At 41.9% G+C, this 72,089-nt stretch overlaps 1 protein-coding gene across 2 annotated transcripts; it reads left to right on the forward strand.

Annotated features, from left to right (window-relative positions):
• Positions 1-8,669: 8,669 nt before the first annotated feature.
• Positions 8,670-50,670, forward strand: LOC106603993 (globoside alpha-1,3-N-acetylgalactosaminyltransferase 1). Of its 2 annotated transcripts, none has more exons than XM_014198309.2 (11): positions 8,670-8,950; positions 39,548-39,602; positions 39,724-39,756; positions 42,951-42,983; positions 44,730-44,765; positions 45,338-45,472; positions 46,535-46,586; positions 47,372-47,527; positions 48,516-48,640; positions 49,244-49,406; positions 49,519-50,670. In XM_014198309.2, the coding sequence occupies exons 1-11, from the start codon at positions 8,884-8,886 to the stop codon at positions 49,717-49,719; spliced, it is 1,056 nt and encodes a 351-aa protein (XP_014053784.1). In that variant the 5' UTR covers positions 8,670-8,883; the 3' UTR covers positions 49,720-50,670. The 2 variants fall into 2 exon arrangements, with proteins under 2 accessions (XP_014053784.1, XP_014053785.1); XM_014198310.2 differs by lacking the exon at positions 8,670-8,950 and adding an exon at positions 13,894-14,460.
• The last annotated feature ends 21,419 nt before the right edge of the window (positions 50,671-72,089 follow it).

Below are 72,089 nucleotides of genomic sequence, written 5' to 3' on the forward strand. Positions count from 1 at the left end.
AGGGAGGGAGAAAGAGACAGGGTCAGATTAGGGAGAGAGAGAGAGAGAGAGAGAGGGAGAGGGAGGGAGAAAGAGACAGAGTAGGAAGAGAGAGAGAGGGGGAGAGAGGGAGGAGAGAGATAGAGAGACAGGGAGAAAGAGAGAGTTAGGGGGAGAGAGAGAGATGGGGGAGGAAGAGAGAGAGAAGGTTCTGGGGGGGAGGGGCAGTGCCCCTGTGACAACAATTTTGGACCCCCTTGTGGCCCCCCTAAATGTGGAGTATGAAATAATTTTTACATAACTAATTTTTGCTATCATTCTTTTTTTTACATCCGTTAATAGACAGTGGCAACGCGGAACACTAATGATTATGAACATGGTATTTTGCCTGCTAATGCAGTGAAGAAAACGATATGACAACAATAACGTCTAATGTAACTGGCCCCTCTAACAGTACAACTGGCCCTAGCTTGGCCCCCCCCAGTTGAAATGGTCCAGAACCGCCACTGAGGGTAACGGAGGTACAGGCTACTGGAACAGTAAGTAAGGGAAAAAGAGGACGGATTGAGATTCTCATCTGGAAGCAATCATGATGATAGCAACAGCCTAACACGTGGAAGCTTCCACTACGAAAGAACACCGAGTCCTTTCCCACACACACACACACACACACACACACACACACACACACACACACACACACACACACACACACACACACACACACACACACACACACACACACAGAGAGAAAGAAAAGTCGTATATCATTGCCAGATACGAAACACTAAACTATGTCTGTCCGTACTGCAGCAGAAGGTTTTCCCTAACCTCTCTATGAGGTATACCAGTCATTTTGGTACTGTGGTAGCCTAGTATCTAACTCAAACACTGAAAAGCTCTTTGGGTTCTTAAAGATGCTTTACAATCTTGTCTTTATAGCAAACCATTTCTGGATAACATAAGATAAGTGTGTTTAACTTGAGCTCCATCAACATGAAGTTCAGCTCTTCATTTACAGCCATTTTCCTCCTCTGAAAACCTCTAGGAAAGTTTCCATGCGTCTCCTTCCCTTAATGAAACCTCTTGAGAAACTCCTGGTAGGTTTGTCTGTGTGTTAAGGCCGCGGGCACAAAATGGCCACCAGGATGAGTCAGCACCTGAGGCTCCTGGGACAGGGGGAGGAGCTCAAATCTCATCCTATCAGGAATGACCTGATCTTCTTGTACAAAAATGTGCAGGGAGGAGATGATGAGGGGAGAGAACGTGCAGCCAGACTAGAACAAGATCAGGAAGAACGTGCAGCCAGACTAGAACAAGATCAGGAAGAACGTGCAGCCAGACTAGAACAAGATCAGGAAGAACGTGCAGCCAGACTAGAACAAGATCAGGAAGAACGTGCAGCCAGACTAGAACAAGATCAGGAAGAACGTGCAGCCAGACTAGAACAAGATCAGGAAGAACGTGCAGCCAGACTAGAACAAGATCAGGAAGAACGTGCAGCCAGACTAGAACAAGATCAGGAAGAACGTGCAGCCAGACTAGAACAAGATCAGGAAGAACGTGCAGCCAGACTAGAACAAGAACAACGTGCAGCCAGACTAGAACAAGAACAACGTGCAGCCAGACTAGAACAAGATCAAGAACAACGTGCAGCCAGACTAGAACAAGAACAACGTGCAGCCAGACTAGAACAAGAAGAACGTGCAGCCAGACTAGAACAAGAACAAGAAGAACGTGCAGCCAGACTAGAACAAGAAGAATGTGCAGCCAGACTAGAACAAGAAGAACGTGCAGCCAGACTAGAACAAGAACAACGTGCAGCCAGACTAGAACAAGAACAACGTGCTCATGCCATTCGATTGAAAGAGACAGATCTGGAAGCACTCTGAATCCAGTCAGGTCATCCTGAATCCAGTCAGGTCATCCTGAATCCAGTCAGGTCATCCTGAATCCAATCCTGAATCCAGTCAGGCCATCCTGAATCCAGTCAGGTCATCCTGAATCCAGTCAGGCCATCCTGAATCCAGTCAGGTCATCCTGAATCCAGTCAGGGCATCCTGCACCTTCAACAGAGTTTGATCTTGGTCGGAACAGCCGGCTTGTACCGTCTTTCAACGAAAAGGACATGGATGTACACTACTGTTCAAAAGTTTGGGGTCACTTAAAAATGTCCTTGTTTTTGAAAGAAAAGCAAATTCTTTGTCCATTAAAATAAAAAATAACATCAAATTGATCAGAAATACAGTGTAGACATTGGTAATGTTGTAAATGACTATTGTAGCTGAAAACGGCCGATTTTTTTATGGAATATCTACATAGGCGTACAGAGGCCCATTATCAGTGTAACGGCTGTCTACGGAAGAAGTGGACCAAAATGCGGCGGAGTTAGGGTTCGTCATTTTTAATGTTACGAACACTATGCAATACACAAAACAACAAAACTGACAGCCAACACAGGCCTGTCAGGTGCAACAACAGTGACAAGAACAATTACCCACACCACACAACGGAAACGTAGGCAACTTATGTGTGACTCCCAATCAACCACAACCCTCTACAGCTGTGCTTGATTGGAAGTCACACGGCCAAAATTAAATGAAACAATAAAACACTCACTCCCTTCTGCCACGTCCTGACCCAACTACACCCTCTACTGGTCAGGACGTGACAATCAGCAACCATCACTCCTGTGTTCCAATGGCACATTGTGTCAGCTAATACAAGTTTATCATTTTTAACGGCTAATTGATCATTAGAAAACCCTTTTGCAATTATGTTAGCACAGCTGAAAACTGTTGTCCTGATTAAAGAATCAATAAAACTGGCCTTCTTTAGAGTAGTTGAGTGTCTGGAGCATCAGCATTTGTGGGTTTGATCACAGGCTCAAAATGTCCAGAAACAAAGAACTTTCTTCTGAAACGCATCAGTTTATTCATGTTCTGAGAAATGAAGGCTATTCCAAGCGACAAATTGCCAAGAAACTGAAGATCTCGTACAACGCTGTGTACTACACCCTTCACAGAACAGCGCAAACTGGCTCTAACCAAAATAGAAAGACGAGTGGGAGGCCCCGGTGCACAACTGAGCAAGTACATTAGAGTGTCTAGTTTGAGAAACAGACGCCTAACAAGTCCTCAACTGGCAGCTTCATTAAATAGTACCCGCAAAACACAAGTCTCAACGACCACAGTGAAGAGGCGACTCCAGGATGCTGGCCTTCTAAGCAGAGTTGCAAAGAAAAAGCCATATCTCAGACTGGCCAATAAAAAGAAAAGATTAAGATGGACAAAAGAACACAGACACTGGACTCTGTCTTGCTGACATTGGGGGAGAGGTTGTTGCTCCAGCATCACACTGCCAGGACTCTGATCTCCTCCCTGTAGGCTGACTCATCATCGCCAGTGATCAGGCCTACCACCGTCAAGTCATCAGCGAACTTGATAATGGTGTTGGAGTCGTGCGTGGCCACGCAGTCATGGGTAAACAGGGAGTACAGGAGGGGAGTAAGCACACACCTCTGTGGTGGCCCCTGTGTTAAGGGTAAGCGTGGCGGAGGTGATGTTGCCTACCTGGGGTCGGCCCGTCAAGATGTCCAGGGTCCAGTTGCAGAGGGAGGTGTTCAGACCCAGTCCTAAGCTTGGTGACGAGCTTGGAGGGGATAATGCTGTTGAAGGCTGAGCTGTAGTCAATGAACAGCATTCTCACATAGGTAATCCTCTTATCTAGGTGGGTGAGGGCAGTGTGGAGAACAATTGAGATTTCGTTGTCTATGGAACTGTTGGGGCGGTATGCAAATTTAAGTGCATCTGGGATGGTGGATCTAATGTGAGCCATAACCAGCCTCTCAAAGCACTTCATGATTACAGAGGTGAGTGCTACAGGGTGGTAGGCATTGTGGAATGAAGCCTTTCAGTTCTGGGGAACAGAAATGATGGTAGTCATCTTTAAAACATGTGGGGATTACAGACTGGGACAAGGAGTTGAAAATTACTGTGAATACGCCTGTCAGCTGTTCTGCGCCTACTCTGAGAATGCGCCCTGGGGTACCGTCGGGGCCCTCGGCCTTGCCGGTGTTGACCTTATTAAAGACCCTTCTCACGTCGGCCTCGGAGAGTGAGATCACCCAATCCTCTGGGTCGGTGACGGCCCTCACGCCGGCTTGATGTTGTTGTTTTCATAAAATGCATTGAATTCGTCTGGGAGAGGCATTGTTAGGCAGATCACGGTTGGGTCTTCCTTTGTAATCCATAATGAAATGTAGCCCCTGCAACATTTGGCGAGCGTTGGAGCCTGTGTAGTATGATTCCACCTTGTTCTCATATTGTCCTTTGGCTCATTTGATGATTCTGTAGCAGTCATAGCGGGACTTCTTGTACTTATTCCTGTCTTCGGTCGTAGCCTCAGGGTTGTCTACAATAGTTCTGTGTGCGGAGGGCCTTGTATGCTTGCTTGTGGGCGGAATAGAAGTGGTCTAGGACTTTACCGCCCCCTAGTGGTGAAGGAGACATGTTGATGGAAGTTGGGCATCACGTGTCTTAGTGACGCAGAATTAAAATCACTCACAATCAGAAAGGCAGCCTCTGGATCTAGGTTTTCCTGCTTGTTTATAGCCTTGTACAGTTCATTAAGCGCCAGGTTGTTATTTCTCTTGTCCTGAGGTGGAATGTATAACAACAGTCACAATAACAACTGAAAACTCCCTCGGGAGGTAGAAAGGTCGGCATTTGACCATCAGGTATTCTAAGACGGGTGAACAGTGGGTCGACTCTTCCACCGCACTGGAGTTAGAACACCAGTTGGAGTTGATATAGAGGCAAACCCCTCCCCCCCTCGACTTCCCTGACTCCACTGTCCTGTCCGGCCGGTGAACGGAGAATCCATCGAGTTGGATAGCCGTGGGGGGTATCTTGTCCAAGAGCCGTGTTTCTGAAAAGCAAAAAATATTGCAGTTTTGAGAGTCCCGTTGGTCGCAGATCCCCCGATCAGAAGTTATTCATCTTATTATCAAATGACTGTACATTGGCTAGTAGAATGGACGGAAGAGGTGACCGGTTTTCCTTTCACCTTAATCTCACCAGGATCCTCCCTCTCTTGCCTCTGTAACGCCGGCATTTCCCCTTGGGTTGGAATTATAGAGATAGTCCAGAGCAAATGTGTGTAAGTCGAAGCCGGATTTTGGGGTTTAATAATAACTACCGATCTACTGATCAAAAGTTCTTGTTGCAAAATGGCAGCCACCTTTTTTCCCTCCATTTTGTTACGTTACAGCCTTATTCTAAAAATGGATTAAATCATTTTCTCTCTCTCATAAATCTACACACAATACCACATAATGACAAAGCAAAAAACAGGTATTTAGACATTTTTTGCAAATGTAAGAAAAATAAAAAACTGAAATATCACATTTATTCAGACCCTTTACTCAGTACTTTGTTGAAGCACCTTTGGCAGTGATTTTACAAGTCTTCTTGGGTATGACGCTACAAGCTTGGCACACCTGTATTTGTGGAGTTTCTCTCCCATTCTTCTCTGCAGATCACTCTCAAGCTCTGTCAGGTCGGATGGGGAGCGTCGCTGCACAGCTATTTTCAGGTCTCTCCAGAGATGTTCGATCGGGTCCAAGTCCGGCCTCAAACAAAGCATTTGTGTTTAGTGAGTCCGCCAGATCAGAGGCAGTAGGGATGACCAGGGATGTTCTCTTGATAAGTGCATGAATTGGACCATTTTCCTGTCCCGCTAAGCATTGAAAATGTAACTAGTACTTTGGGTTCTCAGGGAAAATGTATGTAATAAAAAGTACATTATTTTCTTTCGGAATGTAGTGAAGTAAAAGTAGTCAAACATATAATTAGTAAATTAAAGTACAGATACTCCAAAAAACGACTTAAGTAAAAACACTTTAAAGTACAACTTAAGTACTTTACACCACTGGACATAGGTACCATCCAAAATGACACCCTATCCACCTTAGGACTTCCTGGTTAAAAGTAGCGCACTCTAAAGGGAATAGGGTGGCATTGCAGAAGCAAACATAAAAATGTTTACTGTATGTATAATTTCACTGTGACATTATTCTGTATCTTTCTTTTTAGTGATTTGAATGTGCTGAATGTAACGATTTTTTTTTTTTTTAAACTACTAAATCAATGATTATTTTATGTCCTGTTCATCTTTACCCGTTTAACAATCAATCGGGTGCAGGTGGAAAAGGTTAAACAATAATGTTCTGAGAGACATGAGGAAACAAAAGGGTTTTAATATGAGTGCGATGTAGATTACCTTTGTCCCTATAGTGGGACAATTTGGAAATGGATGAACCCGTTTTAAAAGGCATGAACCTAGATAACTCCTTTTAGATTTGAATGGGTTCCAACGTTTTCAATGTGATTCCAGAGCTACATTAAAGATGGATGGTTACATTCCATCATTCCATGCCCATATTTAGGAATATGGATAATGAAATCTTATCTCAGATCTGTAGTTGAAGGCAACATATGCCTCAAAGGGAGAGATGGAGGATAACGTTCATAGCAGCTCGCTGGCGCCATCTAGTGGATGGACACTGTCATTTAATGGTTGTTTATTTAAGGCAAACACACAGAGAGAGAGAGAGAGAGAGAGAGAGAGAGAGAGAGAGAGAGAGAGAGAGAGAGAGAGAGAGAGAGAGAGTCTGGTTAGGTTAGTATCCAATGCTTATGCATAATAAAATATCCAATCAACGTACATTTCGTGAACAAACACTCGGACGTGACTTTTCCCCGTATTAGCGCTGACTTTGCTGATAGCTACTTTGAGGAAAAATGTTTTTACTGTGACTGATATGGTTGTTCCACCTAGCTATCTAAACCCGAATGCACTATAACTGTACGACGCTCTAGATAACAGCGTCTACTAAATGACTAAAATGTAAATGTAAAAATGGGTAGGAACAAGGTTCGGGAAATATGATCATAGATCTGTGAATAGGTTAGTATCTAACACTAGTGACATAGCGAAAGATAGAATATAGACAGCTACTGGAGATGCACCTTATACAGTTCAATCGAGAGCAGACTGAACTGAAGCTGGCATCGAGACCATATAACTGAAGCTGGCATCGATACCGCATAACTGAAGCTGGCATCGAGACCGCATAACTGAAGCTGGCATCGAGACCGCTTAACTGAAGCTGGCATCGAGACCGCTTAACTGAAGCTGGCTTCGAGACCGCATAACTGAAGCTAGCATCGAGACCGCATAACTGAAGCTGTCATTGAGACCACTTAACTGAAGCTGGCTTCGAGACCGCATAACTGAAGCTAGCATCGAGACCGCATAACTGAAGCTGGCATCGAGACCATATAACTGAAGCTGGCATCGATACCGCATAACTGAAGCTGGCATCGAGACCGCATAACTGAAGCTGGCATCGAGACCGCATAACTGAAGCTGGCATCGAGACCGCATAACTGAAGCTGGCATCGAGACCGCTTAACTGAAGCTGGCTTCGAGACCGCATAACTGAAGCTAGCATCGAGACCGCATAACTGAAGCTGTCATCGAGACCACTTAACTGAAGCTGGCTTCGAGACCGCATAACTGAAGCTAGCATCGAGACCGCATAACTGAAGCTGTCATCGAGACCGCTTAACTGAAGCTGGCATCGAGACCGCTTAACTGAAGCTGGCATCGAGACCGCATAACTGAAGCTGGCATCGAGACCGCATAACTGAAGCTGGCATCGAGACCGCTTAACTGAAGCTGGCATCGAGACCGCATAACTGAAGCTGGCATCGAGACCGCATAACTGAAGCTGGCATCGAGACCGCTTAACTGAAGCTGGCATCGAGACCGCTTAACTGAAGCTGGCATTTTAACCGCATAACTGAAGCTGGCAGCGAGACCGCTTAACTGAAGCTGGCTTCAAGACTGCATAACTGAAGCTGGCATCAAGACCGCATAACTGAAGCTGGCATCGAGACCGCATAACTGAAGCTGGCATCGAGACGGCATAACTGAAGCTGGCATCGATACCGCATAACTGAAGCTGGCATCGAGACCGCTTAACTGAAGCTGGCATCGAGACTGCATAACTGAAGCTGGCATCGAGACCGCTTAACTGAAGCTGGCAGCGAGACCGCTTAACTGAAGCTGGCATCGAGACTGCATAACTGAAGCTGGCATCGAGACCGCATAACTGAAGCTGGCATCGAGACTGCATAACTGAAGCTGGCATCGAGACGGCATAAATGAAGCTGGCATCGAGACTGCTGAACTGAAGCTGGCATCGAGACCGCTGAACTGAAGCTGGCATCGAGACCGCTTAACTGAATCTGGCATCTAAACAGCTTTGTCCTAAAATTGCTTTCCAGTTTCACTGACTCGCCCGATGGTGAGCAGCTCACTCGCTTGTGATGGTTGATGCCAAAAGCCTCCCTCTCTCTCGTTTCACTTTGTAAAACGATGGATTGTAGCCCAATAACAAGGAACAGCGTTCCCGACCTAAGGCTGTTCCTTGTTATTGGGCTACAAATCCACAACGCTCCGCTATTTTAAACATTTTTTTTTTAAGTCCTTATCGTGGTGTAGTAGGTTATTCTAAATTATTTCTGAACAGACAGCAGTAATTATATAACTTTGACAAATGTATTTACATGTATCAGTGGTGATGCAGTTCCTTCAGAACCCTTCGCGCGCTAGAGAGAGAGAGAGAGAGAGAGAGAGAGAGGAGAGAGAGAGAGAGAGAGAGAGAGAGAGAGAGAGAGATCATAGAAAGTCAATCTCATTCTTGTTATGTGAGAGATACCGGCGCGCTTCTCACACATAAATTACAATATTGCGCAAACCAAATAGGCTCCGGAACAAAACAGTCCAAAACGGAGAGGATCCGGCTCAAATAAAGGACTGACGACGAGCCTTCAGATGGCGGTGGGGAGATTTCAGGTCGTCGGCAACTGTTGCTGTACCACAGCAAGTGAACGAATGAGGGGTAAGTTGAAATATATTTACATTTCAAGATGTATACCCATTGTTATAAAGATAAGAAATTGATTATTTCAAAGCTGCGTTGTTTGAACTTGGTCAACAAGTTGCTGGATGGAAACCTCGACCTGACAAAGTAAACAACTGTTCACAATTTCCGTTTTATGCCATTTCCGTTTTATGGTTAAATGGGCTTTTTGGGCTTTTTAAAAGTGAACTCATGAAAGGCTGAATGTAAACGGAAGCCCTACAAACGTAAATGATTCTCTGAGGATATGATGAGAAATCACAACGTTGCGGACTACGCCTCTACCTTGATCTCAGAAAACTGCCACAACTTGAACATTCTGTTTTAAAACAGTTGATCGTGTTGTTGGTGCCCCGCTAAAAGTGATATTATCGATCCTCAGATCTATTTGAACAGTTTTCACGATTCTTTACAGAAAATATACAGACAAATATTGAATCCCAGATTGACAGTAGCCAACCCACACCAGTATTTCTGGTCAGGGGCCAATTCAGACAACTATTCTGAGAACGTCTACTGCTTCCTTTCGCTCATTTTGAGTCTCTTTTTGATACTGTAGCTCACAATGAGGACCTCTTCCTGCCCCTTAGACGTGGCCCCTACTAGACTACTCAGAGGTTATGCCTACTGTTGGCCCCAACATTGTGTCTATTGTTACAATCTCCCTCCCTTTTATCCAACATTTTATGAAAAAGTTGTTTTCAAACAATTGGTGGCTTTTTTTTTGTATCAACAACTTATTTTTTTTTAATTGTCAGCCTTCCGCTCACTTCACAGCACACAAACTGTTTCATTAAAAGTCAGTAATGATTGCTGATGCCGGTGAATGCTCTATCCTAGTTCTCTATCCTAGTTCTCTATCCTAGTTCTCTATCCTAGTTCTCTATCCTAGTTCTCTATCCTAGTTCTCTATCCTAGTTCTCTATCCTAGTTCTCTATCCTAGTTCTCTATCCTAGTTCTTTAGGATTTCAGTGCCATGTTTTGATACTATTTATCATAACATTCTTGTCGACCGGCTGGAGAGGTGGGTGGGAATCTCTGGCATTGCCATCGATTGGTTAAGGTCATGTTTATGTGGCAGACGATTCTCACTGAGCATGGGTGGATGAAAAGCAGCTTTATTTACCAATCAGACCCAGTGATCAAGCAAATTAAATCACATTTCTTTGGTCACATACACATGGTTAGCAGATGTTAATGTGAGTGTAGCATAATTCTTGTGCTTCTAGTTCTGACAGTGCAGTAATATCTAAAGTAATCTAACAATTCCCCAACGACTCCCTAATACACACAAATCTAAAGGGGTGAATGAGAATATGTACATATAAATATGTGGATGAGCGATGACCGAGCGGCATAGGCAAGATGCAATAGATGGTATAAAATACAGTATGAGATGACTAATATAAGATATGTAAACATTTATTAAAGTGGCTAGTGATCCATTTATTAAAGTGGCCAATGTTCGAGTCAGTATGTAGGCAGCAGCCTCTCTGTGTTAGTGATGGCTGTTTAACAGTCTGATGGCCTTGAGATAGAAGCTGTTTTTTAGTCTCTCGGTCCCAGCTTTGATGCACCTGTACTGACCTCGCCTTCTGGATGGTAGCGGGGTGAACAGGCCGTGGCTCGGGTGGTTGTTGTCCTTGATGGTCTTTTTGGCCTTCCTGTGACATCGGGTGCTGTAGGTGTCATGGAGGGCGGGTAGTTTGCCCCCGGTGATGCGTTATGCAGACCGCACCACCCTCTGGAGAGCCCTGCGGTTGAGGGCGGTACAGTTGCCGTACCAGGCGATGATACAGGATGCTCTCAGTTGTGGATCTTTAAAAGTTTGTGAGGGTTTTAGTTGACAAGCCAAATTTCTTCAGCCTCCTCTGTGATGTTTACGCCGAGGAACTTAAAACTTTCCACCTTCTCAACTGCTGTCCCGTCGATGTGGATAAGGGGATGTTCCTGTTTCCTGGAGTCCATGATCATCTCCTTTGTTTTGTTGACGTTGAGTGAGAGGTTGTTTTCCAAACATCACACTCCGAGTGCCCTCACCTCCTCCCTGTAGGCTGTCTTGTTGTTGTTGGTAATCGAGCCCACTACTGTTGTGTCGTCTGCAAACTTATTGATTATTGAGTTGGAGGCGTCCATGGCCACGCAGACGTGGGTGAACAGGGAGTACAGGAGGGGGCTGAGCATGCACCCTTGTGGGGCCCAAGCTGGCATAGCTACAAGTGTCTTGCTGACAGCAGCATTACCACCCTGCATCCCAATGCTGACTTGCCTCTAAAGCTAAGCAGGGTTGGTCCTGGATGGGATACCAGATGATGCTGGAAGTGGTGTTGGAGACACACTTTCCTCTGGTATAAAAAAAAATATATCCCAATACCTCAGGGCAGTGATTGGTGACATTTCCTTGTGTAGGGTGCTGTCTTTCAGATGGGACATTAAATGGGTGTCCTGACTCTCTGTGGTCACTACAAGTCCCATGGCACTTAATTGTAAGAGTAGGGGTGTTAATCCCGGTGTCCTGGCAAAAAAAATAAAAATCATTGCCACCTAATCATCCCCAGCTTCCAATTGGCTCATTCATCCCCCTTCCTGTCCCCTGTAACTATTCCCCAGGTGGTTGCTGTAAATGGAAATGTGTTCTGAGTCACCTTACCTGGTAAAATAAGGGTTAAATAAACACCAAATATTGGATGTGTGACAACTTCCTCCAGCTCATTGATAAGAAATCAGAGGTTGTTTGGCCTCCACCATGCTAGATTGAAATAACTTTGGTCCTTTGTCCACCAATGTAAAGACGAAGGCCAGAAACGCCTTCTTTGACCCTGACCTCAATGTCGAGATGCATGTAAAGAAGGTTGTCCTTTTATCATCAAAGAAATATAGCTCAAGTCAAGTATTTTATTTCATTCACTGATTATACAGTGCCTTCTGAAAGTTTTCAGACCCCTTGACTTTTTTTCCCCTCATTTTGTTACGTTTACAGCCTTATTCTAAAATGGATTAAATACAGAATTCTTCAGCAAACTAAACACAATACCCCATAATGACAAAGCGAAAACTGTTTTTTGAAATATTTGCAAATTTAATACAGATGAAAGAAAACTTAAATACCTTTTATTTACATACAGTTGAAGTCGGAAGTTTACATACACTAAGTAGACTGTGCCTTTAAACAGCTTGGAAAATTCTAGAAAAGACGTCATGGCTTTAGAAGCTACTGATAGGCTAATTGACATAATTTGAGTCAATTGGAGGTGTACCTGTGGATGTATTTCAAGGCCTACCTTCAAACTCAGTGCCTCTTGGCTTGACATCATGGGAAAATCAAAAGAAATCAGCCAGGACCTCAGAAAAAAAATTGTAGACCTCAACAAGTCTGGTTCATCCTTGGGAGCAATTTCCAAACACCTGAAGGTACCATGTTCATCTGTACAAACAATAGTATGCAAGTATAAACACCATGGGACCACGCAGCCGTCATACCGCTCAGGAAGGAGACGCGTTCTGTCTCCTAGAGATGAACGTACTTTGGTGCGAAAAGTGCACATCAGGCCCAGAACAACAGCAAAGGACCTTGTGAAGATACTGGAGGAAACAGGTACAAAAGTATATATATCCACAGTAAAACAAGTCCTATATCGACATAACCTGAAAGGCCGCTCAGCAAGGAAGCAGCCACTGCTCCAAAACCGCCATTAAAAAAAGCCAGACTACGGTTTGCAACTGCACATTGGGACAAAGATCGTACTTTTTGGAGAAATGTCCTCTGGTCTGATGAAACAAAAATATAACTATTTGGCCAGAATGACCATCGTTATGTTTGGAGGAAAAAGGGGGAGGCTTGCAAGCCGAAGAACACCATCCCAACTGTGAAGCACGGGGGTGGCAGCATCATGTTGTGGGGGTGCTTTGCTGCAGGAGGGACTGGTGCACTTAAAAAAATAGATGGCATCATGTGAAAGGAAAATTATGTAGTTATATTGAAGTATCATCTCAAGACATCAGTCAGGAAGCTAAAGCTTTGTTGCAAATGGGTCTTCCAAATGGACAATGACCCTAAGCATACTTCCAAAGTTGTGGCAAAATGGCTTAAGGACAACAAAGTCAAGGTATTGGAGTGGCCATCACAAAGCCCTCACCTCAATCCTATAGAACATTTGTGGGCAGAACTGAAAAAGCGTGTGCGAGCAAGGAGGCCTACAAACCTGACACGGTTACACCAGCTCTGTCAGGAGGAATGGGCCAAAATTCACCCAACTTATTGTGGGAAGCTTGTGGAAGGCTACCCAAAACGCTTGACCCAAGTTAAACAATTTAAAGGCAACGCTGCCAAATACACTCAAATAGTATGTAAACTTTTGACCCACTGGGAATGAGATGAAAGAAATAAAAGCTTAACTAAATAAATCATTCTCTCTACTATTATTCTGACACTTTCACATTCTTAAAATAAAGTGGTGATCCTTACTGACCTAAGGCTGGGAATTTTTACTAGGATTAAATGTCAGGAATAGTGAAACTGAGTATTTGGCTAAGGTGCATATGTAAACTTCAACTGTAAGTATTCAGACTCTTTGCTATGAGACTTGAAATTGAGCTCAGGTGCATCCTGTTTCCATTGATCATCCTTGAGATGTTTCTACAACTTGATTGTTTTTTACCTGGAACCCCCAAAAAAAAGGGTTCACCTATGAAGACAGCCGCAGAATACGAGTAAGAGTTCGGGAGTGCAGTTCACACAGACAGACAGCAGGGGGAGACATTGTCCTGCTCTACTGGACAGAAAACTGCAGGCTTTTGTTCCAGTCCAGCACTAAGAAACTTGATGCTAACAAAACTAAATTATCAGACAGACGTTGAAGAAAGGCTGGGGGGAGAAAGGCTGGAACAAAAACCTAGTTAATAGAAGAAATAGGCTACGTACCAATATTCTACCCTTTTCAGAAGTGTACACTCATACACTCTCCCTCGGAGTGGTGTGAGGAATATGGGGGAGGGTCTGTTAGAAGTTAGTATGGGACTAGGAGTGGAACCTCCCTCCAGCCATGCTTGTACCAATCCAATACTTTATGCCTGCTTGAGTAGAGTGAACAAGTGCATACTTCTGTAGAGAGGAAGCTCAATGGAAACATTTATTTGTACAGTGACAAAGGCTGGAACAGAAACCTAGTTAATAGAAGAAATAGGCTACGTACCAATATTCTACCCTTTTCAGAAGTGTACACTCATACACTCTCCCTCGGAGTGGTGTGAGGAATATGGGGGAGGGTCTGTTAGAAGTTAGTATGGGACTAGGAGTGGAACCTCCCTCCAGCCATGCTTGTACCAATCCAATACTTTATGCCTGCTTGAGTAGAGTGAACAAGTGCATACTTCTGTAGAGAGGAAGCTCAATGGAAACATTTATTTGTACAGTGACAGGTATCGACAGCTACTGTAGATGATACTGGGACCAGGTGATTTTCAGGAACATCAGTCAAAATGCATATAAGTGAGTACAATTTCCAAAAATAAATACTTAGATGTCATTTGGCCTCCATGTAGATATAATAAGTGATTTAGTAGATAAGATGGTTAAGGCTTGTTTAATGAGTTGGCGTTTTTATGTTTTTTAATCTATTCATTTAAATGTATTTTGATGACGCGAACTCATCCACTCCCGTCGCGAACGCACATTATTTAATTGCCCTTTTTATAAATGTTTTGGCGCGTTGAAGTTTGTAGTATTTAATTCCTACGAAATGTATATCTTGTTGTTTTAACTCGTTCGCAAATATCGTCAGTATTTACTGTGAGCAAGGCTAATCATGTGTCGAGGAAATGTTTGGTCCAGTCGCAATATTGTGCAATATGTACCTTCTTTAATTAACCTTTACCTGTGTTGGTTTCAGCACTCTGAGATTAGAACAAACATTTTGAAATCTTTTCATTTTTTTGTAATTACTGTTTGGTCAACAAGGAATCACATAAATACACAGTGTGACACAATAAGGCGAATATCAACTATGATATAATGTTGCGTTTGAATGGATTTATCAAGCTATCGGCTCGGGGGCAGGAACATTTGTCATGAAAGTCTGGTTGTTGGCATATTGTCACACTAATTTCGGGGCATGTTGTCATGTAAAACCTATTGAAGCCTCTGCATATCCATCACATGGGAATGAAGGCTCACATTTTAAACTAATGTGAAAACACTCATTTACACACGCATATTTATGAATTAATGCCCTAACATGTTCTTAAAGGCCAGTATAGCCTTTTTTTTTTATCAGTATGTTGTTTTACTACATTTTTATTTTTATTTTATTTAACCTTTATTTAACTAGGCAAGTCAGTTAAGAACAAATTCTTATTTACAATGAGGGCCTATCAAAAGGCCTCCTGTGGGGACGGGGGCTGGGATTCAATAAATAAATAATAATAATAATAATAATAATAATAATAATAATAATAATAATAACAACATCAACATACACGTAGGCTACACACACACACACACACACACACACACACACACACACACACACACACACACAGCATTTTTAAATGATGTATGTTTTGTCAAACCAAAGTTTGTATTCTAATATGTTCTAATAAAGAACCGATGATGTTGTCATGTATTATTTGTGTTCAGTTCATTTATAAGGATGTACCACAATCAAGTGCAATTTATCTCCAATAAGCATTGACATTTAGATATATACTGCTCAAAAAAATAAAGGGAACACTTAAACAACACAATGTAACTCCAAGTCAATCACACTTCTGTGAAATCAAACTGTCCACTTAGGAAGCAACACTGATTGACAATAAATTTCACATGCTGTTGTGCAAATGGATAGACAACAGGTGGAAATTATAGGCAATAAGCAAGACACCCCCAATAAAGGAGTGGTTCTGCAGGTGGGGACCACAGACCACTTCTCAGTTCCTATGCTTCCTGGCTGATGTTTTGGTCACTTTTGAATGCTGGCGGTGCTTTCACTCTAGTGGTAGCATGAGACGGAGTCTACAACCCACACAAGTGGCTCAGGTAGTGCATCTCATCCAGGATGGCACATCAATGCGAGCTGTGGCAAGAAGGTTTGCTGTGTCTGTCAGCGTAGTGTCCAGAGCATGGAGGTGCTACCAGGAGACAGGCCAGTACATCAGGAGACGTGGAGGAGGCTGTAGGAGGGCAACAACCCAGCAGCAGGACCGCTACCTCCGCCTTTGTGCAAGGAGGAGCAGGAGGAGCACTGCCAGAGCCCTGCAAAATGACCTCCAGCAGGCCACAAATGTGCATGTGTCAGCTCAAACGGTCAGAAACAGACTCCATGAGGGTGGTATGAGGGCCCGACGTCCACAGGTGGGGGTTGTGCTTACAGCCCAACACCGTGCAGGACGTTTGGCATTTGTCAGAGAACACCAAGATTGGCAAATTCGCCACTGGCGCCCTGTGCTCTTCACAGATGAAAGCAGGTTCACACTGAGCACGTGACAGACGTGACAGAGTCTGGAGACGCCGTGGAGAACGTTCTGCTGCCTGCAACATCCTCCAGCATGACCGGTTTGGCGGTGGGTCAGTCATGGTGTGGGGTGGCATTTCTTTGGGGGGCTGCACAGCCCTCCATGTGCTCGCCAGAGGTAGCCTGACTGCCATTAGGTACCGAGATGAGATCCTCAGACCCCTTGTGAGACCATATGCTGGTGCAGTTGGCCCTGGGTTCCTCCTAATGCAAGACAATGCTAGACCTCATGTGGCTGGAGTGTGTCAGCAGTTCCTGCAAGACGAAGGCATTGATGCTATGGACTGGCCCGCCCGTTCCCCAGACCTGAATCCAATTGAGCACATCTGGGACATCATGTCTCGCTCCATCTACCAACGCCACGTTGCACCACAGACTGTCCAGGAGTTGGCGGATGCTTTAGTCCAGGTCTGGGAGGAGATCCCTCAGGAGACCAACCGCCACCTCATCAGGAGCATGCCCAGGCGTTGTAGGGAGGTCATACAGGCACGTGGAGGCCACACACACTACTGAGCCTCATTTTGACTTGTTTTAAGGACATTACATCAAAGTTGGATCAGCCTGTAGTGTGGTTTTCCAATTTAATTTTGAGTGTGACTCCAAATCCAGACCTCCATGGGTTGATAAATTGGATTTCCATTGATTATTTTTGTGTGATTTTGTTGTCAGCACATTCAACTATGTAAAGAAAAAAGTATTTAATAAGATTATTTATTTCATTCAGATCTAGGATGTGTTGTTTAAGTGTTCCCTTTATTTTTTTGAGCAGTGTATTTGCAATCTGCTTTAAATATATATTATTCTTCAAATAGTATCAGTTGATGTATAATGGTTCTGATAACTTGTCCCATACTGTCAGCTACGGGGCAAGTTGTCAGCTACGGGGCAAGTTGTCCCATACTGTCAGCTACGGGGGCAAGTTGTCCCATACTGTCAGCTACGGGGGCAAGTTGTCCCATGCTGTCAGCTACGGGGGCAAGTTGTCCCATGCTGTCAGCTACGGGGGCAAGTTGTCCCATGCTGTCAGCTACGGGGGCAAGTTGTCCCATGCTGTCAGCTACGGGGGCAAGTTGTCCCATGCTGTCAGCTACGGGGGCAAGTTGTCCCATGCTGTCAGCTACGGGGGCAAGTTGTCCCATGCTGTCAGCTACGGGGGCAAGTTGTCCCATGCTGTCAGCTACGGGGGCAAGTTGTCCCATGCTGTCAGCTACGGGGGCAAGTTGTCCCATGCTGTCAGCTACGGGGGCAAGTTGTCCCATGCTGTCAGCTACGGGGGCATGTTGTCCCATGCTGTCAGCTACGGGGGCAAGTTGTCCCATGCTGTCAGCTACGGGGGCAAGTTGTCCCATGCTGTCAGCTACGGGGCAAGTTGTCAGCTACGGGGCAAGTTGTCCCATACTGTCAGCTACGGGGGCAAGTTGTCCCATGCTGTCAGCTACGGGGGCAAGTTGTCCCATGCTGTCAGCTACGGGGCAAGTTGTCCCATGCTGTCAGCTACGGGGGCAAGTTGTCCCATGCTGTCAGCTACGGGGGCAAGTTGTCCCATGCTGTCAGCTACGGGGCAAGTTGTCCCATGCTGTCAGCTACGGGGGCAAGTTGTCCCATGCTGTCAGCTACGGGGCAAGTTGTCCCATGCTGTCAGCTACGGGGCAAGTTGTCCCATGCTGTCAGCTACGGGGGCAAGTTGTCCCATGCTGTCAGCTACGGGGGCAAGTTGTCCCATGCTGTCAGCTACGGGGGCAAGTTGTCCCATGCTGTCAGCTACGGGGGCAAGTTGTCCCATGCTGTCAGCTACGGGGGCAAGTTGTCCCATGCTGTCAGCTACGGGGGCAAGTTGTCCCATGCTGTCAGCTACGGGGGCAAGTTGTCCCATGCTGTCAGCTACGGGGGCAAGTTGTCCCATGCTGTCAGCTACGGGGGCAAGTTGTCCCATGCTGTCAGCTACGGGGGCATGTTGTCCCATGCTGTCAGCTACGGGGGCAAGTTGTCCCATGCTGTCAGCTACGGGGCAAGTTGTCCCATGCTGTCAGCTACGGGGCAAGTTGTCAGCTACGGGGCAAGTTGTCCCATACTGTCAGCTACGGGGGCAAGTTGTCCCATGCTGTCAGCTACGGGGCAAGTTGTCCCATGCTGTCAGCTACGGGGGCAAGTTGTCCCATGCTGTCAGCTACGGGGCAAGTTGTCCCATGCTGTCAGCTACGGGGCAAGTTGTCCCATGCTGTCAGCTACGGGGGCAAGTTGTCCCATGCTGTCAGCTACGGGGGCAAGTTGTCCCATGCTGTCAGCTACGGGGGCAAGTTGTCCCATGCTGTCAGCTACGGGGGCAAGTTGTCCCATGCTGTCAGCTACGGGGGCAAGTTGTCCCATGCTGTCAGCTACGGGGCAAGTTGTCCCATGCTGTCAGCTACGGGGGCAAGTTGTCCCATGCTGTCAGCTACGGGGCAAGTTGTCCCATGCTGTCAGCTACGGGGGCAAGTTGTCCCATGCTGTCAGCTACGGGGGCAAGTTGTCCCATGCTGTCAGCTACGGGGGCAAGTTGTCCCATGCTGTCAGCTACGGGGCAAGTTGTCCCATGCTGTCAGCTACGGGGGCAAGTTGTCCCATGCTGTCAGCTACGGGGGCATGTTGTCCCATGCTGTCAGCTACGGGGGCAAGTTGTCCCATGCTGTCAGCTACGGGGGCAAGTTGTCCCATGCTGTCAGCTACGGGGCAAGTTGTCAGCTACGGGGCAAGTTGTCCCATACTGTCAGCTACGGGGGCAAGTTGTCCCATGCTGTCAGCTACGGGGGCAAGTTGTCCCATGCTGTCAGCTACGGGGGCAAGTTGTCCCATGCTGTCAGCTACGGGGCAAGTTGTCCCATGCTGTCAGCTACGGGGCAAGTTGTCCCATGCTGTCAGCTACGGGGGCAAGTTGTCCCATGCTGTCAGCTACGGGGGCAAGTTGTCCCATGCTGTCAGCTACGGGGGCAAGTTGTCCCATGCTGTCAGCTACGGGGGCAAGTTGTCCCATGCTGTCAGCTACGGGGGCAAGTTGTCCCATGCTGTCAGCTACGGGGGCAAGTTGTCCCATGCTGTCAGCTACGGGGGCAAGTTGTCCCATGCTGTCAGCTACGGGGCAAGTTGTCCCATGCTGTCAGCTACGGGGCAAGTTGTCAGCTACGGGGCAAGTTGTCCCATGCTGTCAGCTACGGGGCAAGTTGTCCCATGCTGTCAGCTACGGGGGCAAGTTGTCCCATGCTGTCAGCTACGGGGCAAGTTGTCCCATGCTGTCAGCTACGGGGCAAGTTGTCCCATGCTGTCAGCTACGGGGGCAAGTTGTCCCATGCTGTCAGCTACGGGGCAAGTTGTCCCATGCTGTCAGCTACGGGGGCAAGTTGTCCCATGCTGTCAGCTACGGGGCAAGTTGTCCCATGCTGTCAGCTACGGGGCAAGTTGTCGCTGTCAGCTACGGGGCAAGTTGTCCCATGCTGTCAGCTACGGGGCAAGTTGTCCCATGCTGTCAGCTACGGGGGCAAGTTGTCCCATGCTGTCAGCTACGGGGGCAAGTTGTCCCATGCTGTCAGCTACGGGGGCAAGTTGTCCCATGCTGTCAGCTACGGGGGCAAGTTGTCCCATGCTGTCAGCTACGGGGCAAGTTGTCCCATGCTGTCAGCTACGGGGCAAGTTGTCAGCTACGGGGCAAGTTGTCCCATGCTGTCAGCTACGGGGCAAGTTGTCCCATGCTGTCAGCTACGGGGGCAAGTTGTCCCATGCTGTCAGCTACGGGGGCAAGTTGTCCCATGCTGTCAGCTACGGGGCAAGTTGTCCCATGCTGTCAGCTACGGGGGCAAGTTGTCCCATACTGTCAGCTACGGGGCAAGTTGTCCCATGCTGTCAGCTACGGGGCAAGTTGTCAGCTACGGGGCAAGTTGTCCCATGCTGTCAGCTACGGGGCAAGTTGTCCCATGCTGTCAGCTACGGGGGCAAGGTGTCCCATGCTGTCAGCTACGGGGGCAAGTTGTCCCATGCTGTCAGCTACGGGGCAAGTTGTCCCATGCTGTCAGCTACGGGGCAAGTTGTCCCATGCTGTCAGCTACGGGGGCAAGTTGTCCCATGCTGTCAGCTACGGGGGCAAGTTGTCCCATGCTGTCAGCTACGGGGGCAAGTTGTACCATGCTGTCAGCTACGGGGCAAGTTGTCCCATGCTGTCAGCTAGGGGGCAAGTTGTCCCATGCTGTCAGCTAGGGGGCAAGTTGTCCCATGCTGTCAGCTAGGGGGGCAAGTTGTCCCATGCTGTCAGCTAGGGGGCAAGTTGTCCCATGCTGTCAGCTAGGGGGCAAGTTGTCCCATGCTGTCAGCTAGGGGGGCAAGTTGTCCCATGCTGTCAGCTAGGGGGGCAAGTTGTCCCATGCTGTCAGCTAGGGGGGCAAGTTGTCCCATGCTGTCAGCTAGGGGGGCAAGTTGTCCCATGCTGTCAGCTAGGGGGGCAAGTTGTCCCATGCTGTCAGCTAGGGGGCAAGTTGTCCCATGCTGTCAGCTAGGGGGGCAAGTTGTCCCATGCTGTCAGCTACGGGGGCAAGTTGTCCCTATACTGTCAGCTACGGGGGCAAGTTGTCCCTATACTGTCAGCTACGGGGGCAAGTTGTCCCATGCTGTCAGCTACGGGGGCAAGTTGTCCCATGCTGTCAGCTACGGGGGCAAGTTGTCCCATGCTGTCAGCTACGGGGGCAAGTTGTCCCATGCTGTCAGCTACGGGGGCAAGTTGTCCCATGCTGTCAGCTACGGGGCAAGTTGTCCCATGCTGTCAGCTACGGGGGCAAGTTGTCCCATGCTGTCAGCTACGGGGGCAAGTTGTCAGCTACGGGGCAAGTTGTCCCATGCTGTCAGCTACGGGGGCAAGTTGTCCCTTGCTGTCAGCTACGGGGGCAAGTTGTCCCTTGCTGTCAGCTACGGGGGCAAGTTGTCCCATGCTGTCAGCTACGGGGCAAGTTGTCCCATGCTGTCAGCTACGGGGCAAGTTGTCCCATGCTGTCAGCTACGGGGCAAGTTGTCCCATGCTGTCAGCTACGGGGCAAGTTGTCCCATGCTGTCAGCTACGGGGGCAAGTTGTCCCATGCTGTCAGCTACGGGGGCAAGTTGTCCCATGCTGTCAGCTACGGGGCAAGTTGTCCCATGCTGTCAGCTACGGGGGCAAGTTGTCCCATGCTGTCAGCTACGGGGCAAGTTGTCCCATGCTGTCAGCTACGGGGGCAAGTTGTCCCATGCTGTCAGCTACGGGGGCAAGTTGTCCCATGCTGTCAGCTACGGTGGCAAGTTGTCCCATGCTGTCAGCTACGGTGGCAAGTTGTCCCATGCTGTCAGCTACGGTGGCAAGTTGTCCCATGCTGTCAGCTACGGGGGCAAGTTGTCCCATGCTGTCAGCTACGGGGCAAGTTGTCCCATGCTGTCAGCTACGGGGGCAAGTTGTCCCATGCTGTCAGCTACGGGGGCAAGTTGTCCCATGCTGTCAGCTACGGGGGCAAGTTGTCCCATGCTGTCAGCTACGGGGGCAAGTTGTCCCATGCTGTCAGCTACGGGGGCAAGTTGTCCCATGCTGTCAGCTACGGGGGCAAGTTGTCCCATGCTGTCAGCTACGGGGGCAAGTTGTCCCAGACTGTCAGCTACGGGGCAAGTTGTCCCATGCTGTCAGCTACGGGGCAAGTTGTCAGCTACGGGGCAAGTTGTCCCATACTGTCAGCTACGGGGGCAAGTTGTCCCATTCTGTCAGCTACTGGGCAAGTTGTCCCATGCTGTCAGCTACGGGGGCAAGTTGTCCCATGCTGTCAGCTACGGGGGCAAGTTGTCCCATACTGTCAGCTACGGGGGCAAGTTGTCCCATACTGTCAGCTACGGCGCAAGTTGTCCCATGCTGTCAGCTACGGGGCAAGTTGTCAGCTACGGGGCAAGTTGTCCCATACTGTCAGCTACGGGGGCAAGTTGTCCCATGCTGTCAGCTACGGGGCAAGTTGTCCCATGCTGTCAGCTACGGGGGCAAGGTGTCCCATGCTGTCAGCTACGGGGGCAAGGTGTCCCATGCTGTCAGCTACGGGGCAAGTTGTCCCATTCTTTCAGCTACGGGGGCAAGTTGTCCCATACTGTCAGCTACGGGGCAAGTTGTCCCATGCTGTCAGCTACGGGGCAAGTTGTCAGCTACGGGGCAAGTTGTCCCATACTGTCAGCTACGGGGGCAAGTTGTCCCATGCTGTCAGCTACGGGGGCAAGTTGTCCCATGCTGTCAGCTACGGGGCAAGTTGTCCCATGCTGTCAGCTACGGGGCAAGTTGTCCCATGCTGTCAGCTACGGGGGCAAGTTGTCCCATGCTGTCAGCTACGGGGCAAGTTGTCCCATGCTGTCAGCTACGGGGGCAAGTTGTCCCATGCTGTCAGCTACGGGGGCAAGTTGTCCCATGCTGTCAGCTACGGGGCAAGTTGTCCCATGCTGTCAGCTACGGGGGCAAGTTGTCCCATGCTGTCAGCTACGGGGGCAAGTTGTCCCATGCTGTCAGCTACGGGGGCAAGTTGTCCCATGCTGTCAGCTACGGGGGCAAGTTGTCAGCTACGGGGCAAGTTGTCCCATGCTGTCAGCTACGGGGGCAAGTTGTCCCTTGCTGTCAGCTACGGGGCAAGTTGTCCCATACTGTCAGCTACGGGGCAAGTTGTCCCATGCTGTCAGCTACGGGGCAAGTTGTCAGCTACGGGGCAAGTTGTCCCATACTGTCAGCTACGGGGGCAAGTTGTCCCATACTGTCAGCTACGGGGGCAAGTTGTCCCATGCTGTCAGCTACGGGGGCAAGTTGTCCCATGCTGTCAGCTACGGGGCAAGTTGTCCCATGCTGTCAGCTACGGGGGTAAGTTGTCCCATACTGTCAGCTACGGGGCAAGTTGTCCCATGCTGTCAGCTACGGGGCAAGTTGTCAGCTACGGGGCAAGTTGTCCCATACTGTCAGCTACGGGGCAAGTTGTCCCATGCTGTCAGCTACGGGGGCAAGGTGTCCCATGCTGTCAGCTACGGGGGCAAGTTGTCCCATGCTGTCAGCTACGGGGCAAGTTGTCCCATGCTTTCAGCTACGGGGCAAGTTGTCCCATGCTGTCAGCTACGGGGCAAGTTGTCCCATGCTGTCAGCTACGGGGGCAAGTTGTCCCATGCTGTCAGCTACGGGGGCAAGTTGTCCCATGCTGTCAGCTAGGGGGGCAAGTTGTCCCATGCTGTCAGCTACGGGGGCAAGTTGTACAATGCTGTCAGCTACGGGGGCAAGTTGTCCCATGCTGTCAGCTAGGGGGGCAAGTTGTCCCATGCTGTCAGCTAGGGGGGCAAGTTGTCCCATGCTGTCAGCTAGGGGGCAAGTTGTCCCATGCTGTCAGCTAGGGGGCAAGTTGTCCCATGCTGTCAGCTAGGGGGCAAGTTGTCCCATGCTGTCAGCTAGGGGGGCAAGTTGTCCCATGCTGTCAGCTAGGGGGGCAAGTTGTCCCATGCTGTCAGCTAGGGGGGCAAGTTGTCCCATGCTGTCAGCTAGGGGGGCAAGTTGTCCCATGCTGTCAGCTAGGGGGGCAAGTTGTCCCATGCTGTCAGCTAGGGGGGCAAGTTGTCCCATGCTGTCAGCTACGGGGGCAAGTTGTCCCTATACTGTCAGCTACGGGGGCAAGTTGTCCCTATGCTGTCAGCTACGGGGCAAGTTGTCCCATGCTGTCAGCTACGGGGGCAAGTTGTCCCATGCTGTCAGCTACGGGGGCAAGTTGTCCCATGCTGTCAGCTACTGGGGCAAGTTGTCCCATGCTGTCAGCTACGGGGCAAGTTGTCCCATGCTGTCAGCTACGGGGCAAGTTGTCCCATGCTGTCAGCTACGGGGGCAAGTTGTCCCATGCTGTCAGCTACGGGGGCAAGTTGTCCCATGCTGTCAGCTACGGGGCAAGTTGTCAGCTACGGGGCAAGTTGTCCCATGCTGTCAGCTACGGGGGCAAGTTGTCCCTTGCTGTCAGCTACGGGGGCAAGTTGTCCCTTGCTGTCAGCTACGGGGCAAGTTGTCCCATGCTGTCAGCTACGGGGCAAGTTGTCCCATGCTGTCAGCTACGGGGCAAGTTGTCCCATGCTGTCAGCTACGGGGCAAGTTGTCCCATGCTGTCAGCTACGGGGCAAGTTGTCCCATGCTGTCAGCTACGGGGGCAAGTTGTCCCATGCTGTCAGCTACGGGGGCAAGTTGTCCCATGCTGTCAGCTACGGGGCAAGTTGTCCCATGCTGTCAGCTACGGGGCAAGTTGTCCCATGCTGTCAGCTACGGGGGCAAGTTGTCCCATGCTGTCAGCTACGGGGCAAGTTGTCCCATGCTGTCAGCTACGGGGGCAAGTTGTCCCATGCTGTCAGCTACGGGGGCAAGTTGTCCCATGCTGTCAGCTACGGTGGCAAGTTGTCCCATGCTGTCAGCTACGGTGGCAAGTTGTCCCATGCTGTCAGCTACGGGGGCAAGTTGTCCCATGCTGTCAGCTACGGGGCAAGTTGTCCCATGCTGTCAGCTACGGGGCAAGTTGTCCCATGCTGTGAGCTACGGGGGCAAGTTGTCCCATGCTGTCAGCTACGGGGGCAAGTTGTCCCATGCTGTCAGCTACGGGGGCAAGTTGTCCCATGCTGTCAGCTACGGGGGCAAGTTGTCCCATGCTGTCAGCTACGGGGGCAAGTTGTCCCATGCTGTCAGCTACGGGGGCAAGTTGTCCCATGCTGTCAGCTACGGGGGCAAGTTGTCCCAGACTGTCAGCTACGGGGCAAGTTGTCCCATGCTGTCAGCTACGGGGCAAGTTGTCAGCTACGGGGCAAGTTGTCCCATACTGTCAGCTACGGGGGCAAGTTGTCCCATTCTGTCAGCTACTGGGCAAGTTGTCCCATGCTGTCAGCTACGGGGGCAAGTTGTCCCATGCTGTCAGCTACGGGGGCAAGTTGTCCCATACTGTCAGCTACGGGGGCAAGTTGTCCCATACTGTCAGCTACGGGGGCAAGTTGTCCCATGCTGTCAGCTACGGGGCAAGTTGTCAGCTACGGGGCAAGTTGTCCCATGCTGTCAGCTACGGGGGCAAGTTGTCCCATGCTGTCAGCTACGGGGCAAGTTGTCCCATGCTGTCAGCTACGGGGCAAGGTGTCCCATGCTGTCAGCTACGGGGCAAGGTGTCCCATGCTGTCAGCTACGGGGCAAGTTGTCCCATTCTTTCAGCTACGGGGGCAAGTTGTCCCATACTGTCAGCTACGGGGCAAGTTGTCCCATGCTGTCAGCTACGGGGCAAGTTGTCAGCTACGGGGCAAGTTGTCCCATACTGTCAGCTACGGGGGCAAGTTGTCCCATGCTGTCAGCTACGGGGCAAGTTGTCCCATGCTGTCAGCTACGGGGGTAAGTTGTCCCATGCTGTCAGCTACGGGGGCAAGTTGTCCCATGCTGTCAGCTACGGGGGCAAGTTGTCCCATGCTGTCAGCTACGGGGGCAAGTTGTCCCATGCTGTCAGCTACGGGGGCAAGTTGTCCCATGCTGTCAGCTACGGGGGCAAGTTGTCCCATGCTGTCAGCTACGGGGGCAAGTTGTCCCATGCTGTCAGCTACGGGGCAAGTTGTCCCATGCTGTCAGCTACGGGGCAAGTTGTCCCATGCTGTCAGCTAGGGGGGCAAGTTGTCCCATGCTGTCAGCTAGGGGGGCAAGTTGTCCCATGCTGTCAGCTAGGGGGGCAAGTTGTCCCATGCTGTCAGCTAGTGGGGCAAGTTGTCCCATGCTGTCAGCTAGTGGGGCAAGTTGTCCCATGCTGTCAGCTAGGGGGGCAAGTTGTCCCATGCTGTCAGCTAGGGGGGCAAGTTGTCCCATGCTGTCAGCTACGGGGCAAGTTGTCCCATGCTGTCAGCTACGGGGCAAGTTGTCCCATGCTGTCAGCTACGGGGGCAAGTTGTCCCATGCTGTCAGCTAGGGGGGCAAGTTGTCCCATGCTGTCAGCTAGGGGGGCAAGTTGTCCCATGCTGTCAGCTAGGGGGGCAAGTTGTCCCATGCTGTCAGCTAGGGGGGCAAGTTGTCAGCTACGGGGCAAGTTGTCCCATACTGTCAGCTACGTGGGCAAGTTGTCCCATACTGTCAGCTACGTGGGCAAGTTGTCCCATACTGTCAGCTACGGGGCAAGTTGTCCCATACTGTCAGCTACGGGGGCAAGTTGTTCCATGCTGTCAGCTACGGGGCAAGTTGTCCCATACTGTCAGCTACGGGGGCAAGTTGTCCCATGCTGTCAGCTACGGGGGCAAGTTGTCCCATGCTGTTAGCTACGGGGCAAGTTGTCCCATACTGTTCACAGTGTATTCTATTAGTATGAACTTAATTTTGCAATAAGTTATGAGGAAAGCAAATATTTAGGCAATACCTTTAATCTATTCATCAATATTTAAATGGGTCTTAATAGATATACCAATGTTGAGAAATCTACATGTAAGTGAAACGTGTGAGAACATGCCCCTGTCTCCCCTACTGATGACAGATCAGCTCCCAGAGAGAGATTACCGCCTACGGCTGCAAATATTTAGGCGGCCTGTTCTAATGCTTACTCAATAAAAATTCACTAAATCACAAATTTGGCACATCATTGCGTACACATCATAGCACATATTGAGACAAATTACAGACAGTAGCGTACAAGTAGTAAAATATAACTCAATTTATTGAACTTTTATATGTATTTCAATGTGATTTGAAATAGGCCTATAGCCTACTGTATGTGCATTCTAATGCATTTATCTCGGTTTTCATTTGAAGGATCTTTTCATACATAGCTTGTTTGTATCAATTGCAAAGACATTAGCAACTTTTTGTTTGTAGTCAACTTTGTGCTGAAGTTTATCAGTAGTCACAGTGAAACGATAAACCATGCAATTCTATATTTAGCGAAGATCTTCTTCTGTGGGGAAAAAAAGCATCTAACGAAACTCTTAGCTGTTCTGCGAGTGGTCTGAGGCAGGTGTAATGCCCAGTTCACATCAGTGATGTATTTCATTACGCCGTACGCCATTTTCACTTGCCCTGATACTGAACGGACAAGTGTAGTGTTTGTAACACAAGATGGAGGAGAGCCTGTCTCATCAGAGATGCCATTTTATTTTTGGGAAATTACAAAATATGACCTTTTCATTCAAGACATGATAAATATATTGTTTCAGGTGATAATAGAACATGTTTTGTTTAGTTACTTTTTACTCAACATGTTTCTCTAACTTTATAGCAAGTCAAGATAGCTAGCTAAAAGCTAGGCTAGGTTGAAGGTACCACTGTAGCTAGCTAAAAGCTAGGCTAGGTTGAAGGTACCACTGTAGCTAGCTAAAAGCTAGGCTAGGTTGAAGGTACCACTGTAGCTAGCTCAAAGCTAGGCTAGGTTGATGTTATGAGAATTCTGTTCCCAATGTTCATAAACTGAACTTCAATGAGACTACTCAGTCTGCACCCCAGAGTTTATAAGATTCTGGTTAAATGACACAGACAGAGGCCCAGCCTACAATAGTCAACAATGTTTATTCACGAGTGCTCTGCCTAAAAATGAGGACACAGTCTTTTTATATGTGTACACAGACACACACACACACACAAATGAACTCACATTAGTAGAGAACTCCACCCTGCTTTAGGCGGCTGTATTTTTCCACAGTACACATACATTCTTTATCACACATCTGCAACCTGTCTCCTTATCTTTCGCCAGCCTAGCCGTTTTTGGGCAGTTGTTCCCCTCCCTAACTTAGGGAGGCCCCTTTTCCTGTTCCTATTTACAACGTCGTCTTATCAACTCTGCCTTGCTCATTTTGAAATAGTAACAGTGTCCTAGTTTGAAAAAGTCTACTCACACACAGTATTGGATTATAGTCTTTAACACATTATTATAGTCTTTAACACATTATTATAGCCTTAATTCTAATACATTTCACAAAGTTATATGTTTTCAGAGTGGAATACTTTAGTCAAAACCTTAAACAGATAAATTATTTTATCAGTTGAAGGTACTGCAAGCTACAGTGGTACCTCCACTTAATAATTATCATCAAAAACTTAACAGCCAATGTGTATTATTTAACATTCCTGTAAGTGATTACTATTTTAATAGTAATTGATAATTGCTTACAAGTTGCTAGCTATCCCATAAAGCCATCACCGAAAACCACATATTTTCATCTTCTTCTGTGGTTTGACATTTTTCAAACTTTTCGTCGTCTTCAGTCCAGCCAGAGTCCGTCAAAGAACAGGAAGTAACCAGAGTATGCAGCGACTGTATCACAACGAAGCCTTCCACCCCGAGGGGTGTTGCATTTCCACTCCGTTGTGGACGTCCCCATTTGAAATCAAATCAAATTTTATTCGTCACATTTTATTAGTCACACAACAGGTGTTGTAGACCTTACAGTGAAATGCTTACTTACAAGCCCCTAACCAACAATGCAGTTAAAAAAAAAATACAGATAAGTATAAGACATAAAGTAACAAGTAATTAACCTGTTAGGGCTAGGGGGCAGTATTGACACGGCTGGATAAAAAACGTACCCGATTTAATCTGGTTACTACTCCTGCCCAGTAACTAGAATATGCATATAATTATTGGCTTTGGACAGAAAACACTCCAAAGTTTCTAAAACTGTTTGAATGGTGTCTGTGAGTATAACAGAACTCAAATGGCAGGTCAAAACCTGAGAGATTCCTTTACAGGAAGTGGCCTGTCTGACCATTTATTGTCTTTCTTTGACATCTCTTTTCAAAACTTAGGATCTCTGCGGTAACGTGACACTTCCCACGGCTCCAATAGGCTCTCAGAGCCCGGGAAAAACCTGAATGTCGTCATTCCAGCCCCAGGCTGAAACACATTATCGCCTTTCTCAAGTGGCTGATCAAGGGACTGTGGGCTTAGGCGCGTGCACTGGCCTCCCCCCGTCTTTGTGTTTTTTCCTCTGTTTACCGAAAAGGAGATTCCCGGTCGGAATATTATCGCTTTTTTACGAGATAAATTGCATAAAAATTGATTTTAAACAGCGGTTGACATGCTTCGAAGTACGGTAATTTAATATTTACATTTTTTTTGTCACGAATTGCGCCATGCGCGCGACCCTTCTTTACCATTTCGGATAGTGTCTGGAACGCACGAACAAAACGCCGCTATTCGGATATAACGATGGATTATTTTGGACCAAACCAACATTTGTTATTGAAGTAGCAGTCCTGGGAGTGCATTCTGACGAAGACAACAAAAGGTAATCAAACTCTTATAATAGTAAATATGATTATGGTGAGTGCTAAACTTGCCGGGTGTCTAAATAGCTAGCCCGTGATGCCTGGGCTATGTACTTAGAATATTGCAAAATGTGCTTTCACCAAAAAGCTATTTTAAAATCGGACATATCGAGTGCATAGAGGAGGTCTGTATCTATAATTCTTAAAATAATTGTTATGCTTTTTGTGAACGTTTATCGTGAGTAATTTAGTAAAATGTTAGCGAATTCCCGGAAGTTTGCGGGGGTATGCTAGTTCTGAACGTCACATGCTAATGTAAAAAGCTGGTTTTTGATATAAATATGAACTTGATTGAACAAAACATGCATGTATTGTATAACATAATGTCCTAGGGTTGTCATCTGATGAAGATCATCAAAGGTGAGTGCTGCATTTAGCTGTCTTCTGGGTTTTGGTGACATTATATGCTAGCTTGAAAAATGGGTGTCTGATTATTTCTGGCTTGGTACTCTGCTGACATAATCTAATGTTTTGTTTTCGTTGTAAAGCCTTTTTGAAATCGGACAGTGTGGTTAGATTAACCTCTCTGGGCTAGGCGGGACGAATTCGTCCCACCTACGTAACAGCCACTGGCAGCCTGTGGCGCGATTTTCAAAACCTTAAAAATCCTATTACTTCAATTTCTCAAACATATGACTATTTTACAGCTATTTAAAGACAAGACTCTCGTTAATCTAACCACACTGTCCGATTTCAAAAAGGCTTTACAACGAAAGCAAAACATTAGATTATGTCAGCAGAGTACCAAGCCAGAAATAATCAGACACCCATTTTTCAAGCCAGCATATAATGTCACCAAAACCCAGAAGACAGCTAAATGCAGCACTCACCTTTGATGATCTTCATCAGATGACAACCCTAGGACATTATGTTATACAATACATGCATGTTTTGTTCAATCAAGTTCATATTTATATCAAAAAACAGCTTTTTACATTAGCATGTGACGTTCAGAACTAGCATACCCCCCGCAAACTTCCGGGGAATTCGCTAACATTTTACTAAATTACTCACGATAAACGTTCACAAAAAGCATAACAATTATTTTAAGAATTATAGATACAGACCTCCTCTATGCACTCGATATGTCCGATTTTAAAATAGCTTTTTGGTGAAAGCACATTTTGCAATATTCTAAGTACATAGCCCAGGCATCACGGGCTCGCTATTTAGACACCCGGCAAGTTTAGCACTCACCATAATCATATTTACTATTATAAAAGTTTGATTACCTTTTGTTGTCTTCGTCAGAATGCACACCCAGGACTGCTACTTCAATAACAAATGTTGGTTTGGTCCAAAATAATCCATCGTTATATCCGAATAGCGGCGTTTTGTTCGTGCGTTCCAGACACTATCCGAAATAGTAAAGAAGTGTCGCGCGCATGGCGCAATTCGTGACAGTTAAATTCGAAATATTCCATTACCGTACTTCGAAGCATGTCAACCGCTGTTTAAAATCAATTTTTACGCCATTTTTCTCGTAGAAAAGCGATAATATTCCGACAGGGAATCTCCTTTTCGGCAAACAGAGGAAAAAATCCCAAAGGCGGGGGCGGTCGGGTCACGCGCCTAAGCCCAGTGTCCCTTGATCGGCCACTTGAGAAAGGCGATAATGTGTTTCAGCCTGGGGCTGGAATGACGACATTCTGTTTTTTCCCGGGCTCTGAGCGCCAATGGACGACGTGGGAAGTGTCACGTTAGAGCAGAGATCCTTAGTAAATGATAGAGATGGAAAAGAAGTTCAAGAAATGGTCAGACAGGCCACTTCCTGTAAAGGAATCTCTCAGGTTTTGACCTGCCATTTGAGTTCTGTTATACTCACAGACACCATTCAAACAGATTTAGAAAATTTAGGGTGTTTTCTATCCATATGTAATAAGTATATGCATATTCTAGTTACTGGGTAGGAGTGGTAACCAGATTAAATCGGGTATGTTTTTTATCCAGCCGTGTCAATACTGCCCCCTATCCTAAACAGGTTAACGAGAGTCTTGTCTTTAAATAGCTGTAAAATAGTCATATGTTTGAGAAATTGAAGTAATAGGATTTTTAAGGTTTTGAAAATCGCGCCACAGGCTTCAAGTGGCTGTTACGTAGGTGGGACGAATTTGTCCCGCCTAGCCCATAGAGGTTAACCTCTCTAGGGTAGGTGGCACCAAATCGTCCCACCTACGTAACAGCCAGTGTAATCCCGTGGCGCGTTATTCAAAAACCTCAAAAATGCAAAAACTTCAATTTTTCAAACATATGACTATTTTACACCATTTTAAAGACAAGACTCTCGTTAATCTAACCACACTGTCCGATTTCAAAAAGGCTTTACAACGAAAGCAAAACATTAGATTATGTCAGCAGAGTACCCAGCCAGAAATAATCAGACACCCATTTTTCAAGCTAGCATATAATGTCACATAAACCCAAACCACAGCTAAATGCAGCACTAACCTTTGATGATCTTCATCAGATGACAACCCTAGGACATTATGTTATACAATATATGCATGTTTTGTTCAATCAAGTTCATATTTATATCAAAAACCAGCTTTTTACATTAGCATGTGACTAGCATTCCCACCGAACACTGCCGGTGAATTTACTAAATTACTCACGATAAACGTTCACAAAAAGCATAACAATTATTTTAAGAATTATAGATACAGAACTCCTCTATGCACTCGATATGTCCGATTTTAAAATAGCTTTTCGGTGAAAGCACATTTTGCAATATTCTCAGTAGATAGCCCGGCATCACAGGGCTAGCTATTTAGACACCCAGCAAGTTTAGCACTCAGCAAAGTCACATTTACTATAAGAAAAATGTTATTACCTTTGCTGTCTTCGTCAGAATGCACTCCCAGGACTTCTACTTCAATAACAAATGTTGGTTTGGTTCAAAATAATCCATAGTTATATCCAAACAGCGGCGTTTTGTTCGTGCGTTCAAGACACTATCCGAAAGGGTAAATAAGGGTGACGAGCATGGCGCAATTCGTGACAAAAAAATTCTAAATATTCCATTACCGTACTTCGAAGCATGTCAACCGCTGTTTAAAATCAATTTTTATGCAATTTTTCTCATAAAAAAGCGATAATATTCCGACCGGGAATCTGCGTTTAGGTAAACAGACGAAAGAAAATAAAGCATGGGGTCGACTCGGGCACGCGCCTAAGCCCATAGTACTCTGATCGGCCACTTGCCAAAAGCGATAATGTGTTTCAGCCAGGGGCTGCCTCGATATCGTTCAGCTTTTTCCCGGGCTCTGAGAGCCTATGGGAGCCGTAGGAAGTGTCACGTTAGAGCAAAGATCCTCAGTCTTCAATAAAAAGAGCCAAGATGAAACACTACTTGTCAGACAGGCCACTTCCTGCATTGAATCTTCTCAGGTTTTGACCTGCCATTTGAGTTCTGTTATACTCACAGACACCATTCAAACAATTTTAGAAACTTTAGGGTGTTTTCTATCCAAAGCCAATAATTATATGCATATTCTAGTTACTGGGCAGGAGTAGTAACCAGATTAAATCGGGTATGTTTTTTATCCGGCCGTGTCAATACTGCCCCCTAGCCCTAACAGGATAACAGAGGGTAGCAGCGGTGTAAAAGAGGGGGGGTGGTGGCAATGCAAATAGTCTGGGTAACCGTTTGATTAGATGTTCAGCAGTCTTATGGCTTGGGGGTAGAAGCTGTTCAGAAGCCTCTTGGACCTAGAATTGGTGCTCCAGTACCACTTGCCGTGTGGTAGCAGAGAGAACAGTCTATGACCAGGGTGTCTGGAGCCTTTAACATTTTTTAGGGCCTTCCTCTGACACCGCCTGGTATAGAGGTCCTGGACGGCAGGAAGCTTGGCACCAGGGATGTACTGGGCCATTCGCACAATCCTCCGTAGTGCCTTGCGGTTGGAGGCCGAGCAGTTGCCATACCAGGCGGTGATGCAACCAGTCAGGATGCTCTCGATGGTGCAACTCCAGAACTTTTTGAGGAGCTGAGCATCCATGCCAAACCTTTTCAGTCTCCTGAGGGGGAATAGGAAATGTCATGCCCTCTTCATGACTCTCTTGGTGTGTTTGGACCTTAATAGTTTGTTGGTGATGTGACACAAAGGAACTTGAAGCTCTCAACCTGCTCCACTACAGCCCCATCGATGAGAATGGGGGCGTGCTTGGTCCTCCTTTTCCTGTAGTCCACAATCATCATCTTTGTCTTGATCACATTGAAGGTGAGGTTGTTATCCTGGCACCACACTGCCAGGTCTCTGACTACCTCCCTATAGGCTGTCTCATCGTTGTTGGTGATCAGGCCTCCAGTGGTTCGTCCTGCAGCGTACTGCGGCGCAGCTTGCATGGTACCGCAGAATTCTATGGCATGTTATTTTTATCATTTTTTTACATTTTTATTTCACCTTTATTTAACCAGGTAAACTAGTTGAGAACAAGTTCTCATTTACAACTGCGACATGGCCAAGATAAAGCAAAGCAGTGCGACACAAACAACAACAGAGTTACACATGGAATAAACAAGCGTACAGTTAATAACACAATAGAAAAATGACGAAGTCTATATACAGTGTGTGCAAATGGCGTCAGGAGGTAGGCAGTAAATAGGCCATAGTAGCGAAGTAATTACAATTTAGCAGATTAACACTGGAGTGATAAATGAGCAGATGATGATGGGCAAGTAGTGATACTGGTGTGCAAAAGAGCAAAAAAGTAAATAAAAACAATATGGGGATGAGGTAGGTAGATTAGGTGGGCTATTTACAGATGGACTATGTACAGCTGCAGCGATCGGTTAGCTGCTCAAATAGCTGATGTTTAACGTTAGTGAGGGAAATATAAGTCTCCAGCTTCAGAGATTTTTGCAATTCGTTCCAGTCACTGGCAGCAGAGAACTGGAAGGAAAGGCAGCCAAAGGAGGTGTTGTCCTTGATGTCTATGTTAGTTAATGATTACGACAAATGATTACGCATATATTTTTTTTGTCATAAAATTCATTTAACTGGCTAACTTTATGGGTGTTGTGACATGAGTTTGAAATTGTAATTCTGGTTGTTAAATGTTTTAGGTACTCCTGAAACAACCAGCAAACCAGGCTGTCGTCTTGTGAAACAGTGGATGTAAAGAATCAAGCTAGCTAAAGCATTTACCTCAAATTGAATGTACAATTTTGTGTGCTTGCCTTGCTGATATTTGCCATGAAATGCGGGTGAAGTAACGTTAGTAAACTAACAATTTTTGATGGGTGAACGGCTACTGTGAGGATAATATAAGATTAGGCAGTGAGTATGGGATGAAGAAGGATAAAGAAAGGTTAATCGCAGTGGTGGAAAAAGTACCCAATTGTCATACTTGAGTAAAAGTAAATATACCTAGACTCAAGTAGAAGGGAAAGTCACCCAGTTAAATATTACTTGAGTAAAAGTCTAAAAGTATTTGATTTGAAATATACTTATTAATCAAAAGTCAATGTAATTGCAAAAATATACTAAAGTATCAAAAGTAAAAGTATAAATAATTTAAAATTCATTATATTATGCAAACCAGGCGGCACCATTTTCTTTATTTTCAAATGTATGAATAGCCAGGGGCACACTCCCAACACTCTGACATGATTTACACATGAAGCATTTGTGTTTGGTGAGTCTGACAGATCAGAGGCAGTAGGGATGTTCTCTTGATAAGTGTGTGAATTGGTCCATTTTCCCATCCTGCTAAGCATTCAAAATGTAATGAGTACTTTTGGGTGTCAGGGAAAATGTATGGAGTAAAAAGTACAATATTTTCTTGTAGTGAAGTACAAGTTGTTAAAAATATAAATAGTAAACTACAGATATCCAAAAAAACTACTTAAGTAGTATTTTTACTTAAGTACTTTACAGCACTGTTTAATTGAGAACTCTCCTGAAAATTGAACTAAAGAGCACTTTATGTTATCTAGGGTGAAGAAGCTGGTTTGAGCTAGTCCTAAACCACAGAGGTTTAGGTGCGAAACAAAAAGGTGCTAAACAAAAAAGCTAGAGAAACATGTTCTAAACAAAAAAGACCAACTGAAATGGCAGTTGTGGTTAACGCTGGGGGCTGGGCGCACCCAATCTATGACGTGATATATGAAGACACCAAAGGCTCTGTCATGACGTTGGCCGCTTTGAGTACAGGGAGGACAGTTGACCCCCTCCCCCTTGCACCATCCCCCAACCTACCTCCCCCCCACCCAGGCCCTGTGTGAAAGGGTTGTAAAACTCTAAGAGGAGAATCTCTTGCCACATGTCCCATAGAGAGACACAGGAAATTCTTCCAACTCACAGAATTGGGGAACCGAATGACATTTAGGTTCTGGAGAAGGTATGAAAGATTGGTGAAGAATCCAGCTACGAACTGGTCCGCTTGGTACAATTTTGTGATACTCAGAAGAGACAATATAGCCATATTACCATAAAACGGTTTATATAATAGCCTCAGCCTTGAGACTTGCATCCACATGGTTGTATAGAATGTATTAATAAGGATAAAGCTTTTGTAATACATTGAGATGCTATGTACTGATGTTAATGTGATAGAATTGTATTTCTGTACCAAGCTTAACTCAGTCATCGGCACGCCCCCAGGGACACAGACAGGACCAGGCGTCATGTTCACTATAAAACTATACCCTGATCTACTTTCTTGAGACCAGGCCTCCACTCCATTGCGAGTTGGCCAATAGGTTTGACCATCCAAGTACTCTACTGAAAGTGAACTATACCACGTGGTTAACTTTTAGACTATTGATACTGACAGAATAAGAACAAGTCTTTGATATTGAGTAATAGTCTGCAGCTAGAAATTATATCATTGAACACGAAGACCAACGAAACATCCATTCTATGATGATGATGATGATGATGATGATGATGATGATGATAGAGAGAGAGAGAGAGAGAGAGAGAGAGAGAGAAAAAATCCCGACGACACACTGAGCGTAAATATATATATTGATTGCAGTTGTTCCCGAATGAGTGAGCGTTCAATTGTTAATATTAATGAACTCTGTGTACCTCCTCAGCTGAACTTTTATGACCCATTGTTGAACAAGACACCAGCCATGCCTGTTAGCCACTAGGGCACATTACTCTACCAATTCTTTGTGATGATAATTACTGTTTATACTTTCTGTGAATTACTTAGTTTAGTAAATAAATGATTTTAAGACAATTGATGTATGGATGACTCTTAGTAAAGACTGGGTTCGTGCAGATACAACAATTTACGACGTTTGGAATGAGACTGGACGCGAGGTAAAATACACCATTTAAACCAGAAGATAATCGGCCTATACTATAATAGAATATAATATATAATGTTGTAATATAGGAAAGTTATATTAGGAAAATTATAACTTTGTAATCTGAATATTTTCCTTGGTGCCCCGATCTCCTAGTTAATTACAATTAAACGATGAATCAGTTTGATCGCGTGATAATAATTACAGGGAGTTAATTGATAATGTCTTCAGTTTAATGGTACCCCAAAGACACGACAGCGCTAAAGAAAAAACATAAAATACTAAGAAGAAAAAAACAAAAGAAAAAACCCCATAAAATACTGTAATGACCTAGATCATAAAGGAACAATTGTCCAGACAGAGGATGGAGTTAACGAATGGACGGTTTATTAACCCAACTTAACACAGGCTACTGTTTGGCCGTAGCCCACGCCAAATAAATGAAAGGTACCCTACAAACCAACCGTGACCTTCTCTTGTGAAGCCCAGACGTAAGAGAGAGAACAATGGCTAAACCCGGTCTTAACTTCCAATGCTCCATCCCCCTGCCCAACCCCCCTCCACGCCACTCCGCCAACCACCACGATGCCCGGAATCAGAACATTCCAGGCATTCCCATGATTGGCAGATAGCAGGTTGATTCGCATGACCCCGCGAACACTGGTAAGTACGACACAGCCCACTAATAGCCTAACACATAACACACAGCTGTCTTTGCGGGTCGCTACAATACTCAGAAAGAAAACTGGGGCCTCGAATCTGATATAAAGATTAGCCGCTTGTGACGTAGGCCTAAAGAAAATAATGGGCCAATCATATCGAGTGTGTTGCCATGACGAATTTGACGCTATGCGACCCACCGCTGGAGACTTCCTTCAACAAAGATGGCTGACAAAAATACTAGGACCGAAGCAAATGTTAGGTAATTATAACGCCATAACGAATATGTTAGTTAATGTAGAGACAAACGATTATAAATATTTCTTTGGTGGTTTTCTCTCCTGAGAAAACCACCAAACCAGCCTGTTGTCTTGTGAAACAGTGGATGTAAAGAATCTAGCTAGCTAAAGCATTTACTGCAAATTCAATGTACATTTTGTATGCTTGTCTTGCTGATATTTGCCATGAAATGCAGCTAAAGTAACGTAACTTGGCTAGCTAACCATTTTCTTGCTTATTGTGTAGTGGAGGATAAAAATAGCTGTATGCCTATGGATGTGTAGCTAGCTATGTAGCCGATCTGTGTATGGACCCTAAAATGTTTGGTATAAATATTAGTTCAGAACCTAGTTATGAACCTCCGCTATCATAGCTGTTTGTATCCACTTCAGAACAGCCAAAGGGCATTAATGAAGCCTATGGATGGAGTAGAATAATATAACGTTATTGTGCTAAGTATGGAAGTCATATATACATGTAGTTATTACCATGCATGAGATCCCCACATTGTAGCCTGTACATTGAATATATTCAGTGATCATGTACTCTACCTTGGCAAATAAAGGTGTGGTTCAGGTATGAATGTCTGTGACATTCTTTTTGAGTCATATCCAATACCAAGAGTAAACTCCAGTCTTTGAATGATGCTGTGTCTGCATGTATGTATTACAATGATATACTTCAACAGTGTTTACCAATCCATCTATGGTTACACATTGTAACTATGCAATAGACTAGAAACATGATTTAACTAGTTAAAGGCTGATTTGTAATTCATATATACAGAGGAGCAGGGAAGACGGCATATGATTAATGAATTACAGTGCTACTTAATATTCTCTCAGTTCATCACAATTCCATAATATTGTCTCTAGTGGTGTCTCCTAACCAGCCTTGGGCTCCCAGTCGACCTGAAGGTTATTTTTAGTGCGGATGATGTGGCGATGACGGGACTGGTGGTTGGCATCCTCTCTCACATCAAAATAAAGCTGCAGATGAGAGACAGATGGAGAAGAGAGATGTATTTATTAATTCTAAGGCTTAATCTTGCTAACACGGTCAGTCATCATCATCAGGAGGTGAAATGCAAAACTGACCAAGGATCATTAACTCTGGGACTACTACATCTCTAGCTGTTTTTCTTTTAATAATACTTCCAGTTGACCCGATCAAGTGACCTCTCACCTCTGATCATGCTGTGCCCTCCTATGTAGCCAGTTCAGATGCAGGAGGGGTTCACCGACACAGCTGATATAACCTAGAGGATTTATTGCACCTAGAGGTGCATATTGGTACGAAGCCGATTTTAACTAGCCTGTTTTAATATTGATACTATTGATACTAGGGGTGTGAACGTTTGATACCAGGGTTCAACGTTCACACCCCTATCATCAATATTAGCAGGCTAGTTAATCGGTTTTGTAACAATATGCAAAAGGTGAAAGTCTCATATTTTTTATGATATTAGATCTATTATGTGTCTGCACATCGAATGCATTCAAATATACAGATATGATGACATTTTCATACACTAATCTAAGTACTTTTTCATATAACCTTTCTTCTTTTTTTTCAGGATATGCATATTTCCTACTTTTTTTAGTAGTGGTTGTGGGAACGACGATCTGCTGGTAAGGACATCTGAAAAGCTGCAGCCAAAATGTGGGATCTTTTTGGATATTTTTTTTAAATCATCATTATTGTTATTGATTTTATATAATTATATAATTGTATATTCTCCTCTCAACAAAGGTTGGTCTTCTCATACGATGCCGTGTCTCTCAAGTAAGAAAACATGTATTGTCTCATGCTGGTTGAAAGCTGTACTGTACGGTATGGCTAAGGCTGGGTTAAAGGGGAAACTGGCTTGATGCTGTACTGTACGGCTAAGGCTTAAGGGGAAGGGGTTAAAGGGGAAACTGGCTTGATGCTGTGTTTGATGTCTTATTTGTGTAGTGAACAGGATAAACTGGTTTTTTTCCCCGGCCTCTTCCCAGAATTCTGTGTTTTGGTTTTCACAATGCCATTGTTTGGCAGGTTCTTTATTGTTGGATAAAGGTGATCCTGTGGTGTGACGAATGACTATAAATAGCCCCAATTGTTACCCGATTCCTTATGTACTGCACTACTTTACTAAATAGGGACAGGATGGTATTTGGGACACTACTTTACTAAATAGGGACAGGAAGGTTTTTGGGACACTCCTTTACTAAATAGGGACAGGAAGGTTTTTGGGACACTCCTTTACTAAATAGGGACAGGAAGGTTTTTGGGACACTACTTTACAAAATAGGGACAGGAAGGTTTTTGGGACACTACTTTACTAAATAGGGACAGGAAGGTATTTGGGACACTACTTTAATAAATAGGGACAGGAAGGTATTTGGGACACTCCTTTACTAAATAGGGACAGCAAGGTATTTGGGACACTCTTTACTAAATAGGGACAGGAAGGTATTTGGGACACTACTTAGTGGTGGACCTGTGTGGCTGAGTTGTTTGAACACGGTGCTTGCAAAACCAAGGATTGTGGGTTTGATTCTCTCCATGGCCACACATATGAAAAATGTATGTACAGTGGGGGAAAAAATGTATTTGATCCCCTGCTGATTTTGTATGTTTGCCCACTTACAAAGAAATGATCAGTCTATAATTTTAATGGTAGGTTTATTTGAACAGTGAGAGACAGAATAACAACAAAAAAATCCAGAAAAACACATGTCAAAAATGTTATAAAATGATTTGCATTTTAATGAGGGAAATAAGTATTTGACCCCTCTGCAAAACATGACTTAGTACTTGGTGGCAAAACCCTTGTTGGCAATTACAGAGGTCAGACGTTTCTTGTAGTTGGTCACCAGGTTTGCAAACATCTCAGGAGGGATTTTGTCCCACTCCTCTTTGCAGATCTTCTCCAAGTCATTAAGGTTTCGAGGCTGACATTTGACAACTCGAACCTTCAGCTCCCTCCACAGATTTTCTATGGGATTAAGGTCTGGAGACTGGCGAGGCCACTCCAGGACCTTAATGTGCTTCTTCTTGAGCCACTCCTTTGTTGCCTTGGCCGTGTGTTTTGGGTCATTGTCATGCTGGAATACCCATCCACGACCCATTTTCAATGCCCTGGCTGAGGGAAGGAGGTTCTCACCCAAGATTTGACAGTACATGGCCCGTCAAATGATGCGGTGAAGTTGTCCTGTCCCCTTAGCAGAAAAACACCCCCAAAGCATAATGTTTCCACCTCCATGTTTGACGGTGGAGAAGGTGTTCTTGGGGTCATAGGCAGCATTCTTCCTCCTCCAAACACGGCGAGTTGAGTTGATGCCAAAGTGCTCCATTTTGGTCTCATCTGACCACAACCCTTTCACCAGTTGTCCTCTGAATCATTCAGATGTTCATTGGCAAACTTCAGACGGGCATGTATATGTATTCTTGAGCAGGGGGACCTTGCGGGCGCTGCAGGATTTCAGTCCTTCATGGCGTAGTGTGTTACCAATTGTTTTCTTGGTGACTATGGTCCCAGCTGCCTTGAGATCATTGACAAGATCCTCCCGTGTAGTTCTGGGCTGATTCCTCACCATTCTCATGATCATTGCAACCCCACGAGGTGAGATCTTACATGGAGCCCCAGGCCGAGGGAGATTGACAGTTCTTTTGTGTTTCTTCCATTTGCGAATAATCGCATCAAATGTTGTCACCTTATCACCAAGCTGCTTGGCGATGGTCTTGTAGCCCATTACAGCCTTGTGTAGGTTTACAATCTTGTCCCTGACATCCTTGGAGAGCTCTTTGTTCTTGTCCATGGTGGAGAGTTTGGAATCTGATTGATTGATTGCTTCTGTGGACAGGTGTCTTTTTTACAGGTAACAAGCTGCGGTTAGTAGCACTCCCTTTAATAAGAGTGTGCTCCTAATCTCAGCTCGTTACCTGTATAAAAGACACCTGGGAGCCAGAAATCTTTCTGATTGAGAGGGGGTCAAATACTTATTTCCCTCATTAAAATGCAAATCAATTTATAAAATTGTTGACATACGTTTTTCTGGATATTTTTGTTGTTATTCTGTCTCTCACTGTTCAAATAAACCTACCATTAAAATTATAGACTGATCCTTTCTTTATCAGTGGGCAAACGTACAAAATCAGCAGGGGATCAAATACTTTTTTCCCCCCCACCTGTATGCTGTGGTGGTTAATTTCTTTACTATCAAATGAGGAGAGACAAACTTGTCACACAAGTCAGTTATACTTAAACTAAATCTTTATTCACTTATTAATAAGGGAGCAGGTCAATACAACACACACATATAAAGTGAATCGATTGAGTGCTCTACGTTAATGATGTCTGGTCGACGAACCACCCTCAGATGATTCGTTGAGAGCCCCTAGACAAAAGTATTTTATAGCCAGGATACACCACCTTCAGTCTACATGACAAACAACAGATGTATGGAATGGGTCACAAGATTAAGATTAGTATGAAAGATACTTATAATTCACAGCAGACAGTATCTGCTGTAAAAACAGTTATCTTTGTGTAGAGACCAAGGTCTGGCCCCGAGTCATCTCTCCCTGGTACCTTACAGAACAGAAACATTTAATTCATGCTCTGGAACGCGCTATCACCCAAAGAGGCCCATCCTCAGTAGAACACACACAGATGAGCGTTCTAACAACCCATTTATTCTATTGCATAAAACAACAATTTTATTCAATAATAGCGTTATAACAATTTTGCAATTTCCACTATAATGCATGACTAAATTGCTTTGGATAAACGTGTCTGCTAAATGGCTTATATAATATTAATATAATATTATATATACTCGTAAGACCAGTAGATAATACCAAGATTACTGAACTATGAACTTGATACTCCACTCGGGTGTTTCTGCTTGGACAGGTGCTTAGACGGGTATCAAATGTAAGATAATGATCTCTGATCTCTGTTAAATCTCACTCTTTTCCTTCTCATCTGTCAGACAGGTGCCTCCCCATGTTGTGCTGAATGACAGGTGAGCGAGTACGTGTGGGTATCCGTACTATACTGGTGTGGCAGCCCCCGCACCTTTCCTAAACCTCCATGTAAACTATATATACAAAAGTATGTGGACAACCCTTCAAATGAGTGGATTCAGCTATTGCACACAGCCATGCAATCTCCATAGTCAAACATTGGCAGTAGAATGGCCTTACTGAAGAGCCCAGTGACCTTCAACGTGACACCGTCATAGGATGCCACCTTTCCAACAAGTCAGTTCGTCAACTTAATGCCCTGCTAGAGCTGCCCCGGTCAACTGTAAGAGCTGTTATTGTGAAGTGGAAACGTCTAGGAGCAACAACGGTTCAGCTGCAAAGTGGTAGGACACACAAGCTCACAGAACGGGACCGCCGAGTGCTGAACCGCGTAACGCGTAAAAATCGTCTGTCCTCGATTGCAACACTCGCTACCGAGTTCAAAACTGTCTCTAGAAGTAACTGTAACCGATGTGAAATGGCTAGTTAGTTAGCGGTGGTGCGCGCTAATAGCATTTCAATCAGTGACGTCACTCGCTCTGAGACTTGAAGTAGTTGTTCCCCTTGCGTTGCAAGGGCCGCGGCTTTTGTGGCGCGATGGGTAACGATGCTTCGTGGGGTGTCAGTTGTTGATGTGCGCAGAGGGTCCCTGGTTCAAGCCCAGGTTGGGGCTAGGAGAGGGACGGAAGCTATACTGTTACACAACGTCAGCACAAGAAGTGTTTGTCAGGACCTTCATGAAATGGGTTTCCATGGCTGAGCAGCCACACACAAGCATAAGATCACCATGCGCAATGCCAAGCGTCGGCTGGAGTGGTGTAAAGCTCGCCGTCATTGGACTACGGAGCAGTGGAAACCTGTTTTCTGGAGTGATGAATCACGCTTCACCATCTGGCAGTCTTACAGACGAATCTGGGTTTGGCGGATGCCAGGAAAACGCTATCTGCCCGAATGTAGTGCCAACTGTAAAGTTTGGTGAAGGAGGAATAATGGTATGGGGTTGTTTTTCATGGTTCCCGGCTAGGCCCCTTAGTTCCAGTGAAGGGAAATCTACAGCATACAATGACATTCTAGATGATTCTGTGCTTCCAACTTTGTGGCAACAGTTTGGGGAAGGCCCTTTCCTATTTCAGCATGACAATTCCCCCATACACAAAGCGAGGTCCATACAGAAATGGTTTGTCGAGTTCGGTGAAGTTGAGCCCTGACCTCAACTTCATTGAACACCTTTGGGATGAATTGGAATGCCGACTGCAAGCCAGGCTTAATCACCCAACAACAGTGTCCGACTTCAATAATGCTCTTGTGGCTGAATGGAAGCAAGTCCCCGCAGCAATGTTCCAACATCGAGTGGAGGCTGTTATAGCAGCAAACCAACTCCATATTAATGCCCATGATTTTGGAATGAGATGTTCGACGAGCTTATGTATGTGCGTCCTTTGGAGGGGTTGGGTTAAAAGTGGAAGTCAAATTTTGGTGGACCTTGTGTGCAATTGATCAATAAAGTGATCTTATCTTTTACTATTGATATCTATGTTTTAAATAATGAATCAACCAAGTGTAGCCTGGTCCCAGATCAGTTTGTGCCACCATGCCACCACCTTTTGATTCCAAACATGAAGGAGTGACATTATGTCACAAACAAACTGGTACCCCAAGCAAGTCTTAGCCTTGAACAAAATACATCATTATCTCAGTATCAGTCTGTTTCTGCTGAAAGTTAACCTGCTCCCACTGTTTTTCAGATTACAGAGCAAGCAAGTCAAACTGATGGAACCAGTGTAAGTGGCAGCAAAATGCAGATAACAGAATTTCAATAGAGGTTTATTTTATCTTTCTACTCTATATTCTATTATACCATTATGGTAAACACGTTCAATGAAGTACATACCTATAATGTCTCTAGTGTTACCACTAATGGCTTTTTTATCTTGATTATCTTGATGATTATGCTCTGAAAATAAAAATGTGCGTTATTATTTATTATTATTATTAGGAGGACTGAAGTGCCGACTCCGTGGCTGGTAAAAAAAAAAAGTTGTTCTTCTTCCTTTCTCCTCCTTCTTTCTTCTCCTTTCTCGTAATTCATTTCTCCTTTCTCGTTCTTCCATCCCCTTTCCCCTACTTCCTTCTCTTAATTTTTTCTTCCTTCTTCCTTCCTTCTCCTTCTCTTTCCTTCCTTCTTCTTCCTCTTTCTTCCTTTCTCATACTTCCTTTCTCCTTCCTTTCTCCTACTTTCTACTCCTTCTCTTTCTCCTACTTTCTACTCCTTCTCTTTCTTCTTCTTTCTTCTCCTTCCTTTCTCATTCTTCCTTCTTCCTTTTGTCCTTCTCCTTCTTCCTTCCTTCTTCAGGAGGACTGACGTGCTGACTGTAACCCCGTGGCTGGCTCCTATAGTCTGGGAAGGGACTTTTGACCCCCAGGTCATAGACACGGCCTTTATTTCACAACACCTCACCATCGCTACCACTGTGTTCGCTGTAGGGAAGTAAGTCACAGACTCCATGTGTAGTAACCTGTTGCAAAGGCAGTGGTTTACACCACTTCCTGTGTGCATGTGCCGCCTTTTTATGCACATTTTGCGGCCTCTCGGGCCCAAAAGAAATGTCTGCGTTATTCAAAACCTTATCATGGGGGGACTATTTTTGTGTCTCAACTGGTGTTAAGGATGTCTTGCTGCTTTGTAAATGAGTATCGGTTCCCCCTGATTTGGCTCATAGTGAGGCTCGAACTCAGAACCTCTGCCTCACAAACACACGTGACCACCCTACGGTAGGTAGCCTGGTGGTTAGCGCATTGTGCCAGTAACTGAAGGGTTGCTTGATCGAATCCCCGAGATGACAAGGGGAAATTCTGTCATTCTGAGCAAGGCGGTTAACCCACTGTTTCCCTGGGCGCCGAAAGAAGTGGATGTCGATTAAGGCAGCTCCCCCCCCCAGCTCTCTGATTCAGAGGGGTTCGGTTAAATGCGGAAGACACATTTCAGATGAATACATTCAGTTGTACAACTGACTCGGTATCCCCCTTCCTTTTACTGAAGCGTCTTACTCCGTCGCGCCACTGAAAGCTAGCTATTCGGCAGTGCAAGTGGGGGACCCTTCGGGCTGAGCAGTGAGTTTCACAGATAACCGTATGCTACATTGGCACCTTGTTTCTGTATAGTGCACTACGTTACTCTACCCCCATAGGGGCCCTGGTTAAAAGTAGTTGTCTATAATGGGTAATAAGGTGCCATTCAGGATTGACACTATAGCCTTATATATCAATCCTTTTGCGTCATATTTCCGGATTAATGCAGTCTCATGTTAATTCAGATTGTCTTGTCAAATTGTCTAAACGTAAACATTTTCACTCGCTTGTGCTATACCTGAACGTTTCACATTCTTCTTTTCTCCAGATCCAGTGTAATAAATACATATCTGGATCTGTCACATAGATGCACCTCCTCATTTTTCTGTCCATCGTTGAAGATGTAGTCACTTTTTAGTTCTGTCGTTTCACATATGGACATTTCTTGTTTCTTTTTTTTCATCTCTATTCATCCTTGCAGATACATTCGTTTTCTCCGGGACTTCTTAGAGTCAGCTGAGAAGCACTTCATGGTGAGAATCCGGAACTGTCTATCAAATGGATTGACTGTTATAGTCTAAAGAAGGTCCAGGGATTACTCATTAAAGGAACATTCTGGGCCCGTATTTATGAAGGGATTACTCATTAAAGGAACATTCTGGGCCCGTATTTATAAAGAGTTTACTCATTAAAGGAACATTCTGGGCCCGCATTTATGAAGGGATTACTCATTAAAGGAACATTCTGGGCCCGTATTTATGAAGGGATTACTCATTAAAGGAACATTCTGGGCCCGTATTTATGAGGGATTACTCATTAAAGGAACATTCTGGGCCCGTATTTATAAAGAGTTTACTCATTAAAGGAACATTCTGGGCCCGTATTTATGAAGGGATTACACATTAAAGGAACATTCTGGGCCCGTATTTATAAAGGGATTACTCATTAAAGGAACATTCTGGGCCCGTATTTATAAAGGGATTACTCATTAAAGGAACATTCTGGGCCCGTATTTATAAAGAGTTTACTCATTAAAGGAACATTCTGGGCCCGTATTTATAAAGAGTTTACTCATTAAAGGAACATTCTGGGCCCGTATTTATAAAGACTACTCTAGGACTAGGTCCACCCTGCCCATGTGATCTTATTCATTGGTCCAAATATTTCATTACATTTGTTTTAAATTAGTTCATATGATTTTAATTCCTTTTTAATTCAATTCAAATCATTAGAAATTCCATCCCATTCAATTAGTTTTAAATCCTTTTGATTCAAATTCGATAGAAAGTCCATCCCATTCAATTCCATTTGATTCCAGGTGGGGCTGGACGTGCACTACTACGTATTCACCGACCTGCCCGGCGACGTGCCCGACAACGTGACTCTGGGTGTCGGCAGACTGCTCAGCATTGTGAAGGTGCAGAAGTTCGACCGCTGGCAGGAGATATCCCTCCGCCGCATGGAGCACATCCAGGTTATTATAAATAATATATTACATCGTTATCACATTTAATTAAAGTTTATTTTCAGTATACAGCATACTGTACCTAGTAGAATGAAATGCTTACTAACAAGCTCTTCTCTCCATACAGTAGCTAAAGAAACATGATCTACACATGCTCCAAACTCTCAGCAAACTATCAGTTGTAACTCTGTTGATAATAGGATAGGGTTAGGTTTAGTTTAGGGTTAGGGATAGGTTTAGGGTTAGGATTAGTTTAGGGATAGGTTTAGGTTAGGTTTAATTTAGGGATAGGGTTAGGTTTAATTTAGGGATAGGGTTAGGTTAGGTTTAATTTAAGGATAGGGTTAGGTTAGGTTTAATTTAGGGATAGGGTTAGGTTTAGTTTAGATTTAATTTAGGGTTAGGTTTCGGTTAGGTTTAATTTAGAGATAGGGTTAGGTTTAGGTTAGGTTTAATTTAGGGATAGGGTTAGGTTTAGGTTAGGTTTAATTTAGGGATAGGTTAGGTTTAGTTTAGGGTTAGGTTTAGGGTTAGTTTAGGTTTAGTTTAGGGATAGGTATAGGGTTAGGTTTAAGGTTAAGTTAGGATGATATGCCTATTGGGTTAGTGATAGGGTTAGGTTTAGTTTAGGTTTAGTTTAGGTTTAGTTTAGGAATAGGGTTAGGTTTAGTTTAGGGATAGGGTTAGGGATAGGTTTAGGCTTAGGTTTAGGGATAGGTCTGGGTAGGTTTAGTTTAGGGATAGGTTTAGGGTTAGGTTTAGTTTAGGGTTAGGTTTAGGTTTAAGGTTAAGTTAGGATGAAATGCTTATTGGGTTAGTGCATACTAGATAGTTGAAATGTTGTTGACAGTAGACTTTATGGACTTTGTATTTTTATCATGTCAGCCCTGCCCTAGAAAACCAAATTTCCATCTGAGGACAAAGTTTTTTTATTTGGTTGGTTGATTGGTGGATGTTCAGTAGATATTAAATCAACCAATCATGTATTTGGGAGCAGACTGCCATTAAGGATCAAATCCACCGGGAGGCGCACTACATCTTCTGCATGGACGTAGACATGAGGTTCCACGGCCGTGTGGGGCCCGAAGCTCTGGGGAGACTGGTGGCCGCCATCCACCCCTGGTAATTCTTTCTTACTTTAAGGGCCAGCATCCACCCCTGGTAATACTTACTTAAGGGGCCAGCATCCACCCCTGGTAATACTTACTTACTGTAAGGGCCAGCATCCACCCCTGGTAATACTTACTTAAGGGGCCAGCATCCACCCCTGGTAATACTTACTTAAGGGGCCAGCATCCACCCCTGGTAATACTTACTTACTTAAGGGGCCAGCATCCACCCTTGGTAATACTTACTTAAAGGGCCAGCATCCACCCCTGGTAATACTTACTTAAAGGGCCAGCATCCACCCCTGGTAATACTTACTTACTTAAAGGGCCAGCATCCACCCCTGGTAATACTTACTTAAAGGGCCAGCATCCACCCCTGGTAATACTTACTTAAGGGGCCAGCATCCACCCCTGGTTATGCTTACTCATTTAAAAACTCTGATGGAGGAAATTGTAGTTGACCACTCTTTTTATTTTATGCACCTACATGCTGACAACTTCCTGTTAACCTCCTTGTCAGGTCTACCTCGCAAAGATGGTTTCTAACCTCAAGGGTCTTTTTTTGTTTTGTTAAAAAGGTGAAGTAACAATACAAAACTGTCTTGTGTTTTTGAAGGTTCTACACGTACACCCGGAACCAGTACCCTTACGAGCGACGGACCGTCTCCAAAGCCTACATACCCTTGGACCAGGGAGACTTCTACTACCAGGCCAACATATTCGGAGGAATGTTGGAGGATATTCAGCGGCTGACCAAGACGTGCAGGGAGCACCTGGAGGTAGGTACTTACGCACGCAGGCATACAGTTAGTCACTCACGTACAGTACTCACTCACTCACTCACTCACTCACTCACCCCACCCCTCTACCCTACCCCCTTCCTCCCTCTAGGTTGATAAGTCAAAGGGTGTGGAGGCTGTGTGGCAGGAAGAGAGTCACCTGAATTGGTACCTGTTGAGGAACAAGCCCACCAAGCTCCTGTCACCGGAGTATGTGTGGGATGACGCTAAAGAACAGGCTGCGAAGGAGATAAAATTGGTCCGCTTCTCCTCTGTCATTAAGGACAAGGAAGAGGTCAGGGATAACCTTTGAGAGAAGAGGAGAGAAATAATATTTGTCTTTGACAAGCTGCAGGGAAGAGAGGAGAAAAGTGGAGAGGATGGAAGGAGGAGAGGAAAGAGGGAAGGAGGAGAGGAAAGAGGGAAGGAGGAGAGGAAAGAGGGAAAGAGGAGAGAGAACTTTAATACAGACCGTTACTTTGCCTGGTTTTATTTTATATTTTTGCACACTGCACTTTTGGTTCAGTGAAATATGGGTTTGTTCTTGTTTAGTGTCTTTGTGACATAGGCTATGCTCGAAACGACACCCTAGAACTACTGGTTAAGAAGTGCACTCAACTCAGACTTAGCTATCTTTACTTTATGTACAATGGGCTCCATCATTTTTGGCATGTTTGATAAAGATGAGAAAAAAATATTGTATAAAATAAATAATACTATATTTTAAGCCTATGCTCCATAAAATTGGGTAGTTATATTATAATAATACAATTTCTCAGAGAAAGAGATTTTGTTAAACAATTAATAATGAAAAAAGATATGGGTTGAAATGATCAGGACCTCTGTTTTCAGTACTCCAGCACCCTGCCCTTGCGAGGATAACGACACTGAGCCTTTGATAAAGGTCACGCGTGTCACGTCCTGGCCAGTATAGAGGATATTTTGTTATTGTAGTTTGGTCAGGACGTGGCAGAGGGTAGTTGATTTATGTATTACGGGGTTTTTTGGTCACTGGTTTATGTTTGTATTTCTATGGGCATGTTCTAGGTTAGTTTTTCTATGTGTAGGTTGGGTGCTGGACTCTCAATTGGAGGCAGGTGTTTCTAGTTGCCTCTGATTGGGAGTCCTATAAGTAGGTGTGTGTTTTGTTTGTTATTTGTTAGCACTGCTTTTTGTTGAGCCTGCTACTCTGTTCCTGTCGTTAGTTTGTTGATTGTTTTTTCGTGGTGTTCTCATTTTTATAATAAATATGTTGAGCACGTAACCCGCTGCGCCTTGGTCCCATTCTATCTTCCACGACAGCTGTGACAGAACTACCCACCACAACAGGACCAAGCAGCGGAGGAAATCTGGCGAGGACCGGGGAACACGGCTGGTAAGGGAGCCCGAGAGGCAGCCCCAATAATGTTTTTTTGGGGGGGGGGCACAAGGGCAGTTTGGCGGGGCGAGGATGGAGCCCCAAGCCAGCTCCCCGTACCATTTTTGGGCAGAGACGAACTGGACAGGTCCCGTGCTTTGGGGTGATGGGTACTGTGGCGAGGCTGAGCATTTTCAGGCCGGTACGCGCAGTGCCAGCACCCCGCATGTGCCAGGGGAGAGTGAGCATTCAGCCAGTAGGGGTGATGCCAGTCCTGCGCTCGAGACCGCCAGTGCACCTCTACGGTCCAGTGTGTCAGCCCAGTCCGACTCGGCCTGTTACCGCCCCCCGCACTAGCCCTGAGGTGCGTGTGCCCAGACTGGCACATCCTGTACCAGCCCACGCATCAAGCTTCTAGTGCGTCAGCCCAGCCTCGCCTGTCCGGAGCCGCCAGAGCCGCCCGCCTGTCCGGAGCCGCCAGAGCCGCCCGCCTGTCCGGAGCCGCCAGAGCCGCCCGCCTGTCCGGAGCCGCCAGAGCGGCCCGCCAGCCGGGCGCAGCCATCGCCGGGCGCAGCCATCGCCGCCCGCCAGCCGAGAGCAGCCAGGGTCGCCCGCCAGCCAGGCGCAGCAAGAATCGCCCGCCAGCCGGGCGAAGTCAGGGTCGCCCACCAGTCCTCCGACGCGGCCAGGGGCGCCACCTAAGTGGGCGACGCCGAGGGTGGAGCGGGGTCCACGTCCCGCACCTGAGCCGCCTCCGATATAGGTGGGTTGGGGAGGGGGGGTGTAGCACAGTGCCGTCGTTGACGGCAGCCACCCTCCCTTCCCTTCCTTTAGTTTAGGGGGATTTTTCTGTTTGTTTTGGGGTTTTCTGTGTTTTGTGTAGGTGCATCCGGGGTCTGCACCTTTGGGGGGGGGGTACTGTCACGTCCTGACCAGTATAGAGGATATTTTGTTATTGTAGTTTGGTCAGGACGTGGCAGAGGAGAGTTGATTTATGTATTACGGTGTTTTTTGGTCACTGGTTTATGTTTGTATTTCTATGGGTATGTTCTAGGTTAGTTTTTCTATGTGTAGGTTGGGTGCTGGACTCTCAATTGGAGGCAGGTGTTTCTAGTTGCCTCTGATTGGGAGTCCTATAAGTAGGTGTGTGTTTTGTTTGTTATTTGTTAGCACTGCTTTTTGTTGAGACTGCTACTCTGTTCCTGTCGTTAGTTTGTTTATTGTTTTTTCATGATGTTCTCATTTTTATAATAAATATGTTGAGCACGCAACCCGCTGCGCCTTGGTTCCATTCTATCTTCCACGACAGCTGTGACAACGCGGTAATAGTCACACTCCCCACTTTAAAAACGGCCATATCTTTCTTACAATCAGGGCCAAGTGTATGTTTTTTTTTGTAGGTATCTGTTAGTGCTTGAATACAATACAGACAAGTTATTGTTTAAATGTAGCTTTCATGCAACAAAATCTCTAATTAGTGTTTGTAGCGGAGTCACAGCCAATTAAGATCTTACATAACATGAGGTTCTTTAGTGATATACCATTAATGTAACATATTATCTGATAAATTACTTAGTTGACTATATCAACACTATATCACTATATCAACACTACATCACTACAACACTATATCAACACTACATCACTACAACACTATATCAACACTATATCACTATATCAACACTACATCACTACAACACTACATCACTACAACACTACATCACTACAACACTACATCACTACAACACTACATCACTATATAAACACTACAACACTATATCAAACACTATATCACTATATCACTACAACACTACATCACTATATCAACACTACATCACCAACACTACATCACTATATCAACACTACATCACTATATCAACACTACATCCCTATAGCAACACTACATCACTATATCATCACTATATCAACACTACATCACTATAGCAACACTACATCACTATATCAACACTATATCATCACTATATCAACACCACATCACTATATCAACAATACATCACTATATCAACACTATATCACTATATTAACACTACATCACTATATCAACACTACATCACTATATCAACACTACATCACTATATCAACACTACATCACTATATCAACACTATATCAACACTACATCACTATATCAACACTACATCACTATATCAACACTACATCACTATATCAACACTATATCAACACTACATCACTATATCAACACTACATCACTATACACTATATCAACACTACATCACTATATCAACACTACATCACTATATCAACACTACATCACTATATACACTATATCAACACTACATCACTATATCAACACTACATCACTATATCAACCACTCACTATATCAACACTACATCACTATATCAACACTACATCACTATATCAACACTACATCACTATATCAACACTACATCACTATATCAACACTACATCACTATATCAACACCACATTACTATATCAACACTACATCACTATATCAACACTATATCAACACTACATCACTATATCAACACTACATCACTATATCAACACTATATCAACACTACATCACTATATCAACACTACATCACTATATCAACACCACATCACTATATCAACACTACATCACTATATCAACACTACATCACTATATCAACACTACATCACTATATCAACACTACATCACTATATCAACACTATATCAACACTACATCACTATATCAACACCACATCACTATATCAACACTACATCACTATATCAACACTATATCAACACTACATCACTATATCAACACCACATCACTATATCAACACTACATCACTATATCAACACTATATCAACACTACATCACTATATCAACACTACATCACTATATCAACACTACATCACTATATCAACACTACATCACTATATCAACACTACATCACTATATCAACACTACATCACTATATCAACACTACATCACTATATCAACACTACATCACTATATCAACACTATATCAACACTACATCACTATATCAACACTACATCACTATATCAACACTACATCACTATATCAACACTACATCACTATATCAACACTACATCACTATATCAACACTACAACACTACATCACTATATCAACACTACATCACTATATCAACACTATATCAACACTACATCACTATATCAACACTACATCACTATATCAACACTACATCACTATATCAACACTATATCAACACTACATCACTATATCAACACTACATCACTATATCAACACTATATCAACACTACATCACTATATCAACACCACATCACTATATCAACACTACATCACTATATCAACACTACATCACTATATCAACACTACATCACTATATCAACACTACATCACTATATCAACACTATATCAACACTACATCACTATATCAACACTACATCACTATATCAACACTACATCACTATATCAACACTATATCAACACTACATCACTATATCAACACTACATCACTATATCAACACTACATCACTATATCAACACTACATCACTAATCAACACTACATCACTATATCAACACCACATCACTATATCAACACTACATCACTATATCAACACTACATCAACACTACATCACTATATCAACACTACATCACTATATCAACACTATATCAACACTACATCACTATCAACACCACATCACTATATCAACACTACATCACTATATCAACACTACATCACTACAACACTACATCACTATATCAACACTACATCACTATATCAACACTACATCACTATATCAACACTATATCAACACTACATCACTATATCAACACTACATCACTATATCAACACTACATCACTATATCAACACTATATCAACACTACATCACTATATCAACACCACATCACTATATCAACACTACATCACTATATCAACACTATATCAACACTACATCACTATATCAACACCACATCACTATATCAACACTACATCACTATATCAACACTACATCACTACAAATATCAACACTATATCACTATATCAACACTACATCACTACAACACTACATCACTATATCAACACTACATCACCATACCTACATCCCAACACTACATCACATATCAACACTACATCACTATATCAACACTACATCACTATATCAACACTACATCACTATATCAACACTACATCACTATATCAACACTACATCACTATACACATCACTATATCAACACTACATCACTATATCAACACTACATCACTATATCAACACTACATCACTATATCAACACCACATCACTATATCAACACTATATCAACACTACATCACTATATCAACACTACATCACTATATCAACACTACATCACTATATCAACACTACATCACTATATCAACACTACATCACTATATCAACACTACATCACTATATCAACACTACATCACTATATCACTATATCAACACTACATCACTATATCAACACTACATCACTATATCAACACTACATCACTATATCAACACTACATCACTATATCAACACTACATCACTATATCAACACTACATCACACATCACTATATCAACACTACATCACTATATCAACACTACATCACTATATCAACACTACATCACTATATCAACACTACATCACTATATCAACACTACATCACTATATCAACCACTATATCAACACTACATCACCATATCAACACTATATCAACACCACATCACTATATCAACACTATATCAACACTACATCACTATATCAACACCACATCACTATATCAACACTACATCACTATATCAACACTACATCACTATATCAACACTACATCACTATATCAACACTACATCACTATATCAACACCACATCACTATATCAACACCACATCACTATATCAACACTATATCAACACTACATCACTATATCAACACTACATCACTATATCACCATATCAACACTACATCACTATATCAACACCATATCAACACTACATCACTATATCAACACTGCATCACTATATCAACACTACATCACTATATCAACACTACATCACTATATCAACACTATATCAACACTACATCACTATATCAACACTACATCACTATATCAACACTACATCACTATATCAACACTACATCACCATATCAACACTACATCACTATATCAACACTACATCACTATATCAACACCATCACTATATCACTATATCAACACTACATCACTATATCAACACTACATCACTATATCAACACTACATCACTATATCAACACTACATCACTATATCAACACTACATCACTATATCAACACTACATCACTATATCAACACTACATCACTATATCAACACTACATCACTACAACACTACATCACTATAGCAACACTACATCACTATATCAACACTACATCACTATATCAACACTACATCACTATATCAACACTACATCACTATATCAACACTATATCAACACTACATCACTATATCAACACTACATCACTATATCAACACTACATCACATCACTATATCAACACTACATCACTATATCAACACTACATCACTATATCAACACTACATCACTATATCAACACTACATCACTATATCAACACTACATCAACACTACATCACTATATCAACACTACATTACTATATCAACACTATATCAACACTACATCACTATATCAACACCACATCACTATATCAACACTACATCACTATATCAACACTACATCAACACTACATCACTATATCAACACTACATTACTATATCAACACTATATCAACACTACATCACTATATCAACACCACATCACTATATCAACACTACATCACTATATCAACACTATATCAACACTACATCACTATATCAACACTACATCACTATATCAACACTATATCAACACTACATCACTATATCAACACCACATCACTATATCAACACTACATCACTATATCAACACTACATAACAACAACACTACATCACTATATCAACACCACGTCACTATATCAACACTATATCAACACTACATCACTATATCAACACCACATCACTATATCAACACTACATCACTATATCAACACTACATATATCAACACTACATCACTATATCAACACTACGTTACTATATCAACACTACATCACTATATCAACACTATATCACACTACATCACTATATCAACACCACATCACTATATCAACACTACATCACTATATCAACACTATATCAACACTACATCACTATATCAACACCACATCACTATATCAACACTACATTACTATATCAACACTATATCAACACTACATCACTATATCAACACCACATCACTATATCAACACTACATCACTATATCAACACTACATCACATACATATCAACACTACATCACTATATCAACACTACATCACTATATCAACACTACATCACTATATCAACACCACATCACATATCAACACTACATCACTATATCAACACTACATCACTATATCAACACTACATCACTATATCAACACTACATCACTATATCAACACTACATCACTATATCAACACTACATCACTATATCAACACTACATCACTATATCAACACTACATCACTATATCAACACTACATCACCATATCAACACTATATCAACACTACATCACTATATCAACACTACATCACTATATCAACACTACATCACTATATCAACACTACATCACTATATCAACACTACATCACTATATCAACACTACATCACTATATCAACACTACATCACTATATCAACACTACATCACTATATCAACACTACATCACATATCAACACTACATCACTATATCAACACTACATCAACACTACATCACTATATCAACACTACATCACTATATCAACACTACATCACTATATCAACACTACATCACTATATCAACACTACATCACTATATCAACACTATATCAACACTACATCACTATATCAACACTACATCACTATATCAACACTATATCAACACTACATCACTATATCAACACCACATCACTATATCAACACTACATCACTATATCAACACTATATCAACACTACATCACTATATCAACACTACATTACTATATCAACACTATATCAACACTACATCACTAAATCAACACCACATCACTATATCAACACCACATCACTATATCAACACTACATCACTATATCAACACTACATCACTATATCAACACTACATCACTATATCAACACTATATCAACACTATATCAACACTATATCAACACTACATCACTATATCAACACTACATTACTATATCAACACTTTATCAACATTACATCACTATATCAACACCACATCACTATATCAACACTACATCACTATATCAACACTACATAACTACAACACTACATCACTATATCAACACCACGTCACTATATCAACACTATATCAACACTATATCAACACTACATCAAAACTACATCACTATATCAACACCACGTCACTATATCAACACTATATCAACACTACATCACTACATCAACACTACATCACTATATCAACACTATATCACTATATCAACACTACATCACTACAACACTACATCACTATATCAACACTATATCACTATATCAACACTACATCACTATCAACACTATATCAACACTACATCACTATATCAACACCACATCACTATATCAAAACTACATCACTATATCAACACTATATCAACACTACATCACTATATCAACACCACATCACTATATCAACACTACATTACTATATCAACACTATATCAACACTACATCACTATATCAACACCACATCACTATATCAACACTACATCACTATATAAACACTACATCACTACAACACTATCAACACTATATCACTATATCAACACTACATCACTACAACACTACATCATTATATCAACACTACATCACCAACACTACATCACCAACACTACATCACTACAACACTACATAACTATATCAACACTACATCACTATATCAACACTACATCACTATAACAACACTACATCACTATATCAACAATATATCATCACTATATCAACACCACATCTTTATATCAACACTACATCACTATATCAACACTATATCAAACACTACATCACTATATCAACACTACATCACTATAGCAACACTACATCACTATAGCAACACTACATCACTATATCAACACTACATCCACTATATCAACACTACATCACTATATCAACACCACATCACTATATCAACACTACATCACTATATCAACACTATATCAACACTACATCACTATATCAACACCACATCACTATATCAACACTACATCACTATATCAACACACATCACTACAGCACTATATCAACACTACATCACTATATCAACACCACATCACTATCAACACTACATCACTATATCAACACTACATCACAACACTACATCACCAACACTACATCACTACAACACTATCATCACTATATCAACACTACATCACTATATCAACACCACATCACTATATCAACACTACATCACTATATCATCACTATATCAACACCACATCACTATATCAACACCACATCACTATATCAACACTACATCACTATATCAACACTACATCACTATATCAACACTATCAACACCGCATCACTATATCAACACTATATCAACACTACATCACTATATCAACACTACATCACTATAGCAACACTACATCACTATAGCAAACACTACATCACTATATCAACACTACATCACTATATCAACACTATATCAACACTACATCACTATATCAACACCACATCACTATATCAACACTACATCACTACATCACTATATCAACACCACATCACTATATCAACACCACGTCACTATATCAACACTTCATCACTATATCAACACTATATCACTATATCAACACTACATCACTATATCAACACCATATCAACACTATATCAACACTACATCACTATATCAACACCACATCACTATATCAACACTACATTACTATATCAACACTATATCAACATTACATCACTATATCAACACCACATCACTATATCAACACTACATCACTATATCAACACTACATCACTATATCAACACTACATCACTATATCAACACTACATCACTACAACACTACATCACTATATCAACACTACATCACTATATCAACACTACATCACTATCAACACTACATCACTATATCAACACTACATCACTATATCAACACTACATCACTATAGCAACACTACATCACTATATCAACACTACATCACTACAACACTATCACTATATCAACACTACATCAACACTACATCACTATATCAACACTACATCACTATATCAACACTACATCACTATATCAACACTACATCACTATATCAACACCACATCACTATATCAACACTACATCACTATATCAACACTACATCAACACTACATCACTATATCAACACCACATCACTATATCAACACCACATCACTATATCAACACTACATCACTATATCAACACTATATCAACACTACATCACTATATCAACACTACATTACTATATCAACACTATATCAACATTACATCACTATATCAACACCACATCACTATATCAACACTACATCACTATATCAACACTATATCAACACTACATCACTATATCAACACTACATTACTATATCAACACTATATCAACATTACATCACTATATCAACACCACATCACTATATCAACACCACGTCACTATATCAACACTACATCACTATATCAACACTACATCACTATATCAACACTACATCACTATATCAACACTATATCAACACTATATCAACACCACATCACTATATCAACACTACATTACTATATCAACACTATATCAACATTACATCACTATATCAACACCACATCACTATATCAACACTACATCACTATATCAACACTACATCACAACACTACATCACTATATCAACACCACGTCACTATATCAACACTATATCAACACCATATCAACACTACATCAAAACTACATCACTATATCAACACCACGTCACTATATCAACACTATATCAACACTACATCACTACATCAACACTACATCACTATATCAACACTATATCACTATATCAACACTACATCACTACAACACTACATCACTATATCAACACTACATCACTATATCAACACTACATCACTATCAACACTATATCAACACTACATCACTATATCAACACCACATCACTATATCAAAACTACATCACTATATCAACACTATATCAACACTACATCACTATATCAACACCACATCACTATATCAACACTACATTACTATATCAACACTATATCAACACTACATCACTATATCAACACCACATCACTATATCAACACTACATCACTATATAAACACTACATCACTACAACACTATCAACACTATATCACTATATCAACACTACATCACTACAACACTACATCATTATATCAACACTACATCACCAACACTACATCACCAACACTACATCACTACAACACTACATCACTATATCAACACTACATCACTATATCAACACTACATCACTATAACAACACTACATCACTATATCAACACTATATCATCACTATATCAACACCTCATCTTTATATCAACACTACATCACTATATCAACACTATATCACTATATTAACACTACATCACTATATCAACACTCATCACTATAGCAACACTACATCACTATACATCACTATAGCAACACTACATCACTATATCAACACTACATCACTATACAACACTACATCACTATATCAACACTACATCACTATATCACTATATCAACACTACATCACTATATCAACACTACATCACTATATCAACACTACATCACTATATCAACACTACATCACTATATCAACACTACATCACTATCAACACCACATCACTATATCAACACTACATCACTATATCAACACTACATCACTATATCAAAACCACATCACTATCTCAACACTACATCACTATATCAACACTATATTAACACTACATCACTATATCAACACTATATCAACACTGCATCACTATATCAACACTATATCAACACTACATCACTATATCAACACTACATCACTATAGCAACACTACATCACTATAGCAACACTACATCACTATAGCAACACCACATCACTATATCAACACCACATCACTATATCAACACTACATCACTATATCAACACCACATCACTATATCAACACACAACACACATCACTATATCAACACTACATCACTATATCACATATCAACACTACATCACTATATCAACACTACATCAACACTACATCACTATATCAACACTACATCACTATATCAACACTACATCACTATAGCAACACTACATCACTATCATCACTATATCAACACTACATCACTATAGCAACACTACATCACATATCAACACTACATCACCATATCAACACTACATCACTATATCAACACCACATCACTATATCAACACTACATCACTATATCAACACCACATCACTATATCAACACTACATCACTATATCAACACTACATCACTATATCAACACTAATCATACAACACTACATCACTATATCAACACACATCACTATATCATATCAACACTACATCACTATCAACACCACATCACTATATCAACACTACATCACTATATCAACACCACATCACTATAGCAACACCACATCACTATATCAACACCACATCACTATCAACACCATCACTATATCAACACTATATCAACACTACATCACTATATCAACACCACATCACTATATCAACACTACATCACTATATCAACACTACATCACTATATCAACACCACATCACTAATCACCATATCAACACTACATCACTATATCAACACCACATCACTATATCAACACCACATCACTATATCAACACTACATCACTATATCAACACTATATCAACACTACATCACTATATCAACACTACATCACTATATCAACACTATATCAACACTACATCACTATATCAACACCACATCACTATATCAACACTACATCACCATATCAACACTATATCAACACCACATCACTATATCAACACTACATTACTATATCAACACTATATCAACACTACATCACCATATCAACACCACATCACTATATCAACACTACATCACTATATCAACACTATATCAACACTACATCACTATATCAACACTACATTACTATATCAACACTATATCAACACTACATCACTATATCAACACCACGTCACTATATCAACACTATCAATCACTATATCAACACTACATCAACACTACATCACTATATCAACACCACGTCACTATATCAACACTATATCAACACTACATCACTACATCAACACTACATCACTATATCAACACTACATCACTATATCAACACTATATCACTACAACACTACATCACTATATCAACACCATATCACTATATCAACACTACATCACTATCAACACTATATCAACACTACATCACTATATCAACACCACATCACTATATCAAAACTACATCACTATATCAACACTATATCAACACTACATCACTATATCAACACCACATCACTATATCAACACTACATTACTATATCAACACTATATCAACACTACATCACTATATCAACACCACATCACTATATCAACACTACATCACTATATAAACACTACATCACTATCAACACTATCAACACTATATCACTATATCAACACTACATCACTACAACACTACATCATTATATCAACACTACATCACCAACACTACATCACCAACACTACATCACTACAACACTACATCACTATATCAACACTACATCACTATATCAACACTACATCACTATAACAACACTACATCACTATATCAACAATATATCACATATCAACACCACATCTTTATATCAACACTACATCACTATATCAACACTATATCACTATATTAACACTACATCACTATATCAACACTATATCACATGCAACACTACATCACTATAGCAACACTACATCACTATATCAACACTACATCACTATACAACACTACATCACTATATCAACACCACATCACTATACAACACTATATCAACACTACATCACTATATCAACACCACATCACCATATCAACACTACATCACTATATCAACACCACATCAGCACTACATCACTATATCAACACTACATCACTATATCAACACCACATCACTATATCAACACTACATCACTATATCAACACCACATACATCACTATATCAACACTACATCACTATATCAACACCACATCACTATATCAACACTACATCAATATATCAACACTACATCACTATATCAACACTACATCAACACTACATCACTATATCAACACTACATCACTATATCAACACTACATCACTATATCAACACTACATCACTATATCATCACTATATCAACACTACATCACTATATCAACACCACATTGCTATATAAACACTACATCACTATATCAACACTATATCAACACTACATCACTATATCAACACTACATTACTATATCAACACTATATCAACACCACATAACTATATCAACACAACATCACTATATCAACACTATATCAACACTACATCACTATATCAACACTACATTACTATATCAACACTATATCAACATTACATCACTATATCAACACCACATCACTATATCAACACTACATCACTACATCACTATATCAACACCACATCACTATATCAACACCACGTCACTATATCAACACTACATCACTATATCAACACTATATCACTATATCAACACTACATCACTATATCAACACCACATCACTATATCAACACTACATTACTATATCAACACTATATCAACATTACATCACTATATCAACACCACATCACTATATCAACACTACATCACTACAACATTACATCACTATATCAACACCACGTCACTATATCAACACTACATCACTATATCAACACTACATCACTATATCAACACTACATCACTACAACACTACATCACTATATCAACACTACATCACTATATCACTATCAGCATTACATCACTATCAACACTACATCACTATATCAACACTCCATCACTATATCAACACTACATCACTATAGCAACACCACATCACTATATCAACACTACATCACTACAACACTATCACTATATCAACACTACATCAACACTACATCACTATATCAACACTACATCACTATATCAACACTACATCACTATATCAACACTACATCACTATATCAACACCACATCACTATATCATCACTATATCAACACTACATCACTATATCAACACCACATCACTATATCAACACCACATCACTATATCAACACTACATCACTATATCAACACTACATCACTATATCAACACTACATCAACACTACATCACTATATCAACACTACATTACTATATCAACACTATATCAACACTACATCACTATATCAACACCACATCACTATATCAACACTACATCACTATATCAACACTATATCAACACTACATCACTATATCAACACTACATTACTATATCAACACTATATCAACATTACATCACTATATTAACACCACATCACTATATCAACACTACATCACTATATCAACACTATATCAACACTACATCACTATATCAACACTACATTACTATATCAACACTATATCAACATTACATCACTATATCAACACCACATCACTATATCAACACCACGTCACTATATCAACACTACATCACTATATCAACACTATATCACTATATCAACACTACATCACTATATCAACACTATATCAACACTATATCAACACTACATAACTATATCAACACCACATCACTATATCAACACTACATTACTATATCAACACTATATCAACATTACATCACTATATCAACACCACATCACTATATCAACACTACATCACTATATCAACACTACATAACTACAACACTACATCACTATATCAACACCACGTCACTATATCAACACTATATCAACACTATATCAACACTACATCAAAACTACATCACTATATCAACACCACGTCACTATATCAACACTATATCAACACTACATCACTACATCAACACTACATCACTATATCAACACTATATCACTATATCAACACTACATCACTACAACACTACATCACTATATCAACACTATATCACTATATCAACACTACATCACTATCAACACTATATCAACACTACATCACTATATCAACACCACATCACTATATCAAAACTACATCACTATATCAACACTATATCAACACTACATCACTATATCAACACCACATCACTATGTCAACACTACATTACTATATCAACACTATATCAACACTACATCACTATATCAACACCACATCACTATATCAACACTACATCACTATATAAACACTACATCACTACAGCACTATATCAACACTATATCACTATATCAACACTACATCACTACAACACTACATCATTATATCAACACTACATCACCAACACTACATCACCAACACTACATCACTACAACACTACATCACTATATCAACACTACATCACTATATCAACACTACATCACTATAACAACACTACATCACTATATCAACACTATATCATCACTATATCAACACCTCATCTTTATATCAACACTACATCACTATATCAACACTATATCAACACTACATCACTATATCAACACTACATCACTATAGCAACACTACATCACTATAGCAACACTACATTACTATATCAACACTACTTTACTATATCAACACTATATCAACACTACATCACTATATCAACACCACATCACTATATCAAAACTACATCACTATATCAACACTATATCAACACTACATCACTATATCAACACCACATCACTATATCAACACTACATCACTATATAAACACTACATCACTACGCACTATATCAACACTACATCACTATATCAACACCACATCACTATCAACACTACATCATTATATCAACACTACATCACCAACACTACATCACCAACACTACATCACTACAACACTACATCACTATATCAACACTACATCACTATATCAACACTACATCACTATAACAACACTACATCACTATATCATCACTATATCAACACCACATCTTTATATCAACACTACATCACTATATCAACACTATATCACTATATTAACACTACATCACTATATCAACACTATATCAACACTGCATCACTATATCAACACTATATCAACACTACATCACTATATCAACACTACATCACTATAGCAACACTACATCACTATAGCAACACTACATCACTATATCAACACTACTTTACTATATCAACACTATATCAACATTACATCACTGTATCAACACCACATCACTATATCAACACTACATCACTACATCACTATATCAACACCACATCACTATATCAACACCACGTCACTATATCAACACTTCATCACTATATCAACACTATATCACTATATCAACACTACATCACTATATCAACACTATATCAACACTATGTCAACACTACATCACTATATCAACAGCACATCACTATATCAACACTACATTACTATATCAACACTATATCAACATTACATCACTATATCAACACCACATCACTATATCAACACTACAACATTACATCACTATATCAACACCACGTCACTATATCAACACTACATCACTATATCAACACTACATCACTATATCAACACTACATCACTATATCAACACCACATCACTATACTATCAACACTACATCACTATATCAACACTACATCACTATATCAACACTACATCACTATATCAAAACCACATCACTATTATCAACACTACATCACTATATCAACACTATACAACACTACATCACTATATCAACACTACATCAACACTGCATCACTATATCAACACTATATCAACACTACATCACTATATCAACACTACATCACTATAGCAACACTACATCACTATAGCAACACTACATCACTATAGCAACACTACATCACTATATCAACACCACATCACTATATCAACACTACATCACTATATCATCACTACATCACTATATCAACACTACAACACTACATCACTATATCAACACTACATCACTATATCACTATATCAACACTACATCACTATATCAACACTACATCACCAACACTACATCACTATATCAACACTACATCACTATATCAACACTACATCCCTATAGCAACACTACATCACTATATCATCACTATATCAACACTACATCACTATATCAACACTATATCATCACTATATCAACACCACATCACTATATCAACAATACATCACTATATCAACACTATATCACTATATTAAAACTACATCACTATATTATCACTACAACACTACATCACTATATCAACACTACATCACTATATCAACACTACATCACTACAACACTACATCACTATATCAACACTACATCACTATATCACTATCAACATACATCACTATATCAACACTACATCACTATATCAACACTACATCACTATAGCAACACTACATCACTATATCAACACTACATCACTACAACACTATCACTATATCAACACTACATCAACACTACATCACTATATCAACACTACATCACTATATCAACACTACATCACTATATCAACACTACATCACTATATCAACACCACATCACTATATCATCACTATATCAACACTACATCACTATATCAACACCACATCACTATATCAACACCACATCACTATATCAACACTACATCACTATATCAACACTACATCAACACTACATCACTATATCAACACTACATTACTATATCAACACTATATCAACACTACATCACTATATCAACACCACATCACTATATCAACACTACATCACTATATCAACACTATATCAACACTACATCACTATATCAACACTACATTACTATATCAACACTATATCAACACTACATCACTATATCAACACCACATCACTATATCAACACTACATCACTATATCAACACTATATCAACACTACATCACTATATCAACACTACATTACTATATCAACACTTTATCAACATTACATCACTATATCAACACCACATCACTATATCAACACTAAATCACTATATCAACACTACATAACTACAACACTACATCACTATATCAACACCACGTCACTATATCAACACTATATCAACACTACATCACTACATCAACACTACATCACTATATCAACACTATATCACTATATCAACACTACATCACTACAACACTACATCACTATATCAACACCACATCACTATATCAACACTACATCACTATCAACACTATATCAACACTACATCACTATATCAACACCACATCACTATATCAAAACTACATCACTATATCAACACTATATCAACACTACATCACTATATCAACACCACATCACTATATCAACACTACATTACTATATCAACACTATATCAACACTACATCACTATATCAACACCACATCACTATATCAACACTACATCACTATATAAACACTACATCACTACAACACTATCAACACTATATCACTATATCAACACTACATCACTACAACACTACATCATTATATCAACACTACATCACCAACACTACATCACCAACACTACATCACTACAACACTACATAACTATATCAACACTACATCACTATATCAACACTACATCACTATAACAACACTACATCACTATATCAACAATATATCATCACTATATCAACACCACATCTTTATATCAACACTACATCACTATATCAACACTATATCACTATTTTAACACTACATCACTATATCAACACTATATCACTATAGCAACACTACATCACTATAGCAACACTACATCACTATATCAACACTACATCACTACAACACTACATCACTATATCAACACCACATCACTATATCATCACTATATCAACACTACATCACTATATCAACACCACATCACTATATCAACACTACATCACTATATCAACACTACATCAGCACTACATCACTATATCAACACTACATCACTATATCAACACCACATCACTATATCAAAACTACATCACTATATCAACACCACATAACTATATCATCACTATATCAACACCACATCACTATATCAACACCACATCACTATATCAACACTACATCAATATATCAACACTACATCACTATATCAACACTACATCAACACTACATCACTATATCAACACTACATCACTATATCAACACCACATTGCTATATCAACACTACATCACTATATCATCACTATATCAACACTACATCACTATATCAACACCACATTGCTATATAAACACTACATCACTATATCAACACTATATCAACACTACATCACTATATCAACACAACATTACTATATCAACACTATATCAACATCACATAACTATATCAACACTACATCACTATATCAACACTATATCAACACTACATCACTATATCAACACTACATTACTATATCAACACTATATCAACATTACATCACTATATCAACACCACATCACTATATCAACACTACATCACTACATCACTATATCAACACCACATCACTATATCAACACCACGTCACTATATCAACACTACATCACTATATCAACACTATATCACTATATCAACACTACATCACTATATCAACACCACATCACTATATCAACACTACATTACTATATCAACACTATATCAACATTACATCACTATATCAACACCACATCACTATATCAACACTACATCACTACAACATTACATCACTATATCAACACCACGTCCCTATATCAACACTACATCACTATATCAACACTACATCACTATATCAACACTACATCACTACAACACTACATCACTATATCAACACTACATCACTATATCACTATCAGCATTACATCACTATCAACACTACATCACTATATCAACACTACATCACTATATCAACACTACATCACTATAGCAACACTACATCACTATATCAACACTACATCACTACAACACTATCACTATATCAACACTACATCAACACTACATCACTATATCAACACTACATCACTATATCAACACTACATCACTATATCAACACTACATCACTATATCAACACCACATCACTATATCATCACTATATCAACACTACATCACTATATCAACACCACATCACTATATCAACACCACATCACTATATCAACACTACATCACTATATCAACACTACATCACTATATCAACACTACATCAACACTACATCACTATATCAACACTACATTACTATATCAACACTATATCAACACTACATCACTATATCAACACCACATCACTATATCAACACTACATCACTATATCAACACTATATCAACACTACATCACTATATCAACACTACATTACTATATCAACACTATATCAACATTACATCACTATATTAACACCACATCACTATATCAACACTACATCACTATATCAACACTATATCAACACTACATCACCATATCAACACTACATTACCATATCAACACTATATCAACATTACATCACTATATCAACACCACATCACTATATCAACACCACGCCACTATATCAACACTACATCACTATATCAACACTATATCACCATATCAACACTACATCACCATATCAACACTATATCAACACTATATCAACACTACATAACCATATCAACACCACATCACTATATCAACACTACATTACTATATCAACACTACAACACTACATCACTATATCAACACCACATCACTATATCAACACTACATCACTATATCAACACTACATAACAACAACACTACATCACTATATCAACACCACGTCACTATATCAACAATATATCAACACTATATCAACACTACATCAAAACTACATCACCATATCAACACCACGTCACTATATCAACACCATATCAACACTACATCACTACATCAACACTACATCACTATATCAACACCATATCACTATATCAACACTACATCACTACAACACTACATCACTATATCAACACCATATCACTATATCAACACTACATCACTATCAACACTATATCAACACTACATCACTATATCAACACCACATCACTATATCAAAACTACATCACTATATCAACACCATATCAACACTACATCACTATATCAACACCACATCACTATATCAACACTACATTACTATATCAACACTATATCAACACTACATCACTATATCAACACCACATCACTATATCAACACTACATCACTATATAAACACTACATCACTACAGCACTATATCAACACTATATCACTATATCAACACTACATCACTACAACACTACATCATTATATCAACACTACATCACC

The sequence above is a fragment of the Salmo salar genome, chromosome ssa04, assembly GCF_905237065.1.
Source record: "Salmo salar chromosome ssa04, Ssal_v3.1, whole genome shotgun sequence".
NCBI lineage: Eukaryota > Metazoa > Chordata > Actinopteri > Salmoniformes > Salmonidae > Salmo > Salmo salar.

Bases quoted from the DNA above. Each gene is read 5' to 3' on its own strand.
- LOC106603993 (XM_014198309.2), top strand. From the start codon at position 8,884: ATGGCGGTGGGGAGATTTCAGGTCGTCGGCAACTGTTGCTGTACCACA. The intron at 39,757-42,950 runs GTAAGAAAACAT...CTCATCTGTCAG, and splicing joins TACGATGCCGTGTCTCTCAA to ACAGGTGCCTCCCCATGTTG. The intron at 44,766-45,337 runs GTAAGTGGCAGC...TTCCTTCTTCAG, and splicing joins GTCAAACTGATGGAACCAGT to GAGGACTGACGTGCTGACTG.